Source organism: Rattus rattus, chromosome 1 (assembly GCF_011064425.1).
Source record: "Rattus rattus isolate New Zealand chromosome 1, Rrattus_CSIRO_v1, whole genome shotgun sequence".
In the NCBI taxonomy this organism is placed as follows: domain Eukaryota; kingdom Metazoa; phylum Chordata; class Mammalia; order Rodentia; family Muridae; genus Rattus; species Rattus rattus.
Window position 1 is genome coordinate 261,536,945 of NC_046154.1, and position 69,224 is coordinate 261,606,168.

Here is a 69,224-nt window from a genome sequence, read left to right on the forward strand (position 1 = left end):
CTTATGTACACACACACACACACACACACACACACAGAGAGAGAGAGAGAGAGACAGAGAGAGAGACAGAGACAGAGACAGAGACAGAGACAGAGAGAGACAGAGAGACAGAGGTGGGGGAGAGGCACATAATTAAAAACAAAATAAATGTTAAACAGGACACAGTGCAGGGGCAGCCCAAGGTGCAAATGTGCAGCGGTGCTCACTGACGGGCAGAATATTTAAAGTCTGAGTCTGTGTGATGTCACCAGGGTATGATCAGAGGCAAAGATGAGAAACAGTCAGAGGGCTGACCCGGGGACACTGGGTACGTACAGCTGGGAGACCTGCTAAGAAGACTGAAAAGGAGTTAGAAGAATGCAGCGTCTGCAGGTGGAAAGGCGGCCATGCCTGGAAGGTGAGGATGGATTTGGTCCAGCACTGCTGGTGAATCAAGGGAAGTGAGGGCTGAGGAGACCACGGAGGTCGGCAGCAGAGGTCACTGGTGATCTTTACTAGAAACATTCTCCTGTTGTTTATCCTTCCTCTTCCTCTTTGGACAAACAATTGGGAGAACAAACAATGCCCACCTGAGTGGGCTTCCCAGAAAAAAACATTGATACACTGATAGAACTTTATATGTAAACATATGTATGTGTGTGTATATGTATATGCGTGCGTGTGTTACACACAGACATGTATCAATGTCTGTCTATAAGAAACATGTCCCAGACATCCAAGCAAGCACGAGTCCCCAATCTCAAAACTGGAACGTACTAGAATGTGAAGGATGAGCGGAAGCATGAAGTCCTGAGTTATTTGCAGTATTGCCAAGATCAATGATCTACGCCGGCTTGGAGTGTTTCATTTTGTATCTGGGTACTTGTTGTCTTGCTTCTGTAACCCAGTCAAAGAATCAAATAAACGTAACCCAATGAACGGTTCAAGGAACCCGTGAGGATAGGGCTGTCGCTCAGCTCCAGGACATACCTGGGGTTGAGGGTGGGGGCTCCAAGTCATGTGGGCGACTTTACACAGAGTACCTGGGACTGAGTAAGTGTCCACGGAGAGTCTCAAGTCATAAACATGTCCACCTCAGCCCCGATGATATTCAGCCCTCGTGGAAACAGCTAAACCCCGAAGGGTGGATAGAACACGGCTAAGGGTCTTCTGAGCACTGACTCTACCCTCCGAGATGCATGCACTCCCCCTCCTGCCTTAAGAGAGTAACTCTGGGTATCCACATTCCTCCAGAGCCTCTACTAGAACTGTTAGCATTCTAAGTCTCTGGTGGTTAGCCACACTTACAGTTGGGCTGTGGGGGAGGGGGTGAAGCCTTTGGATTTATGAGCAAAGCAAATTAATGTCCCCATAATGGCAATTGCGGTGGACTTATAGGGGGAAATAAGACTTTAATATTTATGTGTTTATGTGTTTTTAATGTTTATAGGTGGCCTGCTCCAACCCGCATCCTGATGAGAATAGGTGTGTCTGAATTGGTTCATTGTGAAGGATGTTATAGATGTGAGGAGTTTCTGCTAACTACCCAAGCTCATAAATGCCTCCAAATGGCTTTTTTTTTCATTTTTATGAGGCCAACCCTCAAGTCCACACGCACATAAAAGAGGTGAGAGGGATCCACTAGCCTCACAGAGACTCCCAGCTCCGGCTCACCCCACACCACATTGCTCCTCAGCTGCCATCTACAAAGCCACCATGTCTTGCCGCTCCTACAGAGTCAGCTCTGGCCGTCGGGTGGGAAACTTCAGTTCTTGCTCAGCAATGACTCCTCAGCATCTGAACCGCTTCCGGGCAAGCTCTGTCTCCTGCAGGAGTGGACCTGGCTTCCGGGGCTTGGGTGGTTTTGGTAGTCGGAGCGTCATCAACTTTGGATCATCCTCACCCCGGATAGCAGTCGGATGCTCTCGTCCTATCCGCTGTGGAGTTGGCTTTGGAGCTGGCAATGGGATAGCCTTTGGCTCTGGTGACGGAAGTGGCGTTGGTCTGGGCTATAGGGCCGGCAGTGGCGTTGGCTTGGGTTTTGGTGCTGGCAGTTGCCTTGGCTATGGTTTCGGAGGCCCTGGTTTCGGCGGCCCTGGCTTTGGTGGGCCTGGCTTTGGCTACAGAATTGGAGGAATCGGAGGCCCCTCAGCCCCTGCTATCACAGCTGTGACTGTTAACCAGAGCCTGCTGACACCCCTCAACCTGGAGATTGACCCCAATGCCCAGAGGGTGAAGAAAGATGAGAAGGAACAGATCAAGACCCTCAACAACAAATTCGCCTCCTTCATTGATAAGGTAGCTTGCAGGATGAATCTCTGGGGAAGGTACTTAGAGTTAAGAGGTCTGGGGTGCTCTCCCCTTCAAAAGAGCTGGTCCAGGCTGAGCCAAGGCATCTGCCAAGAACATAGAGGGATGAATGGCTTCTGGAATGTTCTGCACTGAGAATAGACAAAGCCAGAGGAACTGCTGCACCATGAGACAGACTGAGATGCTGGCCACAATTTCTGGGAAAAAGAAAGACGATCCAGCTAAACCTAAGGGCATTTGGGCAAACCAAGCCCTATTTCTCAGTTATCAGCCATGTCTCCCACACAGGTGGGGGGTTTCAGCCAAGTGTCCGATTGGTGGTCTGAAGGAGATTTTCATAGTTTCTGAGGCTGATAGAGAATGGAGTGAGTGATATTTACATAACAAACAAAGAATTCATACACCCAACATAGGCTACAGAGACCTAGTCAGAACTGAGGGACGTGCATATGATCACCAGTAGCTATTATAGAGAAATAACAGTGCCAGCCTTCCAAAAGCAGATGCTGGGTAGAGCATGTCTGCATTGAGACGAGGCTCGGTTTCTTTCTGGAGATGGGAGGGAACCTCTGTGACCTCATTTTAGCCAAGGAGCTTGGCTGATAGAATATCAGGGATGCTGACCATGGTGTGCAGTCCCAGGCAGCCACCTCCTAGTACCATGGTGACTCCCAATGTAGTGTCATTGCTCTGTGCACTCTGCTGGGGATAGCTGGTTTCTATTCCCAGATGCAGCCAAGCCCAGCAAAAACCTCATGTTTCACACTCCCTCAGGACCAGCTGACACCTCACTTCAATAATACTGAAATGTCTTTATTACTAAATGTTTTTATTAACTACCTGGGTGTGAGGAGAGGGTCACAGACCCGCCTTCCTGGCTTCTGGTGAGTTAGAAGTGTAATGTAAGCCAGCAGAGGGAAGAACACCGATAATAGGACACAGTCTTTGCCGGCCATCCAAAGTGCGCTGGTGCACTACCAAGCACTTTAATGTCTCTCCTTTGCTTCCTGGATGTAGGTAAGGTTTCTGGAGCAACAGAATAAACTCCTAGAGACCAAGTGGAGCTTCCTCCAAGACCAGAAATGTGCCCGTAGCAACCTGGAGCCTCTCTTCGATAACTATATCACCAGCCTGCGGAGGCAGCTGGATGTACTAGTCAGCGACCAGGCTCGGCTGCAGGCAGAGAGGAACCACATGCAGGACATCCTTGAAGGCTTCAAGAAGAAGTGAGTGCTCTGAGCTGCCCACATCTGTGCCCCATATGCACCTGTGCCCCATATGCACCTGTGCCCCATATGCACCTGGGACCCATATGCACCTGGGACCCATATGCACCTGGGACCTATATGCACCTGGGACCCATATGCACCTGGGACCTATATGCACCTGGGACCTATATGCACCTGGGACCCATATGCTGCCCAGTGCAGATGACAGAAGCTGCATGAAAGAGGATAGTTGTTGGCTACAAAACCCAGCTCTGGGATGTGTGGGGAAGAGTGGTACAGGAGGAGGAATGAGGAGACCCTCTGTGGGTACTGAGGAAATGGGGGACTTAATACTACTGGTGGAAATGTGACTCTGGAAGAGATGTCTTTTGTTTTGGAAGGAGTGCCCACATTCATTCATGTCCTACTTCCTCTATGCTCAGTTGCAAGGACCCTGAGTTGTCTCTCACAGAGATGTGTAGTAATGGTCCAGATTTCAGACCCTAAATTCAAGGTGAGAAATTAAGGAACTTGGCAGGTCAGAAGCTTAGAGAATGTTTTAAAGGTAGGACTGAGATATGCTAACCTGTGAGAGGCAATAGAGAACCATGTCCCTCAACAAACCAGGATCCCGTTGCAGGATGAGTGAGGGCTTGGGGGTAACGTGAGAGAGGGCTTACCCACTTCATCCCCATGCTCCCAGGTATGAAGAAGAGGTGGTGTTCCGGGCTAATGCGGAGAACGAGTTTGTAGCGCTGAAGAAGGTAAGGGAATGCAATGAGGGGAAATTCTACATGGAAGCACGTGTTCTCCAGAAACCCAGCTCCTGCCCCAGAAACTTCCCCCAAACAGCAGAGCCCCAAAGATCACATCAGGTTCCCTTCAAAGTTCTGACAGGACCACAGATTATTTGAGTTTGAGTACTGTGCATGTGAAAACAATGGACTCTTCTATTTCTTGAATGATCAAGGCTTTCTTTACTTTTATCTGTAAAAGTCATTTCATTTGTTGGGCTGGTTCAGGAGGGGCACACGTACACCCTGGTCCCTGTGTGAACTCGAGGGAATGAATTAGTTATCTCCTTCCACCATGTGGGACTCAAGGGTTGAACTCAGACTTTGCCACCCGAGTCATCTCTATGGCCCCTTCCTTGCTTTGACAAAAGCCCTGGATGAGGCCCAGCAACCCCTGTGTGGGCTTCCACACTGCAATAGGGAAAGAGACTCAGGAGGAACTGACGGCTCCTCCTGCCATCGCCGGACCCCTCCTAATAGGAAGGTTGAGCAGCACAGGCCGTGAGCCCATCCCTCTCTTTTTGTTATGCAGGATGTAGACGCAGCTTTCCTGAACAAATCTGACCTGGAAGCCAACGCGGATGCTCTGGCCCAGGAAATTGAATTCCTCAAGGCTCTGTACCTGGAGGTGAGGCCCTTCTGTAAGAATTCAAGGCTTTGACTGCTCAGCCTTGGCTGCTCAGCCTGCATGCCCTAGGGGCTGAGCCAGGCCTTCGGGTTTCCAGACACTGGTTTCGTGCGTCTAGCTCCACCCCCACTCAGACCTTTGGGTTCTCTGACACTGTGTCTGGAGGTGAGGAAGGCTGGGGAGATAGACATCTCCGCAGCCATATTAGGCCTGGCAATGAACTCCCGTCATCTGTGGTCCAAACCTTCATTGTCCAATCTAAAGACTGAGTGTGGGACTGCCTGGCAAAGCAATGTGGAAGAAGAAAGGATGATTTTACTACACAAACCAATGCCATTTCTTCCAAGCAACCTATTCAGTCTGAAAGGTGACACCAGGGTAGAGACCTTGGTTCTCTGAAGACTCTGGATCTAGGAATCTCCAGGCTCTACTCTGTGTTTTAAAATATCATTACTGCTCAGTGGATCATGGCCACTGTGGCCAGACAAACATGAATTTAAGCAACTGTCAGTCTGCTCACCTGAGGTACCCCAGGTTTCGATAGTCACTAAAGCCAAAGTAGGTACTGGAGGCATGGCCTGAGCTTACAGCAAGGGTTCTAAAGTCAGACTCGATTGCTTCTCAAGCATTCCTTTTTCTGGGCCCCAGGCTGGGTAGGAATGGGATCTCGAAGAGTTATAGAGCAAGAAGCAATGCTCCCCATCCCTGGTTCACTGGGGACCCTGTGGCTAAGTCTCAGCTGCTGATGGACCACTGAGCCCCTCTGCCCTGCTGCGTCTCCAATACAGGAAATCCAGTTGCTGCAGTCACACATCTCAGAGACATCTGTCATTGTGAAGATGGACAACAGCCGGGACCTGAACCTGGATGGGATCATAGCAGAAGTCAAGGCACAGTATGAGGAGGTAGCAAGGCGGAGTCGTGCAGATGTGGAGTCCTGGTACCAGACCAAGGTGGGCAATGGGAGCCCGGGGTAGGGGTGCAGGTGTCCTAGAGTGAAGACTTTGGTCTGAGGTCTTCAACCCAGACCGTGTATGGTTAAAACACTGTCTCTGCCCCCAGTATGAGGAGATGCGGGTGACCGCTGGCCAGCACTGCGACAATCTACGTAATACACGGGACGAGATCAATGAGCTGACCCGGCTGATCCAGAGGCTGAAAACTGAGATTGAGCACACCAAGGCTCAGGTGGGAAAAAAGAGGAGAAAGCTGCGGAGGGAGCAAGGGAGGCAGGGGCCTGGCTTTGAGGAGCGCCAAGTTTGGTGAAAGTAAAGGACTTAGTAAGACCTGGACACAAATCCAAGGGCTGGCCATAAAACCTTCTCTGGGGACAGAAATGTGGACATGTGGACAAGAAGAAAGGCCTGGGGTTGATTCTCTAAGTAGGGGAGGCAGAAAGAATGGGAGAGTCTGGATTCCTTAGGTCTGGAGGCAGCGGAAACCCAATGGGTATGGAGAATGGGGGAACAGCAACACTCTGCCTCCCACTGACCACAGTCACTATCCCTGGAAAAGCAGCCACGGAGAGCTGAAACCCAGGCCTGGCACCAGGTCTCCCACCATGAGCAGGGTTTCCAACCTGACTTAGGAATCCCCTGAGTCCCTAGCAAAGCTCACGTACAAACTCTGTTCTCTGCAGTGTGCCAAGCTGGAGGCCGCCGTGGCTGAGGCAGAGCAGCAGGGTGAAGCTGCCCTCAACGATGCCAAGTGTAAGCTGACTGATCTGGAGGGAGCCCTACAGCAGGCCAAGCAGGACATGGCCAGGCAGCTGCGGGAGTACCAGGAGCTCATGAATGCCAAGCTGGCGCTGGACATTGAGATCGTCACCTACAGGAAGCTGCTGGAGGGCGAGGAAATCAGGTGAGACCGGGGAAGGACTGAGGTCAGACGTCTAGAAAGGTTAACCAAATCAGGGGAGGGAACCAGGTGAAGAATCCTGGGATGAGCAGTCTCTTGAGGGAGCAATGTATCTTGCAAAAACCTTAGCTGGTTGCCCTGGGGCAGGGTTTGAGAAGGCGCTATGCTGTCAAATGCAATTACAGACAGGCAGCACCAGGTCACGGGTAGTTTGCTTAGCTGATCAATTTGTTAAAGTAGTAGTAGGTCATCAGATAGTTCAGTTCGACAGTTTAGAGACAGTGTCTCAAAATAGATGACATGTTTGAAAATGCACTAACAATTGGGGGGAAGACCCACCAGTTCCTGCTCTACCCAGACTAGATGCCCTCAGACAGCAAGCAGGTTCCTAGCTCCTAGAAGCTCATTTGTCTGGTTCTCTCCCCAGGATCTGTGAAGGTGTTGGGCCAGTAAACATATGTAAGTATCTCGCCTTTTCTCAGCCCGTTTCTTCTCTCCCCATCAAATTTCCTTTTGGCACTTGTGGGGATCAAGAAGCTCCCAAGATAGCTGATCTGGCCAAGACGTACAGTCATGGAAGCAGGGCCACCAGTGTCCCAAGACTGTAGTGTGTCCTCAGCAGAGGCTCCCAGAACAAAGAGAAGACAACAGTTTGTGTGGCTCTCGAAGTAGGAGGTTTCTGGAAAGAGACTTTTGGCTTTTAGTAGCATTGTAAGCCACCATCACAGAGACTCAGTAAGGGAAAGGCTGTGTCACAAAAGTGACTCATACCTGGGTCATGGGGATAGGGCAATGCTAAATGAACCCCCTCCTTCTTCAACTTCTTGCTGGTTCTAAGAGTGTAGACAGTCCCTAAAGCAGGCATCATAATGCATACACCAGCACTGTAGAGCAGGGCGAGCCTCCACTTTGGAGAACTCCAGTCTTCTTGAGAAGGGGAGAGCTAGCCGATGCCATGCTAATCCTGGAAGGATACCAGCTGTCCTCTCAGAGAAGAGCCATGATTTGCTGGAAGGGAGAGGGTCAGCAATGGCCTTCTGCAGAAGGTCAAGCCCGGAGGTCACAGGGGCCACAAGGACTCTGGTACAACAACAGAGAAGAGAATATAAAGCACCCAGGCTGGGGCTGCTTCAATCAGGGCTAAACTGGATTCCAGTCCTGACATAAGGGCTGTGTTGAGTGAGGCAGTTGGGCTGCAGAGCAGAGCCATCAGTGGGGCAGAGATGGCTGGCCAGGAACAGGCTGGATTTCTTATCTGAAACCCCCGTATGGCTCTATGAAGGTCACTGCTCCTGTGTCTGGATGCTCAGCCTCTCCTAATCCACCTGATGTGGGACACAAATAAATAGTAGTTTGTATGCATGTGCACACATTAATGGTGGCCAGTCTGTGGGCATGGGTGTGTGCACACCCCAGGGATAGATACAACAGCATCCATCCAGTTCCATCTGGATATCTGCTTTTCGTGCAGTCTTGGTCTTTGGGCCACTCAGCCGGTGACTGGTAAGTCCTAGAGTCAACATTCCTTTCCCTTCCTCTCCACAGCTGTGAGCAGCTCTCGAGGAGGTGTGCTGTGCGGGCCTGAGTCCTTGGTCTGCGGATCCGGCCTTTCCCACAGTGGTGGAGTCACCTTCTCCAGCAGCAGTGGCATTCGTGCCACTGGAGGGATTCTGGCTTCCTCGAGCCTGAGGGCTGGTGGAGACTTGCTGAGTTCTGGAACCAGAGGAGGCTCAGTGATAGTGGGTGACGCCTGTGCCCCCAGCATCCCCTGTGCACTGCCCACAGAGGGAGGCTTCAGCAGCTGCAGTGGTGGTCGAGGTAACAGAAGCTCCAGCATCCGCTTCTCGTCCACCACCACCTCCCGTAGGAGCAGGTACTGAGTACCTAGCCCCAGGGGGCCGCCGCCTGGAGAAGAACCAGCTGAATATCCCCTGTTCCTATCCCCTGAGGTGTATAGACTCTGGTCCTGAGGGATCTCCAGAAACTCTCCCTGCCAGTACACAAACCTAGCCCATGTCCTTGTGTAGACACGCCAGTCCCAGCCCCAGGGGCTTCTCCCCAATTCCTTTCCTTCCGATCCTCCGCAGGCTCCAGCCACAGTAAATGTATTTTCAGCACCACTACAGAAAGCAGAGCCTCCTGGGGAGAGAGGGGTCATTCAGAGCATGAGCATGAGCACAGACCCCTGGGGCCTGCAGGCATCCTCAGCCCATCCCCTTCCTCCCTCTTCCCTTCCCTGGCAGAAGATGCTTCATGGTCCCTCTCCCCTGTCCCCAAAGGACACACAGTCCTTGGTGGCCCCTATGTTCCCATGATGGTTCTCCTCCCAGTGGCTCATCCAGGCCATTTCTCTTAAGGTTGTTGGTTTGTCTGCGGTATGTGGGTCTGCCAAGTAGGTGGAGTTCAGACGGAGAGGTAGTCTCTTCTGTCCGTGTGCCTTGTTCTTGTGGTGATAGAAGGCCCAACTCTGGGCCCTGTGGTTGCCACAGGGTTGGGTCTGCAAACTCTGGGAGTCTGGGGGTGGGTGGGCAACTGTTTGTACTATTCTTTGTATTCCTGGGTTTTCAATAAACTTGCTAAGCTAACTTCACAAGGACTCTGCCTGTCCCTCCACATCATGCTGGGGAGGTGGCTGACTGAAACCCACCTAGTTCACCCTAATGAGAGTGTGATGAGGGAGGAGCTGATATCCTGGGCCCACGGAAAGAAAGGGGTACAAGCCTTTCCAGGGAGGGACTTACAGTTCTGTAAGGCAGATGTGACAAAGAACAAGGACAAGGTCCTAAAAAACAAGTTCCCATCCCCACACTCTTCTCCAGGTCAGAGTGTCCTCTTCCCAAACACGCTGAACCTGCCCGTGTTCTCCCAGCCAAGCCCTCTGAGATCATCATAATAATATCCTTGTCTGTCGTCTGTCTGTCTGTCTGTCCCCACTCTAGTCTGTCCCCACTCTTGTCTCCATCCAACTTACTCAGCACAGTGCTACTAGAAAAGTCTTTCTCAACACAGAAACCTAACCGTGCCTCCCCTGCTTAAAGCCTTCTATGGCTTCCCAGTGCCTTTCAGAGAGGAACCCAAGCTCCTTAACGTGGCGTTCTGGTCCTGCAGAATCTGTCTATGTATTCCCACTTCCAGTCACTCCCTCAGTGCACCCTACATCCAACCTACTATTAAACACCTGTCCAGTGCCTATTACATGCCAGGCGTGACGCCAGGCAAATAATTGGTAATAAAATCCAGTTCTTATCCTCAAGGAGCTTCTGGTCTCGTCCCTTCAGAGGAGGATAGATATCTAACGGGGACTTAGAGAGGCTGAGTGCTGTGCTAAGGCCAGCACAGATGGAGATATATATATATATATATATATATATATATATATATATATATATATATATATATAGAGAGAGAGAGAGAGAGAGAGAGAGAGAGAGAGAAGGCCAGCGCAGACTTAGATGGTGCCAGCTTCCTGAAGGATGTGGTACCCAGCAGAGACAGATGCAAAGGATAGTGACTGAGCCATCTAAGTGAGACAAAGAGTCCCAAGAGAGGCCACAGCTTGTGCAAAAAAGTGCAAACGCCTAAAGGCTGTAGAGCACACGGAAGGTAGGGGGGACCTGCCTGGAGCTGGGTAGAATGTCCTTAGAGGACAAGACACACCAGCAAGTGGAGACAGGAGTCCATCAACATGGGACCCAGCCAGCAGCCTGGTACAGCTGACAGGGCCTAGATTTCAGCCACACCCAGCACAGTTCTTCTGAGGCAGGAGCATGCCTTGCTTCTTCTTCACACATCCTGTCTTCCTAAACCCCAGTCAGCAACCTGAAACATCTCACCTTGCTCAAATCCAAGACTTAACCAGACCCTGCCCTGTATTCCAGGGCCCCTGAATATCCAACTCATCTCTACGGCAAAGTCACATGCATCCCTCAGAGGCAGCCACATAGAAAGCTGCCCCAGAAGGCCTTGGTGTCTCTCTCAGCCAGACCAACACCTCCCACCCCACCTCAGTGACCAATTTATTGCCCAAGCTCCAAACTGACCTCTTAACCACCTGCTCTTCCAAAATGCATCTGGAACCTTTCCGTTTGTGTTAGCTGGCATGACGTCAAGTCTTGCCAACAAGTATCTCAGTAAACATCAATGGACCGCAGGAATGTAGAGGTCTACTTCCCTTCGCTCTGTCAAAGGCTCTTTCTAGTTCAGCCTCTCCGACACCCGGTTCCCACAGCATAGATGGTGTCTACAGCAGCAGGTGTCTGCAGTACCAGGCAATGTGGCATTTAGTGGCTATACAAAGATCTTTGCAGCCACCATTAACCTCTCTTTCTCTCCCATACCCATATCCCCTCCATCAGAAAATCCTGTCATCTTAGCCATTAAGTAAAACCCACAATGCAGCTGTTTCCCACCACTCTCATGGCTGGCACTGACACCTAAAGTGTTACCTCTTTCCTGGATGACTGTAGCCAACTCCTCACTGATCCACACTTCCTCTGCCTTCCTTGCACCTGTGGTCAAACAGCTGTCACCTAGGAGAAGCTAAGGGCAGCAGGTGACTTTTCTGGAGGTGGCCCACTGTTTTCACGTGGCTTACAATGGGTGAGCTCTGAGAGGCAAGGTCCCAAGAGACTTCACCTCAGCATTGCTTCTCGCAGATAATGTGACTTTTCCTATCTCTCTGACAGAACCTGAGGATTCCTGGGCATCAGCCCATCCTCCTGGGCCCATTTCCTGCAGATCAATATAAGGATGAGTAAACGTTCATGAATTAATGCTGTTCACACGGATGAATGGTTTTTATAGAATTTTATAGAATTCCTGGTTCAATTTGAACAATTTTAGGAAGAAAGTTTTTTTTAAAAAAATGGTTTTAGTTGTTTTGCCAGAAAGATATGATAAAGTTAGACTCAAGAACAGAATGTGCTCCCCTCATAGAATCGTTTAAGTAAAGGCTGCATGGTAAAGAGGACAACTGAGTAAATTTCACTAGGAAGAGAAAAGGGCTTGGGACAGATTTGTGATCAAGGACAAGCATTCATTCTAGGTCAGGTCCAAGGACGAAGCCACAGGTGTGCACTATGATAAAGCAAGGCCATGTGACACTGTTGCTTTGACCTTATGATGAGCTTACAGAATGAAACACCGCTTTGAACTTACTATCAGCATCCTTCTGTGACTCCTTTGGTGTAACATTTTATCTATGAGGTGATTTAAAAGAACTTATGTCTAAGAAGGTATGAATTGCCAGGGAGAAGGAAAAAAGTGTGGCTCAGCCCCACCTATGAAATGTATATGTGTCTATGTCTGTTTGTCTACATGTATGTATATACATATGTGTGTAGGTGTATGTGTATGTATGTATGTAAGTATGCATGAACACCATAGTGCATGCATAAGACAAGTGGTTGGGCCTAGCCAGTGTGTGTGTGTGTGTGTGTGTGTGTGTGTGTGTGTGTACTTGAATTCTCTCTTTCTTCCTTTTCTTTTCACTCTATTTCACAAAGTATTAATGAGCTGTTAGTCTCTCTCTCTCTCTCTCCCTCTCTTTCTCTCTCTCTCTGTCTCTCTCTCTCTCTCTCTGTCTCTCTCTCTCTCTCTCTCTCTCTCTCTCTCTCTCTCTCTCTCTCTCTCTCTCTCTCTCTCTCTCTCTCTCTCTCTCTCTCTCTCTCTCTCTCTCTCTCTCTCTCTCTCTCTCTCTCTCTCTCTCTCTCTCTCTCTCTCTCTCTCTCTCTCTGTCTCTCTCTCTCTCTCTCTCTCTCTCTCCCTCTCTCTCTCTCTCTCTCTTTCTCTCTCTCTCTCTCTCTCTCTCTCTCTCTCTCTCTCTCTCTCTCTCTCTCTCTCTCTCTCTCTCTCTCTCTCTCTCTCTCTCTCTCTCTCTCTCTCTCTCTCTCTCTCTCTCTCTCTCTCTGTCTCTGTCTCTCTCTCCTTCTCTCTCTCTCTCTCTCTCTCTCTCTCTCTCTGTCTCTCTCTCTCTCTCTCTCTCTCTCTCTCTCTCTCTCTCTCTCTCTCTCTCTCTGTCTCTCTCTCTCTCCTGGCCAGGGAAAGGAGCCCTAGCAATAACCCCTTTTCTGAACTGCTGTTAAGCAGCAGATGCCAGTCTCCTGAAGCCCGCTGTTTCTGGCCTCAGAACAGCGAAGAATCAAGAAAGATAAATATTACAAAATAAGCAACATTTTAGCCCTTGAAAATTTTAGTTTTGCCTCCAAAAAGAATTGCCAACGCTGCCCCCATCGCTGCCTTCCAGAGAGAACTGGCGCTTGGGCAGCCTCTGGCAAAGGGCAGCCAGAAGGATGCTGTGGAAAGCAAGCCCAGGGGCTGAGGCTGTAATTCAGTGTCAGTTTGATCTTTGCACAAGTAAAGCCCTACATGCAATCCCTAGATATGAAGAAGATTTAAAAAAAATAATGCAATAAAGTTTAACAGTCTAGATAAATTCAACTATTGGAGTCTCCTGAAAAGTGGACAGAACCAGGCAGACCACGGCAGAAGGCAGGGGATTCAGGAAGAGACCAAGTCTTTATTCTCTCTTTGTTCTGGAGGCCTTGAGCTTAGGGTGGGCCTCAGCCGGGGAGTGGAAAAGTCTCAGCTTGGACAGCTAAGATCCTCGTGAAAAGCCTTTCCACCCAAATACAAAAGGAGAGAGACTCCGGGTTGAAAAACACAGAAACAAAGTCCATGGCCTGTTCTCTTGTGGCTTGAATCAGGGCCCAGCCCTGCAGGGCTGGGCAGGACTTTGTAACAGGGTTGTGGTGAAAACTCTAAGAGGTTTGGTGACTCTGGCATGAGGAACCAGGAAAAAAATAAAAGGTTCCTGAGAAGGGTAGGTGGAGTCAAGCTGAGAAACTGGAGAAGGAAATGCCTGTGTGTGGGAGTCCACCCACATCCTGGGCTTTCCTTGAACTCCACTGGCGTGCAAACCTAGAGCAACATTCCGAGGACTTAGAGATTTGAAGTTAGAGTTATACCCCGCCCACATTTCTAGCAAAGCCCTGAGCGATACCACAGAACAGCCAGCCACAAAGCAGTCAGCACACGCTTGAGAAAGTGAATGGTCTTTGGCTACCAACCCCCTCCAGGAGGGCTGGAACATGCAACCTGAAACTGCTGACAGGGTTGATTCTCCACTAAAATCAAACCACACCAAATTTGAACAATCCCAAAGAATGGTATCAGGCCCCTGAGTCAACACAGTACCAACTTCTCTCTCTCTCTCTCTCTCTCTCTCTCTCTCTCTCTCTCTCTCTCTCTCTGTGTGTGTGTGTGTGTGTGTGTGTGTGTGTGTGAACTAAAGTTATTTTGATGTTCAAGGAGTAAGGAAACATGAGTACTTCTCACAGGGAGGGATAGTCAACAGATACTCATCACCAATGATATGCCTGCAAGGGTCATCACCCAGATACTATGAAACACGACTGGCTGAGGCAGAAAATTACAAGCTTAATCCACAGTCTCCCTGGGTTACAGACAGAGTTCAAAGCCAGCCGAAGTGACTTTGGAGATTTGAAGTTAGACACTCCAAGACCCTGCCTTAAAACAGAAAGCTTAAAAGGGGATGGGACATAGATCACTGTAGAGTACTTACCCAGTGTATTCAAGGCCCTAGACTCAATCCTCAAGAAAGAAAGAAAGGGGAGGGGAGGAGAAAGAAAGAGAAATAGAGAAATAGAGAACAAATGATAAGAGACAAAACCAAGTAGATATTTTAGAACTGGAAAGTAGAATGTTTGGAAAGTGAGAACAGAGAAGAATGGACACAGGAAAGAATCAGTGTGCCGGAGACAGAATAATAGTCGTTATTCACGAGAAAGAACAAAGAAAAAAAGGACTAGAAAATATTAAACTGGGAAAAAGTAGCACATTACACACAGGGGCAATAATTCAAATCACCATAGAGTTCTCATCGGAAGCACAGAAGACTGTGGAGCAGTGTGCTGCAAGTCCCAAGGGCCGAGTAGGAAAAGGACTTCGGGTGCCTATTTCTTTGGTTATGTTTCTATGTGTATGGTACCAGAGCTGGAACCCAGAGCCTGGTGTGACCTGGCAAAGCCTCTTCCACTGAGCTTTATCCTGGCCCTGCAAATACGAGATTCCATACATAGCCAGCAAGCACATTCTTCTGAAACGAAGGCAGGGAGAAAAAAAGAGACAGGCATGCTTCGTCAGAACTGAGAGAAATTCCCTACAAGTCTTTGTGGACACAGGCTTGAACTCCTCAAAGTAAAGGGAGGTGACATGGTGGGGAACCGTGCAGCACTGGGGTGAAGGACACAAAGTATCCAAATAGATGTAAGAGACTGTCTTCCTTCATGTAGCAATGCAGGAGTGGAGGATACAAAGTGTCCAACTAGATATGAGACTGCCTTGCTTTCTGTAGGAATGCAGGAATGAAGGATACAAAGTATCCAACTAGATGTAAGACATTGTCTTGTTTCCTTTATAGACTTCAAAGCTCGCAGAACTGTTGAAAACAAAACAGCACCCTCCTTGGATTAGGCGGTAATGAACCCAGGAGTGTGAACCCAGGAGTGTTGTTATGACAACTGTAAGATAAAGAAGATGGGGATGGAAGTAATGAAGACCCGGCTCTACCCAGGAGTACAGGTGTATGCCTGAGGTCCTAGTGTTCAGGAGGTTGAGGAAGTAAGTGTGAAGCTAGCCCACGCTATATAAACACCCCCAGGTCAATCTAGGCTACCTACAAGACCCCCTCCCTCCCTTCTTCCCTCTCTCCCTCCCTTCCTCCCTCCCTCTCTCTCTTTCATTCTCTGTGTGTGTGCACACACATATATATTCTAGTTCTAAGTAGAACAAGAAATATTTTATTATATGCACTGCGGCTCTAAATAAGTTTAAGTAAATTTTTAAGTTTTACTTTATTATAATGGTGTGTGTGTGTGTGTGTGTGTGTGTGTGTGTGTGTGTGTGTGTGTGTGTGTCAGGGTGTGACTGTGGAGGTCAGAAGACAATCTTGTGGAGTCTGTTTTCTCCCTAACCTTTGCATGGATTTGGGTTCTGGGGATCAAACTCAGGCCACCTGACCTTTATAGCAAGCCACCGAGTCATCTCAACAACCCCTAAAAGAATATTTTAAGTATTCAAGGACTCTAAAGAAAACAAGAAAGAGGTAATAGAAGCTGACACCAGGAAGATCAAAATGAAAAAAATAATAAAGTTATAGACTTAAACAGACCCATGCTAGTAATTGGCTGTGAGACACATGGCCCATCATTGTGCCGGGGGCATGAGCTCCCCTCTTCTGCTTCCATCAACAAAAGCAAACCCAAGGTCCAAGAGGTTAAAGTCCTACCCAGGGACACATGCTTGCCTGTCCCTGAACACGAAGGAGCTACTTGTCTTGTGGGTAGACTGGAGACCTGTTTCCAACCTCAAAGAGTTTGTGGAGATCAAGCTCATGCCACGGTGTACCTGAAGCGCTTAGCTAATCTGTAGTCTGGCACACTTGATTTAGCTTTGATGGATGCACCATATTGTTATTGCTACTGAGGGACAGCTAGGGACAGAAACCCCATTACTGCACTCTCATCCAAGGTGAATGCCAGGTGTGCACAGGCATCTGTGGGCAGCTTCAGTTGCCAACCGGCTGGCATCTTGGGCAACTCCAGACACCTCCTTCACTTCCCTCCTGCTCATCCCCAGGTTTCAGGAAGGCCAACTGAAGGCATTTGCTGCCCTCTGCTGGCCACTAGCTCCAGAGGCTCATACTAGAGAATCCAAGACAGGTGGTGACCGGAAACTTGAACATCTTTTAAAATCATTTTTCCCCACCAAAATTGTATTTAGGACCCAAACATTGCAGTGGGAAAACTTTGCAGACGAATCCTATCTCTCCCTCTTAACAACATAGCATGGTTCTCTTTTCGGACTCCTATGCCCTGCGGTCTTTGTTCCCAGAGGGTGCTCACACCACTCTGGGGCAAGAAAGAGCCACTCTAAGGTTCTAAGGCCTGCGGTTTTCCAACTTGGAGCGATCCTGTGGGCTGGAAGTCTACGGCTGAAAAAAAATATAGCATTTTCTTCCCACCTTCAAATATTTGAGAAAGCTATTCATTTATACACTTATACAATCGGCCAGCACATAAGTGCCCACCGAGTTCTCAGAGTGGTTGCAAATGCTAGGGACCCACCAATGACAGACAAAATGCCTGTACCCTTTTGGTTTATTTCAGGATGAGGGAAGAAACACACAATGGTGGATATGTAAGGATATGTGGATTATACAGTGCAGATCGGAGCCTGTCAGATGACTCCGTGAGTGAAGTGCTTGCCATTAGGACACAAGGACCTAAGTTTGGATCTTCTGCACCCACAAAAAAAAAAAAAAAAAAAAAACCAGGCTGTGGTCATGAACATCTCTAACCCCAAGGCAATGGGGCAAGGCCAGGTAAATCTGAAGAGCTCAGCAGCCTAACTGAAAAAGAGCTGTGGTTCAGTGAAGGGATTCTGTAATAAGATGCAGTTGAGGAGGATAACCGAAGTTGACCCCTGGCCTCCACAAGCTCACACGTGGGTATGTGCTATAATGCACACACACACACACACACACACACACACACACACAGAGTGCATGCATTAATGCATGCATGCATGAACACACACGTATGCATACATGCAAGAATGCATGCACACTCACATACAACATACACACATGCAGTGATTAAAGCAAGGTAATCCAAATGGAGGCAGCCCTAATGGAGGTAGGAGGTTACCATTTTTGAAAGAAGAATATGAAAGATAGCATTTGCACAGAAGACCCACAAGAAGCAATGGAGCAAGCCTATGGATAAGAAGAGAACACTGGACAGGAAGGACAGCCATGAGGAAGCTCTAAGACAGGAGTGTGCCTGTCACTATCAAGGGTCAGCATGAGTGTTGAGATCATAGGATAGAGACATGTGAGGTGGCAGAAGGACAGGCAGAGAGAGGCCTTTGTCACCTGCTCTTCAGAGTCCGGGTGACATAAGGAGTCCCAGGGACATTACAGGTAAGTGCCACAGTCTGGCCTAACCTGAGTTGTACGGATCTCCTGAGCTGAGACTAGGGTCTGGGGACTGAGGCCAGTGGCAGGGAGACTGGTGACACAGCTTGTCTGTTCTCTACCTAAATATAGAACGAAACGCACAGCTGTTTTCTGGGTCCGTGGTTCAGTCAAACACAGACAACTGCACCTGAGCTGAACACTTGTCCCAGTCAAGATGCCTGCATGTGAGGACCCCATGGGAGGAAATGGAGTCTCATGGAGTTCTGGGAAGGAAAACCATGAGAAAGAAGTGGGGACAGGGCAGGGATCAACTTAGCCGCAGATGGGAGACTACCCTGTGATGGCACGGGAGGAATGATTGTTCCTTTAACAGCTCCCTACCTCTCTGGTCCCTATCTCTGTCATGCTGAGTCTCTGAGACTGGCCCCAAATCTGTAAACATGTTTTTTAAAAGTCAGGAGGGGCAAGAATCCCCTTAAAGAGCTGTTCCAGTCATGAGCGTTTGGCACAGAATTGGAGGCATAGCCTAAGTGTAACCAGCAAAGTTTAAAAACAAAACAGAATAAAACAAAACAACAGCAGCTATTCCTGAGATGAACCAGATGTCCCCAGGGCCCCTATGGCCACACTTGGGATAGAGCTCCTCTGTGGAAAACCTTCTGGGGATGGCCCAGAAGAAGGCAGCCAGGTAGATAATCATATAGAGCTGGTAGGAACAGCAGGTATCTCCAGGGCCAGGCAGAGCAGGACCAGTAAAAGTTCAGTGATCCCCTGCTTTCTGGTAAATTCAGAAGGCTTTCTGGAAGCAGCCAATTCCAAGCCCAGAAAAAAACAGACTGGCCAGAGCACCCAGCCTCAGTACAGAGAGAGAGAAGGAGGAGAGGACCAAGCAGGGCAAGAAGAAATGAGTTCCTGGGCCTCCAAATAACACAGGTGTGAGAGCTGTAGATGACTATAGGTGACTCAGAGAGGGCCTCAGAAGCTAGGGACTCCAGAGCAGGCAAGACTCGCCTTTTTCATTCGGTTAGCTTTTGAAGCCTCCTTAGAAACGGCTGCTTGGAAACACTTCACATTAGAGATAGTCATGGCCTCTTGAATGGAAGTTCTAACAACAGGTGGGGTCTTAAAAGATGAGTGACTGGGAGGGAACAGGGCCAGGAGGCACAATGGCTGACAGCATGGAGCATAACAGGCTATAGAAGGACATGATCCGAGTGACCTGGGACACCCCACAGAGGCATTTTATGAGACAGGGAGGAAGAGAAATCGCAGATTCCTTCCCTAGGAGTAGTTCACAGCAGCTTCCTGGAAGAGACAGCTGTTCCGGAACATTCCAAGCAAAGGTGTAACTGCATAGAAGACTCAGAAGCAAAGAGAAGAACGTGGTATAGAGACTACAGCACAGAGGCAGGCAATGACGGATGGGAGGGGCAGTGGGAAGACCTGTTCCCATCTGTCCTCAAAGCTCCTGACCCAGGACAGCTATCAGGGCCCTCTAGGACAGCTGTCCCAGACTGACCTGGCCTGCCAGTTTTGCACTTGCTCTGTGCCACATGGGGTCAGCACCGAGGACTTGGCCTCCCTGTCCCTTTCTACCCAGCCAATCCAACTAGAGCTTTGTGGGACAGCTTCTCCCCAGGGAAGTACATTTCCTGAGGCAGAGACAACTATTCTTTCCATGTACCACAAGACTTCACACCTTGCACACCTGCACAGCTTGTTCCCTATACCCTTGCTCCATCCCTGGCTTACGAGCCCTGCCCTGAAACAGTGGACAACCATGGCTTCCCTTTCCTTAGTACCCACTGATTCTGGGTGATGGTGGAGAACATGCGTGTGTGTTGGGAAGGAGAAAGCCAAGGACTGAGTGTGTGTGTGTGTGTGTGTGTGTGTGTGTGTGTGTGTGTGTGTGTGTGTGTGTGCATGCATGCATGCATGTGTCCCTCGGGATAAAGCCTGCCTGCAGCCCCAAGGACAGCAGGAGATGATTCTGACTCAAGCAGCCATGCAGAGGAGAGAGGAGTCTTCCCTCCCACCAATCCTCAGCTACTGCATGCATAGCTTCAACACAAGCTCCAGGCCTACACAAAATAGCCAATGAGTTTATTGTCAAAGCCCTGGGGTACACCCGGACCCCAGGCAGGAGGGCTCCACACATGCTTGGAGTCATCACCTGTGCACCCCAGAACAGCCTCTCCCTCCACCCCCAGGCCCCACCCCAAGTTTTTATAAGAGTGAAATCAGGTCGTGAAAACATTAAACGCAGCCTTGAAAGGGTAAAGAAGTTGCGAATTGCAAAGGGCAGAGCCAGGGCCAGCCCACATGGCTAGGGTGGGGTGGGGACATTTCCGACAGGAGGGTCTTCCCTTGTACAGACCTTTATGATCCCCCAAACACAGTCTCATGCATTTGCTCCTTGCCTCCACCAACAAAGAGGGTTAGAACAGTATCAGACTCTGGAAGGGAACGGGATGAGCTGGGGAGGGCTTTAGAGAGGAGAGAGCTTCCAAAGACCTGAGTAGAAAAGGTCCAGCAGGACTAGGTCTTATAGCTGTGACCCCACTACCCTGGTTGCCACCTCTGTTGCTTTCTCCTGAGGCACCATATTGGAATGCCCATTAGGGTCAACCACTAAGCACTTAGGTCTCCCCTGTAGCTGTTCAAAGTCTCTCCACTTCCCATGACGAATCAGAATGGGACATAGGATTGGTGTCCATTCACCTAATGCCAGGCAAAGACCTGAGGTTGCCAGGCCCTGGGCGTGAGGGCAGACCCAGGGCAGAGAGCAGAGCATATTTAAGGGGGAATATTTGGTTCTGTAAAAAGACTCTGTCCCTAGGCAAGTTCACCAGATCTCCTTCCTCGAGGCAAGTTCACCACCTCTCCTTCCTCGAGGACCTTAGTCCTCAGGTGGCTGCAGAGCCTCCCTGGGGACAGAGACCACATCCTTGGTGTTTGTGCTCCATTAACAATAGAGGAATGGTATCATTATCCTAATAGGTGTCCCAGGGACAGAGGAAACAGGGATATTAGAAGGCCATGGGTCTCAGAGGCCCCCAGGAGACAGAAATCCACTCCCAACTTTATACATACAGAGCGGGCTCAAAGCAGACCTCCAGAGGGACAGTTCTGGGACAACCTAGGAAAAGGTTCACTGCTGTGGCTGATGGTCTTGGAAGGGATTGGTACTTACAAGATGTTTCTTCTTAAGGAGCAAATAGACTGGACCCAGAGCAAACCGATGTGCAAACGCAGGTTACCTCAAGGTTGAGTACACCCTTCTGTGTTGGCCACATGGAAGAAAGTGGCTGAAGAGAGTTTCTCTATTACCCACAAGTGGTCATTATGTGGCCACTGAAACTTCAGTGGTTTTCACTTTTGCTGGGTGAGAAAGACAGGTTCTGGACCACAGCTCTCTGGGCTGGAATCCAGAAGGTTCCAAGAGATCATCTTCTCCAGTCCTCTGTCCTTAAGAACACATGGTCAGAGAGACCGCTCTAGTCCTGAACCACCTTAGGGTGAGCTGTTGGGGACTGTGAGACTGGTCCAGGGACAGTGATGGACATGAGCATATGAGGATATGTCTGTGTGGGGCCAGCGACAGAGTAGAGACAGCTGGGATTCACCTAAACTGGCACTTGATTCTACACCCCCCACTGCTATCCCAAACCTAGCCGCCCCCAGATTGTTATGGAGTTCAAATCTGTCTCCAGGTGTGGGTTGAGGCCATCTCAGAGAGACTGTGTGAAAATTAATTACTTAATGTGTGTAAAGAGCTTTGAAGATGAAAAGTGCTTCCCAGTGTCCGTAATAACATCTTCAATCCTTCACGGGGCCCAAATCACCTCTGAGCTCACCTTTAAGATGAGTCCCTAAGGAGTTCCTGGCAACCTCCCCAAGCCCATAAACAACATAAAATGGCTTTTCACTGCTTTTACACAGCCAACCCCAGCTCTCCCCACCAATAAAAGGACCTCAGAGGATCAGAGAGACCCAAAGGATTCCAAGTCTCACACTCTGCAACCTGCACCAAACCCACAGCCGCGTAGACACCGTCCAGCTCCCGCCATGTCCTGTCGCTCCTACAGGATCAGCCCAGGATGTGGAGTTACCAGAAACTTCAGCTCCTGCTCAGCCGTGGCCCCCAAAACTGGCAACCGCTGCTGCATCAGCGCAGCTCCCTTCCGAGGAGTGTCTTGCTACCGGGGATTGACAGGCTTCACCAGCCGAAGCCTCTGTAACCCGAGCCCCTGCGGGCCACGCATGGCTGTTGGGGGCTTCCGCTCTGGCTCCTGTGGACGCAGCTTTGGATACCGAGCCGGAGGCGTCTGTGGTCCAAGCCCACCCTGCATCACCACCGTCTCTGTCAACGAGAGCCTGCTCACCCCCCTCAACCTGGAGATCGACCCCAATGCTCAGTGCGTGAAGCATGAGGAGAAGGAGCAGATCAAGTGTCTGAACAGCAAGTTCGCGGCCTTCATCGACAAGGTGGGTGTGGCTTGCAATGGTCCAGAGCAGACCTCAGCGCTGACCTTCCATGGGAAGGTCCCAGTCTGTTGGGGAGACAAACTGGCTGCCAGGTTATGGACAGGAGAGGGGGAGAAATGCAGCCCACATAGATCCACATAGATAAATGGATTGATCCACTGACTTCTTTGGGTACTTGGAAAAGTCACTATGTAGTCTAGAAACGGAGTCTACAGTTTAAAGTGTGTGTGTGTGTGTGTGTGTGTGTGTGTGTGTGTGTGTGTGTGTGTGTGTGTGTGTGTGTGTGTGTGTGGGAAAAGCATGGGTGTCCCCAGAAGCTTGGTTGGGGTCTGAGGGTTAGGAGAATGGAAGGCCATACAAACAGAAGGCACAGTGGCTGTCTAGGCAGCACAGGAAGTAGAAAGGAGCTGTGCAGGTCACACTGCCTCTTCGTGCACTGGCTGTGACAACTTAGCAATGTGACACCTCAGGCAGGATGCAGCCCTGACTAACAAGACCAGCCTTGTGGTTTTATTCAAGGATTCTGGGGTGCAGTTATGGAAAGTACAGGACAGTAGCAATCATTGGAGAAATGTCAATGGTTACTGTCTTTCCCAAAGACAGTAGTGGACATACGGCAGCTGAACAAGGAAGTGAGCACTGGAAGAGGGATAGGGAGGTGGCCTGCCTGGAAGGGTACCCATCAATGCTGGCAGCTGTCTCCCAGGGGCCTATGGGAATGGAGTCTAAAGCCATCTTTTAGCAGAGCAGGTCTGACTTTAGGTTCTAGAGACCAGAAGAGTAACATATTTCTTTAGTGGTCTTAATAAATCCTCATGGGTAGATCCTAATATCCACATTACACAGAGAAATGGAACCGAGGAAGCTTGGGGACACCAGATGCACTGTATACCAGTGAAGGCAGTGTACAGGGACATTACTCTGCCAGTGACACAAAACCTTAATAGAGAGAGAGAGAGAGAGAGAGAGAGAGAGAGAGAGAAAGCCATAAAAACAGAAATAAACAGACATTGATAAAGAAAACACTGAAACAGATGAAGACATGAACATAGAAAAAATAAAGGTCTTAGATATAGATGTGAACAGAGAGCCATGGACATATTGGGTACAGTGTGTGTGTGTGCGCGCGCGCGTGCGTACATGCGTGCATGCATGCATGTGTGTGTGTGTGTGTGTGTGTGTGTGGTGTAGTGTGGTGTAATGTATGTGTGTGTGATGTTGTGTGCTATATGGTTTGGTGTGGTGTGTGCATGTAACATATGTATGTGGTATGGTGTAGTGTGTGTATTGTGTTATGGTATGTGGTATGTGTGTGGTGTGTATGTGTGAGCACATGCATGAAGTCTATGTGAAGTCTATGTGTGTGGTATGTGTGTGTTTGTGTATGTATGTGCTGTATGTGTAGACACATATGTTATAGGGTGCACATGTGTGGGGGTGTTCTCACACAGGCCTGGGTACCACACAGTGGTACTGAAGATGTGTTTGTTGGGAATGGATAATTGAGGGACCATTGGTAATTAGAGTAGCTTTATTGACTTGCTATCCCTGCTACATGTCAGGAACTGTACTAAGCATTTTGCATGTGTGAACCTGCTCAGTTTTCATAGCTGTAGCACTATTATCTCAGAAGTGAGGAGCACGATGGCAAGAGGCTCGACAGCTTGTCCATCTCCAACCACAGAACTGCTGCAGCCTGACCTCTGGCTTTGAGCCAAAGTTGTATTTCTCAGCCTGCATGAAAGGGCAGAGAGCTCTGGCAAAGTATACCACACACACATAACACACACACACACACACACACACACACACACACACACACTCACCACGCGCTCACACACATAACACATACACCAAAATACACACATACCGCATACACATACACACCTCACACCTCAGACCACACCTCCCCACACACACAGACGCACACACAGATACACAGACACACACCACATGCACACCACATACAATACACACAAAACACATACATAATAAATATACACATACACACCACATACCCACCACCACACATATGTACACACCACACCACACAGTATACACACCACACCACACACACATACCATGTGTGCACACATACCCCTCATGCACTCAGACACATATACACACATACATGCACATCACACACACACACACACACACACACACACACACACACACACACACACACACACTTTCTAAACTCCCACTCTGTCTCCCTCCTTGCCCTGAATGACAGGTGCGCTTCCTGGAGCAGCAGAACAAACTGCTGGAGACCAAGTGGCAGTTCTACCAGAACCAGCGCTGCTGTGAGAGCAACCTGGAGCCGCTATTTGGAGGCTACATAGAGACCCTGAGGCGGGAGGCTGAGTGTGTGGAGGCCGACGGCGGGAGGCTGGCTGCTGAGCTCAACCACGTGCAGGAAGCCATGGAGGGCTACAAGAAGAGGTGAGTCCTCTGCATGCCTACAGGACACCGGGAAGGAAGGGGACGAGAAGCCTCTGCTGCAGCATCTGTAGGGTCCCCGTAGGACCTCCCCGGCCTTGGAGAGTGTGTCCAGGGGACCAAGTGCATTAGGATAGGAGTCTGCATGGGAGTCCCACTGCTGTCTTTCTATTCTTTGCCTGCCTTCCTGCTCTGGGCACTAGACTGAAGGCTCTCCATGCCAGCACAGTACTAGGATGCCAGAATGATTTAGACCTGAGGTGAATCTGCCCCAGAGGCAAAGAACTTGAGAATACCAGTCGAGATGAGACCTAGCTGGGAGCAATGCACAGACAGATCGCCCAAAGACAATGTCAGACAGGAAAGGTCTGATCCCTCTTATGACCCCTGGAAGAACTTGGCTAGGTGCTGAAGCGGGATTTGAGGCTCCAGCTCTGAGTTCTAGTCCTTTCTCCACATGCAGGTATGAAGAGGAGGTGGCTCTGAGGGCTACGGCAGAGAACGAGTTTGTGGTTCTAAAGAAGGTAAGGGTCCTCCTGCAGGGCAGAGAGGGAGGAGCCACCTTTGTGACCTCCAGGCACAGTTGCAGGGCTAGCCAGACCACTTACCCTCGGACTCTTTCACACACGCCTTCCCTCCTCTCTGCCCCCCCATCAGGATGTGGACTGTGCCTACTTACGTAAATCGGACCTGGAGGCCAACGTGGAGGCCTTGGTGGAGGAGTCAAGCTTCCTGAAGCGTCTCTATGAAGAGGTAGATTCACTCACTCGCATGCCAGAGACACACAGAGATGGGGCGGAGGTTCAGGGGCCCGTGTCTGAGAATGCACAGCAACATGCTACATGGATAAACCTACCACCCACAGCCGTGTGAAAAGGCCCCACTGCACAGGGTGTAGAATGTCGGGTTACAGAGCTAGCTACAGGCATCTGTGTTGACAGGTATAAGGATAGCCATGTCTATGTGTTTGGCTTCTGTTCCTGTGCCCGCGGGCTTTTCTGCACGTCAGCCTGTGTGTGCATGCTAATCTGTAGATAGATATAAGAGGGATTCCATGTGTGAAGGTCCACAGTGGACTAGATACTGTTGGGCATTCAAATCCAGATTCTTTGCCTGGGTCTTCAAGTTAGGCCTTTCCCACACGTCTTCCATTTTCAAGTCTGAGGCTGGCCCCAGGTGATGTTTAGGGCTCCTGCCTTGGGTGTTCTATATTGTGTTCATGTGTGAATCAAGGAGGAAGGGGCAGGAATCACAGACCTTCCTCCAGAGAATCAACACTGTCCTCAGGGATGGGCGCCAAGCCCAGAAAAGTCACCAAGTATAATGCTCTTACTGCTGACTCCACAGGAAGTCCGTGTTCTCCAAGCCCACATCTCAGACACCTCCGTCATTGTCAAGATGGACAACAGCCGGGACCTGAACATGGACTGCGTCGTTGCTGAGATCAAGGCTCAGTATGATGACGTCGCGAGTCGCAGCCGTGCAGAGGCTGAGTCCTGGTACCGCACCAAGGTGATTGCCTCCTAGACCTGGTTGTAAGAGCCATGCAAGGTGTCTAATAGAAAAGGACTGGGAAGGGAAGGGCAGGCTGATCTCAGGTTGGGGTGGCCGGCCAGCACTGCTGTGTGGAAATGTTGTACAAGCTGCACACTCGTTGGTGTTATGGTCCTACTGTGTGCTTCACGAACGTCTTTCTCCCATCTCCAATCACCAGTGTGAGGAGATGAAGGCCACAGTGATCCGGCATGGGGAGACCCTCCGCCGCACCAGGGAGGAGATGAACGAGCTGAACCGCATCATCCAGAGGCTGACGGCTGAGATCGAGAATGCCAAGTGCCAGGTGGGTTGAAGGGAGATTCAAGCAAGCGATAAGAAGAGACAGGCAGCATCACCGGGCCCTTGGCCCGCTAGAATGAAATGACATGGCTCCAATAAAGCACAAGAGGTAGTAGGGATCTAGAGAGAAGGCAGGGTTTCCCTCATCTCATACAGCCCTTACACTGGGGTGACACGTTCACTGACATCCGGTAGCCATTGTTCACCAGCAAAGCGAAATGCTGAAAATCCCCTGCCTCCTTCTCTTCTTTGGATTGCCAGAAGAGCTAACTACCTTCCATGGACTCTCTAGGGCTCTCTCTTCTCTTGCTCTACACACTAGGAGGAGCCCAGCTGGGGCCCCACCCAACCCATATCGTGTTCTAACAAGATACCCCCTCTATACCCCCACAGCGAGCAAAGCTGGAGACTGCTGTGGCTGAGGCAGAGCAGCAGGGAGAGGCCGCCCTCACCGATGCCCGCAGCAAGCTGGCTGAGCTGGAGGCTGCCCTGCAGAAGGCCAAGCAGGACATGGCCTGCCTGCTCAAGGAGTACCAGGAGGTGATGAACTCCAAGCTGGGGCTGGACATCGAGATCGCCACCTACAGACGCCTGCTGGAGGGCGAGGAACACAGGTGAGCTGAGGAGAACCTTGTGGGAATTCATTTAGGGGCAAGCTGTCTAGGGCCTGTCAGACCTTGGATGGAAGGAAATGACCTTGGTCCTCCCAGGGAACTGTCTGTTCCCAAATGTGACACACAGTCTGACTACCCTACTCCAGGCCAGGCTTCAGTACTAATGGTTACCTATCACATATCACATGCTCTATGTCAAGTGCCCATTTTTAATCCTCCATTCTGTCAGGGAGGTACCATTTTTCCTATCCAAAAGCAGAAGCAGATTGGCTCAATGTCCCAAGGACACAAAGTTACTAAGCTGCAGAGCTCGAACCCTACACTTGGCCTCCTAGAGCCCGTTCATAGCTTCCTTTGACATTAAGCTCGTGTGTAATAAGGATGATGTTCCCTGTATTCATCTAGCTCAATCTAATCCTTGCTGAAAGCACTACTGGCATTCCGCAGGGTCAGTCATTGATTGCAAGCAGTGTGTGAAAGTCACAATTCCACTCACTGCTGCTCTAAAGAAAGAGGGTTGGTCTCCATGGATTAGGGATACATCACAAAAAGAAAGTCAACAATTGATGAGGATTTGGGGGAGCCCTTCCTCCTTTCAGGAGATAGAGTTTACCTAGGACAAAAGCTGACCCTGTCTGTCCCCAGGCAACTGTCTCAAGGAATCCAGCTCACTGCTTGAAACTAATGGCACGTTCTTTTCCCCTAGGCTATGCGAGGGTGTGGGCTCTGTGAATGTCTGTAAGTATCTGATGGAAATGCCCCCTAGAAAAACGGCTTTAGGGATGGGCAAAGCTGATCATAGGCCTACCCCACTGAACCCCAATGTTCCCCAACTTCCTCAGTCTCTCTTCTTATCAAGGCTCCTCTCTAAGGACTACTGGGGGTGGGAAAGGGTATCCAAAAAGTTGAGTGCCCCTTATTGGTGGTCACCAGGAACTGCAGTCCAGGGAGAGGAGTCTAGAAATCCTCACACCTCTCCAGATGTGCTTTGAGGTTGAAAAGTAGAACCTGTCAGCAACTGATCCCTTGAAAAAGAGGCAGGTCCTGTGTGTGAAGCCCTCAGGGACTTCTGGTGGGTGGGTGACACCCCAGTAAGCCTCTCATCTCTTCCTGTTCCTCTTCCCACAGGTGTCAGCAGCTCCCGTGGAGGAGTCACATGTGGGGGCCTCACATATGGCACTACCCCAGGGCGCCAGATTGCCTCTGGACCCTCTGTCACCGGGGGCAGCATCTCAGTGATGGCCCCTGACTCCTGCTCTCCTTGCCAGCCCCGTGCCTCCAGCTTCACCTGTGGGAGCAGCCGCTCTGTGCGCTTTGCTTAGTGCCAGGACCTCCAAATGAGCCACCTGTCTGCCCCAGAGTGGAGTGGTGTGTGAATGGAAAATGTGTGCTTGCTTGAGAATCTTCTAGATGCTCCTGTTAGAGGAAAGAGTTCAGGGCCACTCTCCTCTGCCTTCTCCTTTTAGGGAGTTGTCTCCCAGTTCTCCTCTGGCTTTACTTTAGAAGGTCATTCATTCCCAACCCATCCCTTAATCCTAACCTGTCTTCAAATACTTGTAAATGATTTGTATCCTTCACCAAGCTCTGTGGGACACTACCAGTCACCCAGGGTGACAATAACGCTTGGCCTTCTTGGGTCAAGGCATGACCTAACCACCCAGCCATGCCCCCAAAAACCAAGAACCAGAGAGAACCCTTCCCAAGCAGCTTCCCCTTCTGGCCCCAGGTACAGGGGCAGCAAGCACCTGCCTATCGTTGGTTGGGTTTGCTAACCTCCCTGGCTGACTGCCTTCCTTGGGGCAACCTGCTCTAACCACACTTCTTGGGTTACCTCCCAGGAAACAGTCTATGCTTTGGGGAGGCCTACTACCTACAGCCCCTATCTAGGGAGCTTTGAACAGGTCTTGCTGTTCAAGAAGCCTTTGCACATTTCACAGGCCCCATACTCGCTCAGGCCTCCCCTGCCTGTGCACAGGAAACTGTCCAAGGGAGAGCTGGCGGGATGGGGACTATGGCCACTTTCTGTCTGTGGGTGCCTTGCCTCCTGGGTTGACCCCATCTGTGTTTCAATAAATACTGTTGCGATGCAAGTGTGTGTGATGTTTTGTGTCAGCAACCCCCCCCCACACACACACACACTCTTTGCCTGCACCAACCAACCAGTCTTAAGTCAGTCACACATTGGTAACCAACATTTTTGAAAAGCCAGTACCGTAGGTCACAAGGTGACCTTCTCCACTCATCCCTGTGACTCCTCCTTTTCCCATCCATTCCCAAAGCCTGATACACTCATCCTCTTCTCCTCTGTCCCTGCTGACTTGGACATAGATCCAGCTTCCCCTACAATATATCCTCCCCACAAAATAAACCATCCTGTTGTCCTGATTAAACTTACTATGGCTGTGATGAAACCTTACCAAACCAACCTGTGGGTAAAAGGGGTTGTTTGCCTTCCATTTCCTTAGCTCTGCTCATTCTCAAAGGAAGTCGGGACAGGAACTCAAACAGGGAAGGAACCTAGAAGCAGGAGCTGATGCAGAGGCCATGGAGGGGGGCTGCTTACTGGCTTGCTCTCCATGGCTTGCTCAGTCTGCTTTCTGATAGAACCCAGGACCACCAGCCCAGGGATGGCCCCGCCCACAGTGGGCTGACCCCTCCCCACCAATCATTAGTTTTAAAAAATACCCTAAGGCTTGCTTATGGAGGCATTGTCTCACTTCAGGCTCCTCCTCTCTGATGACTCTCGCTTGGGTCAAGTTGACATAAAACTAGCCAGCAAAACTGACCCCTTGTCAACTCGACACACCAAGATGTCACTGTTAAACCCACAGACTTTCCTTTCTTGTCCATCCTGAAAGCTTTAAGCCTACATATATGTGTATATGCGCACAGGACAAGGAAAGTGTTCTTGCTTTCTCTTCTTTTGAGACAGGGTCTCTCTGAACCTGGCGCTGGCTGATTGGCTAGAATGGTGCACATGAGCTCTTGGGATGGGTGTCTCCTCAGCCTGCATTAGGGTTATAGTCATTGATAACCAAACCTAACTGCTTTATGGGGTCCCTGTGCTCGCACAGCAAGCAGTTTACTGGCTCAACTGCCCTCTGGGGAAAGTACTTTAAAGGAGTCAAGGTCTCTAGAATTGAGATTAAGGTAAAGACAGAAAAATGAGCAGCCCAAACAACGAGGATGGTCTGCCTGCTTCCTCTTCGAAACATCACAAACCAAGCTAACATCTTCATCAGAGAAGTCAGCCCTCTGCAGTTAATTCTTGTTTAAATGTTCTATGTTCTCCCCAAACATAAAGTTCCCAGAGGGTTTGGGAGCATGGGTTGCAGCTCTTCTGAAATAACCATAAGCTTGGTCTGAGCTGTCTATTCCTTCCCCACCTGAAGTAGCCAGCCTTCTCCATCCAGCCCCCAACCCCTCTGCTTCCTCATTCTAATAAACACCCAGGATGGTTCCTTCTCTAGCTCCATTGTCCTTTTCTGTCTCCTGCTTCAGTCTCTGCGGTCTTAGGAAACACAACTTCATCTTACTGCTCCTGAGGCAAACAGTGAATTTCTCCACACTGCCCAGGGACTGTAAGGTGAGCCCTAGGGAGACAACCTACTGGGGACCACATCCTATTGGGGTCACTCAGGTCCCCCCAACCCCCGCTGCTCTCTGCATGTGGGCACTGCAAGGTGACCCTGGAAAGTGTTTGCTCATTAAACAGTATTGCAACTAAATCACCAGCACCAAGACCTGCTTTTGTCCATGTGGGGACCTGACTAGAAGGACTTAAGGTCAGAAAAACCCATTCATCCTGCCTCTGACATCTGTCACCTGTGAAAAGGAAACTTCTGGTTTGCTGGAAGGTCAGTTATGTCAAAAGATGTTTTGCTGGGGCACACGGGTGAAAGGGTGTCTTCAGCTGCTGAATCTTACTTGGTGTTTGCTACGGGACTGAACTGCTGACAAGATCAAGCTCAATCCCAAAGAACTATCCACTTCCCCCATATCCTAATAACTTTATCTCTTCCACTACCTCTGCTGCGTGCTGGGCTAGAAGAGAGGTTGAACACTTATTAAAAGTAGTTGGAAAAAGTTTTTGCCTACACACCTGGGTGCACATGGAAATCCCTGCTCAGTCCCCCACAAGCCAAGACAGCCCCAGTGTGCCCCATGGTTTCCTTAGAGTGAATGACTGTCTCCTTCTCTCCCTCCCCCTTCCCTCCATCCTTCCCCCTTTTCTCCCTCTCCCCCTCTTCCTCCCTCTCTCCCTCTCCTTCCCTCTCCCCATTTCCCCCTCCTCTCCATCTCCCTCCTCCTTTTGGATCAGGTATAAGCTCTCAGCTCCAGCTCCAGCTCCAGCTCCAACCCCATGACTGTCTGCCCTACTATGATGGCCTCACCTCTGAGACTGTGGGAGACACATCTCAAGGCATCAGAAGAACTTCTTTACCAGGGAAAACTGTCCAAAGGCTTTGCTATGGCTGGAGAACAAATGTATACTCTTATGCCAAAATATGTTTTTGTTGGTGGTATCTTTTCTAGGCCTTTTTTATGTTAATATCAAAGAACATACAGGAAGTAGAGATCGTCCTGAACAAGAAGGGAAAGCTGTCCATTAAAAGTTGTCTTTATTTCACTCCAGGCAGCCAGCGGGGACGCTGAGCAGACCTCCACAGGTGGCACTTTCTGGGACTATGTTCTTGTCAGTTTGTTTGTTTGTTGTTTAGGGGTTGTTTGTGTTGGATTTTGGGGGTTTTTTTTGTTTTGTTTTGTTTTTGTTTTTTGTCAGCTTGACAAAGCTAGGATCATCTAGGAAGAGGAAACCTCAAGCGAGGAATGCCTCCATCAGATTGGCCTGTAGGCGTGTCTGTGGCGAATTTTCTTGATTGATGATTGCCATTGGAGGGCCCAGATCATGAGGTGGTGCTGCCCCTTGGCAGGTGGTCCTGGGTTGTATTAAAAGCAAGCTTAAGAGCCCATGGAGAGCAAGCCAGAAGCCAGCATTCTTCTGTGTCCTGTGCTTCAATTCCTGCTTCCAGGCCTTGAGTTCCTACCCTGGTTTCCCTCCATGATAAATAGTAGACTGTACAGGGGAAGAGCACTTGACACCACTACTAATGACCACATCCTCTGGGTCACAAGAGATGGGAGTACCCAGGTCCCCACAGACCATTCCACTACCCTTGGAACAGCCCACACCTGTGGACAGAGAGGAGAGATCAAAAATCTCTTCACAGCAGAAGTTGTGTAACTCAGAATCATCACCCCACTGTTCTGCCTCAGTTAGGGTGGCTTCCAGTTTATGGTGCTCGGGAGAGAGGAGGGAAGGAGTTTGGAAAGGAACAGCCATTGAGGAGTCCCTGTAATTCATCAATGGCCTTGGTCATATTATTCCCTATCATGTAGCCGTGTGGTGGTACACACCTTTAATCCCAGCACTTGGGAGGCAGAGTGCTGGGATTACAGCTGAGTATCGCCACATCTAGGCCTCTTTTCCTTCATTTTTGTACCACTTTATTATAAAACTCATGTGATTTCACATGTGAGCCAGCAGAGGGAAGAAATGTTAGCGCTGGAGTAGCCTGGACAATAATTAGTGACGTTGCTGTGTGTCTGTATGCCAATGTTCATTTACGAGGTACCTTTAGAGATGTGATGTTATTCACCGTGATCAGACTGACTCTGCAGGCTTGTCAGAACGTGCACGGTTGTTTCCACTCTGCAGAGAAGAGAGAGAGATGAAGAGCAGCTGTAACTTGTCTAGTTATTGGCTGGGAAAGGCCAATTACAAATCGAAGAGGAAGCTTCTGTTCTGGGTCTCAAACTTGTGACCCACAGAGTCCAGCATGCTCTAGTATCATAGCATTGCAAGTCCAGAGCCACACCGCCTTTTCCTTACGTCATGGGGTTTGGGCGGGGAGAATAAATTAGAATCTTCTTCACCGTGTGTACAAAAATAAAGTTCAAATTGACCAGTGACCTCGATGATCCAAGTGTGAGAGGAAGAGGTGTAAATGTAGCCATGGGGAAAAGCAGAGAACATCATGAACATCTCGAGCTCCTACACAGAGGTCATCTCCAATACCACAGAGCTCCTACAACAGAGAGGGCATTTCCAATACTGCAGAGCTCCTACACAGAGGGCATATCTAATACCTCGGAGCTCCTACAAGAAGGCATCTCTACTATAGTGGAGCTACTACAAAAATGCCCTTAAAGGAAGAACAAACAGACTTGGCCACATTCACGCTGGCCAAGTTTCTGTTTGATAACAGACATCAAGCAAAGAAAGCGGACAAAAGTAGACTCGGGGAAGAGACCAGTGCATGCAAAGTGAGACCACAGAGGGTTACGGGTGAATGGAAGGATAAGGCAAAGCTGCAGATCCCCAAGGGGGGGGGGACAAAAAACAAAGGGATCTCAGTGGAAAACGAGGCCGCTGAGAAAAACCAGAGGAGGAGATGCAGATGAGTCCTGTGAGAATACAAGTCACACATCGCCAGTCAACCAGAGAAATGGGAAAAATCACGCCAACAGTCATCCGTCAGACCCACAGAACTGCGGAGTGACCACGGAACGTGCTGGAACAACACAGGGGTGTCAGCACAGTTCCCACCTAAGCCCATTCCAAAGGTGGCAGCCGTCCATGAACACAGGAAGAAAGCAGATGCAGAGGGAGCCCAGGCAGTCTCAGCCACCTGACCTGCTGTTGCTTGGCCTCCCCCAGCTCACGGGTCAGCGTCTGGAGATTCAACTCAACCCACTGAGCTCCTCCTTGGCTTTGTGAGGACCTTGCTGGGTCACAGTGACCTTCGCTGGGTCACTGGGACCTCCTCTCTTTGCACTGTGGTTGCAGCCAAACAAGCAAATGCTATGATGATCCCTCCTTCCTGGACCAGCATGGCCCCAGCTAACACAGGAGAGCTCAGCCTCCAGAGTGTGGTTCGCATGGCTTGTCCATTATAGACTAATCCTGGGCTGCAACTAACTCTCAGTCTATAATTACCAGACCTCGTATGCCCAGCTGGGAGCTAGACCTGGCCACCTGCCCACTGAAAGGTGTGTGACTGACTGTTCTACCCCAGAAGAAGGAAAAGCCCCTTGCTGTATGTCTTGAGGTGATAAAAATGATCTGATTCCAGGAGAGTCGAGGTTAGAATAACCAGGACAAACTGATGTCAAATCTCCTTAGGGCTAACAATGGTCAGTGGTACAGCATTTGCCACGCATACAGGAGGCTTGGGTTTCATCGCTAGAACCGTGTGGTGGTGGTGGTGGTAAAATCATCTTTGACTTTGTCCATATCTTCAAGGGGAAGGGGTAAATTCACAGTCATCCCATGAGTTTGCTTGGCAAACATGTCTGGCTGAAGCAAAGGATTTACACTTGCACAGAGCTTCAGAGGCGCTCTCTCTCTCTCTCTCTCTCTCTCTCTCTCTCTCTCTCTCACACACACACACACACACACACACACACACACACACACACCACAAAATTGCAGAGCTTGACCATTTATTGCAGAGTGACTTATCAATAAGCCACGTTCCTCTGGTGCTCTGAAGAGCATCAGGGGTTCAAGACTTGGCCCCAGGGCCTTTCCCTGCCTTCTCTCACTGGTGACATTTGCCCCCTACCTGCTCTTCAGCCCTGGTGTCTGTCTGGTGCCTCCTGCTTCTTCTCACGTTTGTTCTGGTCTTCTAATGAAGGACATTAGAAGGGAACGAGTCATTGTCAGCCTAGGAGGAGCCTCCCCCAGGACAAGAAATGAAAATTCTCAACGCCCATGGGCGAGACCCAGAAGCCGTGTGCTCTTTGGGTCTGCATCCCTAGAAGCCAACTAGAAAAGGATCCAACCGCAAGGCAAGCGAAGCCTCCCACCAGGGCACACAGACCCCACACAAACTGCAGGCTGGATTCCAGTTCCTTCCCTCCGTATTCCATGCAATGGATACCTGCAGGGATCTATGATCACGGCGTGATAGATACACAGCCAGGTGTGATGGTGCTTGCCTATAATCCTAGCACCTGAGAGGCCAGCCTGGGCTCCATAATCAAATGAGCTCCAAGCCAGCATGGAGTACACAACAAAGACCTGTCTTAAGGAAGGAAGGAAGGGAAGCAGGGAGAGAGGGAGAGAGGAGGGAGGGGAAAAGAAAGTATTAAGCCTGTGGACGAGGAAAGGATTCTAAGGGACTCTATCTCTCAAGTCCTGAGAAAGTGTAGGGGCAGAGAATGCCTTGGGCAGAATTCCTGAAGGTTCACTGACTTCTTAGGATGCTTTGGTTACCAAGTGGGGACTTTTGGGGTCCCAGACCCCACTGCATCAATGAGAGCCTGCTCACGCCCCTCAACCTGGACATCGATCCAGGGTTGGGTAGGAGGGAAGGAGTCTCTACCCCCTCTTGGTCCTGGCTCCATGTTACATGCCAGAGTGACAGCATATTCTCTGTGACAACTGTGCAGCCCTTATCCCTCCCATGCGTGGTAGCTGGGATCTGGTAGTCAGGGTCGCAGATACGTATAAACTCATCGGGTGGATACGCAGCATTCAAAGTCGATGAAGGCTTTGAACCTGCTGTTAGGAACTTGATCTGCTACTTCTTCTCGTGCTTCACGCTTCATGCATTGAGGGTCAAGGGGCGTGAGCAGGCTCTCATTGATGCAGGGGGCTGGGCCCGCAAATGTCCCTACTTAGTAACCAAAGTTTTTCCCACTGTGCGGAAGCCACCTGTAACCTCCTGCATCCTAGGGGACTCTATAGTACACTGGCTCCTGCTGCAGAAGCCCCTTCAGTGCGGGTTAGCATTGCTTCTAGGCTCCGCCCCACGGTTACCTGGCAACAGCCAGGTGTGCCTGACCCACTGTAAAAAGGGCTGCTCGCCCCCTTCTCTCTCTTGCTTTCTTGCTCCTGCTCCCCCTCTCTTCCCATCCCCTCACACACCCCCTTCCATGTGCTCATTTGGCCGGCCTCCCTCCACCCCTGCCTTTCTCTGTCTCTACTCGCTTCCCGTGCTCTATTCATATTATACTTGTATGTGGCACGGGCTGGCGGAGACACCCTCTTCCCCTGCACCTCCACCAAACATATCCTTGGTTTTCTTTTCTTTTTTTATAAAACACAACAGTGCCTGCAGCCTGGGCTCCCAGAACTTTACCAGTAATAATAATAATAATAATAATAATAATAATAATAATAATAATAATCTGCACTGTGTATGTGTTGGGGGTTGGAGACCTTGTACCAGCTAGTGTATGCTGCCTCTTTTATTGGCAGCTCAGTGTCTGAGAGATCTGGGGGTTGGGGGCGGGGGTGTCCAGATTTGTTGAGGCTGCTGGTCTGGTCTTCCTATGGGGTCGCCCTCCTCAACTTCTTCCAGCCTTTCCCCAATTCAACCACAGGAGTCTGAGACTTCAGCCCATTGATCAGATGTAAGTCTCTCCGTCTGCCTCAGTCAGCTGTTTGTTGGGCCCTTGTAGTGGTGGTGGTGGGGCATCTTTGTGGAGATGGGGGGTGGAGGAGGAATGAGATGAGGAACTGTCAGTGGGCAGAATGGGAGGGAGATAATGACTGGGCTGTAAAAAAACAAAATTAAAGATAAAGATAAAGAAAACCTGCACTGCCTCTGCTATGGGCAGACAAATCAGAGCAGGAGCTGAAGTTCCTGGCTGCACAGCCAGAACTGAGGAGATAAGAATGGACCGCCATGTCTCTATTCTGTCCTGGGGACAAAGGACTCAGGACACAAGATCTCACACTGAGACCTGATCTCCTTGCCTTTCTTTTATCAGGCTGTGGAGGGACCTCTTGACTACATAAAAGGCAGGAGGAAGTCCCTAGTGACATTTACGAGTGTGAAAATGCCCCTAGGCAGCCTGAAGCAGTGGCTGGAGCTGAAATTCACCTCTTCTGAGGCAAGCAGGGAGACCCTGTAGCACACCCAACCCTGACATTCCCACCTCTCAGGCCAAGACTCTAGCAAGCCCCGGTTTCCCTTCTATTGGTCATCATTAGTCCTCATGGGCATGCCCAGGCTTGACTGCAATATTCCTGAAACTGACATTTCCTATGTCTCCCTGTGGCTCTACACAGGCACCATTCGGGGCAAACATACGAGGGAGAACCCTTGGAATCTTTCCCTGTGACCACTGTACTGGTTGGTTTTGTGTGTCAACTTGACACAAGCTGGAGTTAATCACAGAGAAAGGAGCTTCAATTGAGGAAATGCCTCCATGAGACCCAGCTGTAAGGCATTTTCTCAACTAGTGATCAAGAGGGAGGACCCAGCCCCTTGTGGGTGGTGCCATCCCTGGCTGGTGGTCTTGGGTTCTATAAGAGAGCAAGCTAAGCAAGCCAGGGGAAGCAAGCCAGTGAGTAACATCCCTCCATGGCCTCTGCATCAGCTCCTGCTTCCTGACCTGCTTGAGTTCCAGTCCTGACTTCCTTTGGTGATGAACAGCAATGTGGAAGTGTGAGCTGAATAAATCCTTTCCTCCACAACTTGTTTCTTGGTCATGATGTTTGTGCAGGAATAGAAGCCCTGACCAAGACAAACACCCAACCCTGGAGTGTGACCATTACAATGTGGGTTGTTCTTGAAGTATGTCTATCCACCATCTTGTTCCTTGCCTACTAGCTTAGACCATGTCCTAAGGAGACCCTGGCTGTATTGAAGGACTGGACAGGCTGGACCCACAATGTGCTAAACTTACAGGTGCCTCAGGAGGAAGAAGCGCAAGGAAGTTTAATAAGATGGACGTGCTGCCTCTGAACAACCCAGCTCCCGTGGGAACAGGAGGCAGATGAGGGGATAATAAACCCAGTAAGGGCACAACGCTGCATCTTTGCTCCCTTCAGAAGGTCCCTTGTAGCTGGCTCTGGTCACAAATGGGGCAAGGCCAGCTGAATCTCAGTACATGGTCAACTTTGGCAGGGGTTCTATTGCACCAGGCGGAGGTTCCTGGAGAAGGTTATTCCAGAGTGTGAGATGCATCAGAAGGACAGGAACCTTAGCCAGGGCGTGCTCCCTCCAGAGGGCGTGCTCCCTCCACATGGGGTGCTCCCTCCACATGGGGTGCTCCCTCCACAGGGGGGTGCTCCCTCCACAGGGCGTGCTCCCTCCAGAGGGGTGCTCCCTCCACATGGGGTGCTCCCTCCACAGGGGGGTGCTCCCTCCACAGGGGGGTGCTCCCTCCACAGGGCGTGCTCCCTCCACAGGGGGGTGCTCCCTCCACATTTACTCACACTCAACCTTAAAGATCATCCCCTATGTGGGACCCAAAGAAGCATGGAGGGTATGGGGATAAAGGAAAGTGCCTGTCTTCTTCCAGAGTGCAGTGCCAGCTGGCTGGAGCATGGGTGCCTGAGCGAGCCGTTCTGAAGCACAGGCATGGAAACAAATCTCCAGGCTGCGGTGTTTGGGGAACCGACCTTGTTCTTGGACCTTCCTCTCTGCTTCCTGACACCATGAGGCCAGTGGCCTTCCTCTGTCCAGCCCTTCCACATGCTGTTTCTGCTGGACAGAGGAAGGCCACAGGCAATGTCAGGTAAACAAAAGGGGCGGGCTCTTCCTGATCCGGGAAGTAGTGACTAAGAACTTGTCACCTAATGTCATGAATGCTCATACACTTTTAATTTTTTATCTTTTATTTCCATCGTTCCTTATATAGACGTATCTTGTTGATTTTCATAAGCTTCCAGCTCCTTTCTTTTTCTACGTTTGTTCCTAGGCTGTGAACACTTTGGTGCTTGAAGTATTCAGCTGGTAGGGTTGCGACTTGTGCCCTGTTGGATGAAGCTCTCTTCTGTCTGTCCATATATTTCCCAAACATACTATCTGTGTTTTCCCCACTGATTTCCATGCCTCTAACCCAGACACCGCCCTTCTTATTTCTATTCTACTCACTCCTACTCTCAATCCCTTCCCTTTCATGTCACTACTTACATAAAGGTTTGCTTCACCCAGGGCCCTAGAACTCCCACCAGGGAACACAAGTCATGCACACAGCGTCTTCTGCAGCTAACACTGGGTCTTCTGTTCCTACAGCTGATGTTCCTTCTGAAATGTGTGTTCCTTTGGAGACAACACAGCAGGAGCACCACAATGAAAAACAAGTGTCAATGCAGAAAACACAGCTCTCACCTCCAAGAGAGGGAGAGAGAGTTTATCCCAGAACCAAATTTGAGTGACCATGGCCCTAAAGCACAGAGCTTGTCTCCCCCGGGTTCTGTGTTCCAGTATAGAAGCAGTTTTATGGAGTTTCTATAGTAAGAGAAAAGAGAAAGTTATATATTAAGGCATTTTACAAATACATTTTTTGAAAATATTAATTGGTCAGTTACAGCAAGTGGAGGGATCTCAGCTACAGACCTCAGATGCTATCTGGTAGCACCCTCAGCCCTCCTCAGTCCATTGATGGAGAATAGTGTTTTGCTAAGTTACTGTATCCAAAGGTATTTTTTTTAATCTGTTCATTAGGATGTTAGGTCTGATACAGCAGTAGGCAAGAAATAAGTCTTTAAAGGCTAAAGACAGCTGAAAAGAATTTATAATCAGGCTGTCATCAGCCTGTGCAGACAGCTTCTCTCCAGGAATTCATGCCAAGTGGGGTAAAGGGTAAACTACAGACGAGGAAGGACACACCCATTCCAAAAGATGGTAAGTCAAACAACAAAGAAACACAACAACCCAGAGAAAACACGCTACTGAAACACCCCCATAAGCAGAACGCCTCCACATAGTGGGAAACCACGATGCTGAGATACACAAGGTGCCAGGAAACGATCTGGGAATCCTTTCACAAGGTGCGGGGGTTCTCATAGGCTCATATATTTGATTGAATGCTTGACCCCCAGTTGGCAGAGCTGTTTGTGAAGGAATAGAAGGTATGGTCTTGGAGGAAGTGGGGCTGGGCTTTGAGATTTCAAAAGACCATGCCAAGTCCAATTTTGCTCTCTTTCTGTCACCTGCCTGTAGGTCAGCATGTAAAGCTTTCAGCAGCTGCTCCAGCACCATGCCTGCCTGCCTGCCTGCCTCCTGCCATGCTCTCCACTATGATGGACAGGGACTCACTGTAACCAAGCCCACACTTGAACACTCTCTTATAAGTTGTCTTGCCATTGTGTTTCATCACATCAATGCAACAGTAGCTAAGACAGCACACTTGAAAGTACAGACCTTAGGTCCTCTAGTGTGGGTACTAATGATGCCACCTGCCTCATTATCCCTATGGGGCGGTGCACACATGGACAAAAATCAGAGGCAAAGTATCCTAACCCGTGAGACCCTATAACAGAATTGCTACTTTGTATTTCATGCTCTTCTGTGCTGTGTCTAGACAACACCCAGGAGGGGATCATATGCACCTGGAGCCAAAGGACCTGCCTGTGTGACGTCTTGAGAGGAAAGCTAGCTCCATCTCAGCCTGGAGCTGGCTGAGCTGTCTCTGTGAGCCATTTTCCAGTCAGCTAGTCTTTGGAGTTGGCATCATCAGTACCCACCTCTGAATTAAAGAAGGTGCCCTTGGGGGCACACTTAAAAGTCCCTGCATCTGATGGGCTAGGCCACAGATTTATAGACTGAAGTAGCCTCTATCAAGACACAGGGACATCTACAGAGTAAGCCAGAATCTTGACCATGGGATGGTCTGAGGCTGGGAGAGGGAGTGGGTGCTTCCTGTGACACGCTGTGTTTGCAGTCAAGACCACAACATAGAACACACAGTGGCTTTAAGATCTTGTACTGGGCCTCCGCCCTCATACACTTAGGCCAGGAGATCTCAGACAACTGACACTGAAAGTTGATCTCCTCAGCACTCAGCAGTATGGATGCTGGCAGGTGAGCAAACACTGGGGAAGCATCCATGAGAAGGAGCCCCAGAGTGATGGGCCAGTGGGGTCTTTATTAAGGTGAGAAGCAGCCACTGGGGCTGTTGCCCTCACAGCTGCCTCATCCACAGCACAGCCCTGCTGCACAGGCACACCCCAGATTCAGTACAGGCTGAAAGTCTTGCAGAGGAAGCCAGCAGTGGCATAAATTTTTCTCAACCTACTTTAACAAGGGTTCAACTTCCCCTCTAGCCTACCACCCACCAGAGGTGGTGGAAAAGAAAGGGTATTAGGATATGGGGGGTGTAGACCTGTTTAGAAATAGTTCTCTGGGATGGTTCCGACCTTCTTTGTCCTCAGTTTAGTACACTAGCAAACACCACACACAAATTAGTGTGGGCAGTTCAATCCGGAAGAAACATCAAGGCTCCCCAGCCAGTTGCGTCCACAGAAGTGGCAAGCAGCCACAGGAACATCAGGAGCAGTCCTTTGGCAAGTTTCTCTCTATGAAGTCACTGCAAGCCAAGCTCAGCAATGCAATTTAAGGTGAATCAATACCTGTGTGCTGTGGTGAAGAATAGTGAGGCGGAGCAAGACAAACCAACGTTCAAGCCCCCACTGTCTACAGGGTCATATTTATGTTCCTTCTAAACATCATGGGTCCTTTCACATGTCTGCTACAGCAAAACATCCTTTCACCTGTATCTGCTATAGTGAAAGATCCTTCCACCTGTGTCTGCTATAGTGAAACATCCTTCCACCTGTGTGCTTCAGTGAAACATCCTTCCACCTCTGTCTGCTTTAGTGTAACATCCTTCTACCTGTGTCTGCTTCAGTGAAACATCCTTCCACCTCTGTCTGCTTCAGTGAAACATTCTTTCACCTGTGTCTGCTTCAGTGAAACATTCTTTCACCTGTGTCTGCTTCAGTGAAACATTCTTCCACCTGTGTCTGCTTCAGTGAAACATTCTTTCACCTGTGTCTGCTTCAGTGAAACATCCTTCCACCTGTGTCTGCTATAGTGAAACATCCTTCCACCTGTGTCTGCTTCAGTGACACATTCTTTCACCTGTCTGCTTCAGTGAAACATTCTTCCACCTGTGTCTGCTTCAGTGAAACATTCTTCCACCTGTGTCTGCTTCAGTGAAACATTCTTTCACCTCTGTCTGCTTCAGTGAAACATTCTTTCACCTGTGTCTGCTTCAGTGAAACATTCTTTCACCTGTGTCTGCTATAGTGAAACATCCTTCCACCTGTGTCTGCTTCAGTGAAACATTCTTTCACCTCTGTCTGCTTCAGTGAAACATTCTTCCACCTGTGTCTGCTTCAGTGAAACATTCTTTCACATGTCTGCCTTAGCAAAACATCTTACCTGTGTGCCCCAGCAAGACATCATTTGATGTAACTGACTTTCCAAGGAAACCAGAAGGTTCCACTTCAGGGCCCCACCCCACAAAGGCCTGGAAGCTATGAGCAGGCAGGATGGCAGCATGTAAGTAGCTAGTGTGGGGAGAAAGAAGGGGTTGGAGTGACACTTCCAGCTGAAATGTTGCTTCTGATTTCCAGAATAGGGTTATGCTTCTAAGTAAGAGCAGCTACGAGAGTACAAACTCCACAAAGCTTCGGTCAGCAGATTTAACACCCAGGGTCGGTCTTCCAGATGATTCTGTGGTGAGCCCAAAGTCAGTTTGTAATTCTGCACTAACTTCTGAACTCTCAGGCATGGTGTTAGCCAACCTCCTGTTGGCTGGAACAGAACACATCATAGAATTAAGGGAAGAAAGGTTTCACTCAGGCTCAGTACCATGCATCATGGTGGGGAAAAGCCTGGTTGCTGAGTGGGTTAGCCCTGTGTCTGATGAAGCCAGCAGTAGGTCACAGGTGATGGGAAGTGGAAGGAATGGACTGGATCCAGGGTGGGGCTGTAACCATCAAGGCTCTCCCCTGTTTTATCTCAGCTATCCCCACCTCCCAAAGGTCCCAGTACCACTAGCTTTGAACCAAGTATTCAAAAACATAAGCCAGTAGTAGGGGACATTTCACCCTCAGCCTAGAGGCATTCACAGAGGCCGTGTCCAGAGCAGTAACCAACTAGATCTCCCCTGCTCAGACTGCAGGAGAGGAAGAGTGAACAATCTCCATTGCCCACAGCTCTCTGAAAACACTGGCTGGTCCGACAGCACCCACAGGGGTTTCAGGTACACTTGAGATCCTAAGACCCACCATGAGAAGGTCAGAGGAGGAAAGCAGGCTAAGGGATGGGGGTCATAGGAAGTGCTGAGTGGAGGCCCTTAAGGGTCAGGGAGAAGGCCAAGGTGTGTCCCCAAGATGTGGAAAACAACCGGTGGAGTGGAAATAGGGATTGAGTTTTGGGCACTTCCTGAGGCCTGCTTCCAGGCTGCCCCCAAGACCAGAAACTTCCTGTCTCAGATCCCATAGGAGCTACATGGTCCTTCCACTCAACAGACACAACACACCCCCACACCCACACTTACACCCACACTGCAACCCCTTCCTTAACCACCCTCATCCACACCCCATGCTTGTATCCTTGGAGAGGGGAGGGCAGGGAAGCTCTGTGAGTCACCAATGACCTTTGAAAAGGCTGAACAGGATTCCCTCAATGCTCCCACTAGAGGGCTCCCTCGCCCAGAGCCAGATCCCCTGAACCAGTTCCCAAGGACACGTCAGGGAAAGCCCTTTCCTAGGGGAAGTGGCTTCTCCCAGCAATTTCCTATGTCATGTCTCTCCCCCAGTGGTATCACTGCATATACTGACCTCGAAAGAACCAGCCTGGGCAACAAGAAGCCCCCAGCCATGCTGAAAACACTAAACTCCAAACAGCTCTGGCTTCCCTCCTCCAGCCTATAACAGTCTTAGCTGCTCCAAACCCCTTTATAAGCTGCACTTTCACAGGGACCCTGGGAGACTCCAGGCTGAACCCCAACCTCTATGACTGGCCTCCTGGGATCCTTCCCATCGGTTTGCAGGTTTTCTTTGGACATGGTAGAAAGCTAAGTGGGCTGCTCTGTTCATCCTCTGCCTTCCATCTTCCTTCCTCTGTCTCCTCAGCCCCAAGGAACCCTCTGCAACACATAGGATTCCTTCACCACTGTGACTTAAGTGGTGGTGGCTCTGCAGTATGTTTACGGCATCTGCGGAAATGGTCTGGCTCCCAGCTCCCTGTCCTGATCCCCAGATTCCACCATGGTCCCCAGCTCTCACCCTGGCTCCCAGCTCCCTCCCTGGTCCCCAAGTCCCACCCTGGTTCTCAGATCCCACCCTGGTCCCTAGTTCCTGCTCTGATCCCTAGTGCCTGCCCTGGCTTCCAGCTCGTGCCTTGGTTCACACTTAGAGCCCTGGTCCCCAGCTATCGCCCTGGTCTCCAGCTCCCATCTGGTCCCCAGGTTACACCCTGCCTTTCATACCTACATCAACTTCGTCACATGTCACATTACGTTCTAGTCACCTTCTACCTTCACAGCTTCTGCCATGTCATGAATGTATCACCATGTACTCATCTCCAGCCAATCCATGGTAGCTGAGCCACTTCTAACTTCCTTCTTAAAAATAATGCTATGGAGAATGACCTTCCCCTTGTAAGCCTGCTACTCTCAGACCTGAGGTTGAGGGCTTCTCAAGAGTGGGATTCGTGGATGTGTCCATCCACGTTACATTACTATGTTACTGCAACAAAGTATCTGAGGCTAGTTAGGGATAAAAGAAAACAAGGTCTTCAGCTCTCACTATTTTGGAGACAGAAAATCCAAACAGCATGGTAAACTTCCACTGGGCCCTAAGGTTGCTTCACTGTGGTGGTGTAGCATCACGGGAGGAGCTTGCACTGGAGGTCACTGATCCATCCAGGTTGACTGGCCAGTGAGCTCCCAGAGTGGCTATCACTTCCCAATGCCAGGGTGACAGGAGGCACAGCTATGCTCACCTTTTTATACGGATGCTGGGAATTCCAAACTCAGGTCCTCAAGTTTGCTAACAGTCTTAACCCTTTATGGGCTGAGCTATCGCCCCAGGCCCTGATTTCTTTTCCTGACTACAGATTCCAGTAGGTTCCAGCACAACCTTGAAAATGGGTGCTGTGGTTTGGTGTGAAATTACCCCCATGGGCTGGTATTTAGAAGGTTCGGCCCCTAGCTGGTGACACCACTGTAAGCATGAGATCTAGCTGGCTAGTGTAGGATCGTAGGGGTGGAACTTACAGATATAACCTGGTCTGTTTCCATCCTGATCTCTGTTCTACCTGGACTGCTGAGATGGAGCAAGCAGAGCCCCGAGCTCCTGTTGCCATGGATACGAGCAGCTCCAGTACCACACCTTCCCCCATGGTGGACCAAGTCCTCTGGACAGTGACCAAAACAGACCTCTCCCCGCTGGGCTTTTTCTGTGATGTATTACCGCACTGACAAGAAAAGGATCGGCTTACCCATGAGTGTTCTTCATTGGCGTGGACCCCAGTTCATCCTCTTGATGTGATGTCATCTGAGCTCCGCCCACATAGCCGCACACCTACAGCATTCTTGTGCTTTTCTGAAACGATCTTCATCTTTCCAAGCCTCAGGCTACTGCGCCTTCTCTGAGCTGCTGAGACAGGTGCACCTACCACACCGGCCTGGAGGGTCTGCTTTGTCAGTAACCATTTAACTGGGGCATATCTGCATATTGACCCCGCTGACCAGCTGGCTCCTAGAAGACAAATGGCTTGCAGTAAATTTCTTTAACCTGTAAGCAGCATAGTACTTTTTGCAATATGCAGGTGTCAGATGTGTGGTGGCGCCCACTGACCTTTCTGCACTATGGGTTCACAGGCAGAAATCAAAACCGGAGAGATCAAGGTTGAAAGAAGAGGGATCATAAAGGCCTGAACCAGCCTTTGGGGGGGGGTCTCCGTACTTCACATATACCGGCAGGCTAGTCCATCATAGAGCCCAGCCACCACACCATTTTATGGCTAAAGAAAGAAGCCTTACAGAGATTCACTCACCTTTCACACCACGTCCAACTCAGAACTTGTATCTGAATTTGTTTCCTGACTTCCAGGCTTCCACAAAGAAATATCACTTCTGCAACCAGCCAGGCACCACACAGGTAGTCCCTCGTCCAGGCAAGCCCCGGGTCCCACAGGCCCACGTTAAACAATTTGTGTTAAGGAATCTGAAGGATGTGTATGGAGACCTACCTACTAATGTTTACCATGAGTGCATTTCTCACAGTTCAATTAAGCAAGTGTGGGACCGTGAGAGGTAGCCTGGTTCCTGGTTGAGCTAAGGCTAGAAGCCCCGGAGAACCTGTAGGGACGGTAGGGGCTTTGCCTATTCCAGGGTACCAGGCCCCTGTCACTAGCCATGGCCCCTTATAGATTTGTACCCATCAGTCACATAAGGGTAATGCCCCAAGCCCCCGACAGGTAGGAAAAGACATGACCACAGGTCACATAGACTCAAGACAGATCTCCATTTTATGAGGTATCTAAAGGCCCAGAGGCTCAGCCGATAACCTTTCCTTTCCAGACACTCCTTCCTGAAGTTTATTTAATCTCAGGCCCACCCTGAAAAGGGGGTTGTGGTTTCACACATCTACCTTCCACCATGACAATAAATGCCTTAAAACCATGGACTACCTCTTTTCATCGGGATCAACCGTGGGGAGCCACGGAGATGGTCTTGGCCTACAGAGCCACTGTCTAATCTCCTGTAGAAGGCCTCTCTGTGCTCCCAGCCACAACCACCACCAAGCTCAAGCCAAGTCTGCTGACAAGTGAAGCCAAGGACTCTTCCGGCGAGACCAGTCCCCTTCCCCCTCTTACCCCTAGCTCCAGCCTCGTCACAGGCCCAGGGACCCCTGAACCAGCTCTGGCTGTCTGAGCCTCAGACTGTGCTTCCCCACTCCCAGAGCACTGTCCCGGGGCTTCCCTACACCTGCCCAGCAACAGTGTGGGGTAAGCGTGGTCAACTTCCTGCATCCTGTCTCCCCAAGTGGCTGATCCCTGTGGTGGAGCCGATGCAGGACCAACAACCCTACAAGCAAAGACAGAAAACAAAAGCAAAGGCTCATGGATATTGAGACACGAAGATAAGAAGAAATGGCAAACCCAGAGCACACTGAGTAAGAAGCCAGGCATTCAGGCAGATTGTAGCTAGAAAAGCACAGGAAGATAGACAGGTAGGAGCCATGGGCCCAGAAAAACAGGCAGTACTAAGAGGCCTCGAACAGGGCCAGCAGGTGGCCCAGGCCGCTGGGACAGGTCAGTCCCTGGGTGACCCAGGCATCCAGCAGCCCAGGGCAGGCACAGAGCACAGGCCTTGCGACTGAAGGGTAGTCTCAGTCAGAGCCTTTATAAGGCCTTGGTCAAGGCTAGAACCAATCACAGCTGGAACCGGAAGGGCAGAGCCAGCCTTGGTGAGGGAGAGCGATCTACAGCCCTTGTTAGTTTCCTGTCTGTGTCTGTTTCTAGGGCTCCCTGGTCCCAGTGTCTTTGTTCTTTGGCATTCATACATGTGAACTCTAATTTGGGATTTTTGAGGTAGCGATGGTCGCCTCATAAAGCCATGGCTGTTTCTGCTGACCCAAGGTGTGGTATTTGGCATCTTACTGGCCCATGACACCTTCCATTTAAATGGCCTTGTTGACCACCTGCAACTCAGACCCAGTCACGCTATAGGCATGGAGTTGGGATGGGGTGGCCCTTCCCATGGATTAGGCTGGGTCCATTTGCTCTTGTGACAGCAAGGTATGTGCTGGCTGTCACCCCAGCTTTACATATAAAGGACCAGAGCAGCCTGGGCCCCATACAGAGCTGGTGAGAGGCCCTTGGTTGCCAATGGCCCCTTGAATATTGAGTCTATGCCACAAAGCCAGACAGGAATGACCATCCCCATGGCTCCTCAAGCTGAGGAGGTGTATGTGTCTAGACAGAGTCCCTCAGAGAAAGAACCCACCTGACTCTAACCCCAGGTCTGAGACAGATGAGCTAGCCTAAGAACGTGGCATTGAGGAAGAGCTTGGGGACCTTACAGCCCTCAGCACTTCAAGCACCCGATCCTGTGTGACCATCAAACCAGCCATTCCCGAGGCTCCCTTCCTGAGCAGGGGGACAAAGAGCTGGGTTTTTCTTGGGTGTCTGGCAGCTGTGAACCTGTAAAGGCTTAGCATGAAGAAGCAGTCCAACCTCTCCCTCCCTCCAGCAACTACAAAAATTCCACCAGCCCCAAGCCTCAGGGTCAACCCCATGGTGGGTCTCTCACACCAGAAGCCCCTATCCCACCATCCATGCCTTGGCCCAAAACTGTGGAGACCTGATGGTGGGGCTCAGAACAGACCCTTTCTCTGCCCCACCCCCCTCATGGTCCAGCTTCCTGACAAGTCTCCACAGCAGAGCAATTGGTCTTCATTCCAAAGCTCCCTGTGGGATGTGCCTGGCCCACACCCCACACACCCCAACAAGGGGAGGGCAAGAGGTGAGGTGCTGGTGGGACAAGCAAAGGGCTATTTTTAGCTCATGCTAAAGCTTACTCAGGAAATGGTTCCATTAAAGCTGTCATCTTCAAAGGCCATCCAGAGACAGAGACGTGTGCCTGGGAAGGTTTATGAGTTCAGACACCCAGGTTGAGAAATCCTCCCAGATGAGCCATCACGTGACCTAAACTTAAGGATAAGGCTGAATTTAGAAAGTATGGCTTTAAGGACAATCCCCTGCATCCCAGCCTTATCCCCTTCAGCAAGTCCTTCTAGGGAAGGAATAGGCCCCATTCAGGACCTTGTGACCCCCACACCATATTTTTCCAGTTTCCCAGTAGGTCCAGCACACCAAGTCAGTCACTAAGCTTACCACCCACTCGTACCTTGTCAGAACCCTAGTCTCAGAGCCTGGTCATTGAAGAAGATTCCCCACAACTGCAGCTTCTCCATCATCCACTGGTCAAAACCTGTTTCCCCCCCAAGCTCTTTCCACACCACCCTCTTCCAAACCCCAGGTCTTGGCTGAATCCCCAGGGAGCAGCATTGTGGCTACAGCCAAGGCACCCCCCAGTGTGCATTTCCTGGATGATGAAGGAATGAGCACTGTCGGACCAAGATAAACTACAGTGCCTGGGCTCTTCTAATTCTGCCCTTCCCAGCCCTTCTCAAACCTACCTTCACCGTCTCTCCTGGAGTCCGGAGAGGCTTGCTCTCAGCCCTCCTCAGACCCTATCAGCAATGCTCTTCAAAACCCAGAGCAAACCTGCCTCTAGGGCAGCAGTTTTTAACCTGTGGGCCACAACCCCTTTAGGCTCTCATATCAGATATCGTGCATATCAGTTCATAAGCATAGCAAAATTACAGTTGTGAAGTAGCAATGAGACAATTCTACGGTTGGGGGTCACCACAACACCAGGAGCTGTATTAAAAGGTTGCAGCGGTAGGAAGGTTGAGAACGACTGAGCTAGCCTCTATGCTGAGTATTCCAACTTGCCTTCTCCCGTACACCAGCCTTCATCCCTGCACTGGGAATTCTCAGAATGCAGAGGCCAAGCTCTGCTTCCACTCCAGATTCTGTACCCCCCCCCCAACCACTGCTCACTCTCACCCTAACCTGGACAGGCTCTGTAAAAGAAGGGCCCGGGAAAGGTTGGCCTTAACAATGAAGATGGTGCCTCATCTACCTGCCTTTTAGATAGTGAGAGACAAGGAGAAGGTTTTAGGGACATGATCCCTCACAAGAAGGGACAGACCTGCCACTCTGCCCAAAGCCAGGCCAGAAATCCATGGCCATAGTCCAGGTAGGCCCCTTTTCAGAAAAGGGTTCAGAGAGCATGCTCCAAGAAATTCCCTTGCCCTTCTCTACCAGAGACCAAGGGAGGGGCAGAAACCAGGAGAAGCTTGTAAAGGGCTTTGAAGATGAAACAGGCCTGTAGCCAAAGATTGTTGACACAACGACACTAGGAACTGCAGCTAAAGAGGCCAGGCGCTGCCAAGCCAATAAAACACAGCTATTGTCTCCTTTTGGCCCCTTTTATAAGCCAACAGCGCCTGGACTATATAAAAGGGCCTTCGATGACCCAGGGAACATAAGGCCTCAGCTCCAAGCACTGTCAACTTCTCTCCTCGCACGTGTCCTCTCCTCCACCATGACCTGTGGCTTTCAAACTGGAAACTTTGGCTGCGCCTCAGCCTGTGGGCCCCGTCCCGGCCGCTGCTGCATCACTGCAGCTCCCTACAGGGGCATCTCCTGCTACCGCGGACTCACAGGGGGCTTCGGCAGCCGCAGCGTCTGCGGGGCCTTCCGCTCTGGCTCCTGTGGACGCAGCTTCGGATACCGATCCGGAGGCGTCTGCGGGCCCAGCCCACCCTGCATCACCACCGTCTCTGTCAACGAGAGCCTGCTCACCCCCCTCAACCTGGAGATCGACCCTAATGCTCAGTGCGTGAAGCATGAGGAGAAGGAGCAGATCAAGTGTCTCAACAGCAGGTTCGCGGCCTTCATCGACAAGGTGGGTGTCCTGGACCAGCCTCTTCCTAGAGCACAGCATGGCACAGCCAAGGCTGGGCGCTAAGGGGAAATCAGAGTGGAGACATACCCATAGAACCGCCAAAGTACCTTTCAGGCTGGTGTGGGGAAACAAACTGAAGGCACCCTTAGAACGCAGAGTAGGGCTTATGGGGCCCAAACCCGGCCTCTCCAGTGTATGAGACCATGGAGATGCTTGTGTAGGAAGTGGGGTGTCCTAACCATGTCAAGGTCAACTGTGAAGACTTATTTTACAGAGCCTTTTGAATTTCATGTAGCCGCCGGGGCCAGCATGCTTTGTTAGAGCTACTGCACTGGAGCTCAGCACGCAGGCAGCGCTATAGCCACAACCCCGGGTCCTCGGGGCCTTAGGCAGAGCGAAGAACTCAAGCCTGCCGCTGTCTTTACAGAATCCAGGCATCCACATGCAGTACAAGCGCCAAGGAGAGAGCAGCTGGGGGTGCTGGGGACATATGAGACACTAAAGGTAGCACAAGGAAGAACTTGCTAAGGATATGGCAAGGTCATTAAACACAGGCATCTGAATCTGAGAGTGGACCAACCTGGTAGCGGGGAGATGGGAGCAACAGGCAGGTTGTGGCCCGATAATCTATAATAATAGTGTTGAGGTACGTCCCCTGCCAATCAACGGTCTTTCCCTACCGTCAGCCGTGTTCCTGGTCCTTCAATCCCACTCTTGAGCTCAGAAACACAAGGCGTTCCTGCACTTGGGTCCCAGGTGCTTATTATTCTAATTGCGATGTTGTTGCAGGGATCCAGTAATCTGCACACACTCGTTCACTTTCCAGAGTTTACAGTCCGCCTTCTTAAACAGGCTCACCCGTCCATTTGCAGGCTGGCTCTCACAGCTGCCTTACTGGGCTATCTTCTTGAGGTAGAATGCCTCTCTGCACCTTTCTAAAAGGTGCTTTAGCCACCCCACCCTGTGGAAGGCTGGGAGCTTTATCCAAAGTCTAAGAAGAGGCAGCTGAGTTGGACCAGGTTAAGCACGTTCAGCGACACCAGGTGAATTGACTGAAGTTAGCTCTCAGGAGGGAGCTCCAGGTTACCACCTGCCTTCAGCCCCAGTGTGGCTGTGGAAAACACTTGCCAGCGAAGAAGGACATCACACACACACACACACACACACACACACACACACACACACACACACACACACACACCTGCCCTCTGATCCTGCAAGAGTCTGTTCTCAGACTTTAACTCTGGATGGCAGGTGCGCTTCCTGGAGCAGCAGAACAAGCTGCTGGAGACCAAGTGGCAGTTCTACCAGAACCGCAAGTGCTGTGAGAGCAATGTGGAGCCTCTGTTCGAGGGCTACATCGAGACTCTGAGGCGGGAGGCTGAGTGTGTGGAGGCCGACAGCGGGAGGCTGGCTGCTGAGCTCAACCATGCACAGGAGGCCATGGAGGGCTACAAGAAGAGGTGAGGACCACTGGGGAGCTTGATAGGAGCTCCCTGGGTACAGAAGAGCTGGCTTGAAGGTGGGGTCTCTGCCTGCCTGGGTCAGGAAGCCCACCTCTATCCTGTCAATCAAGGAGCTCTCCCCCTGACTTCCTTCAGGCAGAGTCTCTCTCCTTCACAGGGTTGCCGTCATCCCTTTAAGCTGCCCAAGGTTCCCTCCCTTTCTCCACCTAACTGTCCTGGTCTCCAGAACTCACCCTTAAGTCCCTGGATGTTGTTTGTAGGGGTCTACTCTCTGCCAACACTTCCACACATCATGTAGATACAGCAGAATGCTACCAATCCAGCCAGCAGTGTGCATGGTCCCTGCCCTTGGGGGGTGTAGTCTTCTGGGAGGCAAGCATGACATGGTCATGTATGGAGACAGCTCCATGTGACACAGCCATGAAGGGTAGACAACAGGCCTCAGAGGAACCGACCAGCCTTCTTCAGTGGCATGCTCTACTACAGCCTCTGGCATCTACCCCTGTGCCTGAGTTGGCCTTCCCTCAGAGTGATCCCTTGACTCAGTCCAAGAAGAGATAATAGACAAGGTGCTGACCAAGGGCTCAGAGTAAAGGATAAGGAAAAACAGCCAGCTCCATCTCCTTAACTTTAGACATCCACTCACACATCTATGTTCACATACATGTACATGCACACACGATCACAAATGCATGTTCACACACACATGTTCATATTCATGCATATTCAGTCACATGCATGTTCACACATAAGAGCATGTTCACATACACATTCATATCTTCATGTGCACATATGTGTGCATGCACAGACATATGTGCACATACATGCATACACGCTCAGACATGCAGACACATGCATGTTCACACACAAATGTGTGTTCACATACACACTCATATATTGTGCATGCATAAACATATATGTTCACATATGTGCATATGTACTCATACATGCATGTTCACATACATGCACACAAACACATGTGTGTGTTTGTATGTACAAATGCACAGCTTTCAAATACCACTATCCTATCTCTACTGCAAAGACCCAATGTGCTCACAGGCATATGACCCCTTACAGATCCTCTAAGGAGGCCTATAGGTCAGGCTGCTCTGTGGGCTGGCTTCATGGCTGTTTGAATAAGGCCTCCTTTCCCTCCTGCCTCAGGTATGAAGAAGAAGTTGCACTCCGGGCCACAGCAGAGAATGAGTTTGTGGCTCTAAAGAAGGTGAGTGATTGAAGCTAGTCCCCACCCAGTTCCACCCTGCCCTGTCTCCTCTGGCCTGCCAGATGGCAGCCAGATGCCTCCAGCCCAAGAGAAAGCTAGCTTCATGGCTCTCCGCAAATCCCAACAGGATGTGGACTGTGCCTACCTGCGCAAGTCAGACCTGGAGGCCAATGCAGAGGCGCTGACCCAGGAGATCGACTTCCTGAGGCGACTGTATGAGGAGGTGAGGACAGTGACACACATGAGACTCTGAAGGAGTTCCCAAACCCACCAAGCTCCCCTGATAAGGAACATAATATGATACTTGAGGCCAGGTCAGAGGCTGGAGTGCTGGGGTGGGGACCTGAGGAGACAGACAGACTGACACAGCAGAAGCAAGAGATACACCAGGGACAAACTGTCTACCCAGAGACCAACCCAGTCCTTCCTGAACCAACAGGTACAGCCCAGTCTTGCTGGCCCAGGTGCAACTGATCTAAGAAAAAAACCAGGTCCCAGGGCATAGTCTGTCCCTGAGGAGACATGCAGATACAACCCAGCATGGGTTCTCTGTGTCTAAGCAACTCTGTGGTTGCCTCAAAAGAGACTTACAAACTGAAAGGCTGTTGCTTCTCTAAGGGCTAGGAGTTGGACAGCAAATATGGCTGGTAGCTACTACAAGAGAGCCATGGTGATTGCAGGCATGGGAGGTAAGGAAAAACCCAGGCAACCTGACTATCTTCCTTCTTTCTCCTCCTGCAGGAGACCCGCATCCTCCACGCCCACATCTCAGACACCTCCGTCATCGTCAAGATGGACAACAGCCGGGACCTGAACATGGACTGCGTCATTGCTGAGATCAAGGCTCAGTACGATGACATTGCCAGCCGCAGCCGCGCAGAGGCCGAGTCCTGGTACCGCACCAAGGTGAGGGGTCAGGACATCTGTCCTTAGATGAGACAGTGGGAAGGACTCCAGGATCTATCAGAACAGGCTTCTTCTTGCACACCAGGAGTCACAAGAGGATGGCACACAGCTCTAGGCTGAGGAGGCAGCCCAGCCTGTCCACTGTGCATCTTGCACACTCGGTGGCAGTGTGCTCACTGGGTCAATGTCACAACCTGAGCCTCATGGGCACCTCTGCTTCCCTCCTACCCCCAGTGTGAGGAGATAAAGGCCACAGTGATCCGGCATGGAGAGACCCTGCGTCGCACCAGAGAGGAGATCAATGAGCTGAACAGAATCATCCAGAGGCTGACAGCCGAGATCGAGAACGCCAAGTGCCAGGTGTGTAAGGTTCAGCTGCTCTGAGACCAGAGAGGCTGGGTACCTACTCGGTGCCACACAGTCAGCTTGTGTCCTGCTTGGGGCTTACCATTTAGTCTTCCAACATTGGAACAGCTGGGTTTCCTGATCACGCTCACTCAGGTTGACCCACGGGAACAAGGCAAGAGGCTGCTTCTAGAATGTTCCCGACTGGTGGGAGAGACTGGATAATGTGCTGATAATGGACAGTGGGACCCAGAGACCCTTGGCTATCCCATTCTCTTCTGTGTCCCCAGAACACCAAGCTGGAGGCTGCTGTGACCCAGTCTGAGCAGCAGGGAGAGGCCGCCCTCACCGATGCCCGCTGCAAGCTGGCTGAGCTGGAGGCTGCCCTGCAGAAGGCCAAGCAGGACATGGCCTGCCTGCTCAAGGAGTACCAGGAGGTGATGAACTCCAAGCTGGGGCTGGACATCGAGATCGCCACCTACAGGCGCCTGCTGGAGGGCGAGGAGCAGAGGTGGGTTCCTTCCCCACTCCACTATCTCAAGAGCCTTTCCCGCTTAGCCTCCCTGCTCCTAGCCTTTGTGTGTCAGTTTCAGCACCAAGAACCAACAGAAGCTAGGGACATTTCTGACTGGAGTCTGGTGCTCTCAAACTGGCCTTAGGTATCCTAATCACACAAGCCACTGTTGCCACAGGACCAGAGCTCCCGCCTCATAGTAGCCTGTGAGAATTAGAACCAGTGTCCTACCTCTAGGTCAGAATTCCCTTGGGTCCTTATGCTTGTCTCTTGTAATGGTGGGCATGTTGCCTAGGTTCATGAGTTAGAGCTGCTGGCCAACATCTGCCCTGGCCTTTGTGCTGTATCTAGAGGATACAGCCATTGCTATTTGCATTGCTGTGACCACAGTGCCAGACGGAAGATCGCAGCAGAGAAGGCTTTTCTTTAGCTCAGAGTTTCAGATAGCAGGAGGAGTGAGGCAAGACAGTTCAGGTCACAGCATGGAAGTATGTTAAGGGGCTGTTCACAATGGCAGCACACCAGACAAGAAGGAGCCAGAGTTTGGGTATAGCACAGGACGTCTCACTTCCTCCAGCTCAGCTTCACCTCAGAGGTTCCACAGCTGCCCAAAACAGCACCAGCAGTCAGACGGACCTTTCAAAGCACCAGCCTGTGGGAGCCATTCCCTCCTAAAGCTGAACCCATCCAAGTCTGTCAGGAACTCGTTCAGGCTGCACATCGCAGAACCGGCTGGATGGAAGCAATTAAGACCAGAATCCAATCAGAAGTCTGCTCAGTAGGGTGTCCCGTACAGCCACAACCACCACAAAAACAACTCCTCCATGACAGGAAGATAAACATGAGCAGGAAAGTGGCACCTGAGGGAAAGCTGATAATCTGTCTGTTCTGACTTCTCTCTCTTCTCTGCCTTTCCTCCCCTCAGGCTGTGTGAAGGCGTGGGAGCCGTGAATGTGTGTAAGTATAATGAACCCTGAAAGGGAGCCGCATCGGGGCATCGGCAAACATTTCCCGTGTGCTATACAGACACTGGGCAAGCATCACTAGTAACTCCAGTCTAGAGGACTAGGTTGCTCATGCAGAAAGACTGAGGTGAGCGCTCGGAATGTCTGGGGTCAGAAAGGAGAAAGATGTCACCCCAAGGGACCTCGGAGTCACTTAATATAATGTCTGCCCTGTAGAAGTGAGGAAGCTGGAGTCACAGAGAGGTTAAACGCAGACGCACGTCCATAATTCAGGCTTCCCGGCTCCCAAGAGGAGGCTCCTCTACACAGCTTACAAACTAAAACCGAGGCTTTTTGTGCCATTCTTCGGAGGGCTAGAGTAAACAAACAGACCAAGGGAAGGTGACAGGCTGGGGTGGCTGCCGGCCAGGACTCAGAACCAACCCTGCCTTTGTTCTCACAGGTGTCAGCAGCTCCCGTGGTGGAGTTGTGTGCGGGGACCTCTGTGTGTCTGGTTCAAGGCCTGTCACAGGCAGTGTCTGCAGTGCCCCATGCAGCGGGAATGTGGCAGTGAGCACAGGCCTGTGTGCACCCTGTGGAAGTGGCCCCTGTCACCAGGGGAGGTGTTAGGAGTCAAGAGGGAGCCATGAAGCAGCCTGGCCTACAAGGCTGAGCTCGGAGGCCTCAAGGTCTGCTGCCCTTGGGAGAATACATTCCCCATCCTCAGTAGCTGCCTCTCCAGCTACCTGCTGGCAAGGGGCTTGCTGCTGATAGATCAGCCTCCTGCCTCAGCTGCAGCCCTGGGAATACCCAGTGCTGCTTCCTGTGCCTCTGGCCTCTAGACCCTGCTGTGCAATAAACTGTGCTGACTCTCAGAGCTGTGTAAGACGTTGTGCTTTCTTGTGGTGGGCTTGTAATGTCACCTAGGGAGCGCCGGCGTGGTGATATGGCCTGGTGACTGGAACCACTGGGGCCTGTGCTTATGGGAGGATTCTATGGGCCCTGTTCCCAAACAGAATTCCCTCCCCATCCCCACCAGGCAGAGCTCAAAGAACAGGTTCCCCATATCACACCTACTAAACCATGTGGTTTTGGGGGTGTATCCCAGTGTTGCCCACCAACCAAAGAGAGATTTGACCCCTGATACCTGTTTTCCCCAAACACACATCCTGTGTTCACTCCCGGTAGATTCCTTCCTCCCTCAATCAATCCCTGTGGTTGTGATACAGCAAGACAGATAGGCTTCCTTCCTCCAACCAGAGACCACAGGCTCTGCTGAAAGGCAAAGTTCTGTGTGGGAATGTGCATGTATGTGTGTGTGTCTGTGTGTGTGTGTCTGTCTATCTGTCTGTGTCTGCCTGCCTGCTGACCTGCTTGTCTGTCTGCCTGCCTTTGTGTGTGTATGTCTGTCTGTCTGCCTGCCTTTGTGTGTGTATGTCTGTCTGTCTGCCTGCCTGCCTTTGTGTGTGTATGTCTGTCTGCCTGCCTGCCTGCTGACCTGCTTGTCTGTCTGTCTGCCTGCCTGCTGACCTGCTTGTCTGTCTGCCTGCCTTTGTGTGTGTATGTCTGTCTGTCTGCCTGCTTTTGTGTGTGTATGTCTGTCTGCCTGCCTGCCTGCTGACCTGCTTGTCTGTCTGCCTGCCTGCCTGCCTTTGTGTGTGTGTCTGTCTGTCTGCCTGCCTTTGTGTGTGTGTCTGTCTGTCTGCCTGCCTTTGTGTGTGTGTGTCTGTCTGTCCTTTGTGTGTGTGTCTGTCTGCCTGCCTGCCTTTGTGTGTGTATGTCTGTCTGTCTGCCTGCCTGCCTTTGTTGTCTGTCTGTCTGCCTGCCTGCCTTTGTGTGTGTATGTCTGTCCTGCCTGCCTGCCTTTGTGTGTGTGTCTGTCTGTGCCTGCCTGCCTGCCCTACCTTTGTGTGTGTATGTCTGTCTGCCTGCCCGCCTTTGTGTGTGTGTCTGTCTGCCTGCCTGCCTTTGTGTGTGTATGTCTGTCTGTCTGCCTGCCTGCCTTTGTGTGTGTATGTCTGTCTGTCTGCCTGCCTGCCTTTGTGTGTGTATGTCTGTCTGCCTGCCTGCCTTTGTGTGTGTATGTCTGTCTGCCTGCCTGCCTTTGTGTGTGTATGTCTGTCTGTCTGCCTGCCTGCCTTTGTGTGTGTATGTCTGTCTGCCTGCCTGCTGACCTGCTTGTCTGTCTGTCTGCCTACCTGCCTTTGTGTGTGTATGTCTATCTGTCTGTCTGTCTGCCTTTGTGTATGCGTGTCTGTTTGCCTGCCTGCCTGCCTGCTTATCTATCTGTCTCTGTGTGTGTCTGTCTTCCTCCCTCCTTGCCTGTCTGTCTTTCTGTCTGCCTATCTGTCTCTGCCTGCTGCCTGCCTGTCCACCCACACCCTACTTCCTTCTCCCTCATATTTACACCTTGCACCCTAACCCCACACACTCATACTTTACAGCAGCAATCCTCGGAAGTGTCACCAGAGCCACTTTGTGTTGCTCTGGACCCCATTCCTCATCACCATTGCCACCTCATCACCTTGTTCCCAGCACCCATCCCCCACACTAAGATGGTCACTCTGTTCCTCTTGGATTGCCCTCACTGGTCCCAGGATGTTCCAGAATAGAAGACCCAGAAAAGCTCTGAGCCAGACCTTCGATGTCCTCCATCCCCAAGCATCAACAACCGATGCTCTCCCTCCTCCTCCCCTCTCTTAGCCCATGGCGTCTTCCCTATCTACTCACACACCCTTGAAAGAGTCCCCACCCCCTCACTCTTTAGGTCTTCAGTCCTCTGGGATCCAGACTAAGCTCTCTTAAGTTTCCCATCTCCTGCCCTTCCTTCCTGTCCTATAGGCTCATTCCTCCCGCAGGCATTGATCATTGGCTCATAGCCCTCACCCTCATGCATTCAGGATTCCTCTACCTTTGCACTCTGATCCTGGACACCACACCAGTCTCCACCTTAGCTTCCACTCGAGGTTCTGCCTGGTTAAGCCTGAGACAAGGCTCACTGGTCTTAGCAACAAGGCCTCACTGGCCTTAGTAGCAGGGCCTCCCTGGACCTCAGCAGCAGGGCCTTACTGGCCTTAGTAGCAGGGCCTCCCTGAACCTCAGCAGCAAGTCCCATGCTGATCCCTCTCCCACAGCTGTGGCCCTTGAACCTTGCCTCTCCTGGATTCTTCCTGCCCCTCTTCCAATCTTCCTCCTCTCTACTTTTCCAAAAGCAGCACCCTTCGAGGCCAGAGTCCTGCCCAGCCAGGGCAGAAGCCAGCATCCCTCCTGGCCCAGGATGACCTCTGACACCAGACTTGCATACCTTCCTTCCAAACAGCTTTCTAAGGTATTTCCTTCACTCCCTCCTGCCACAAAACCATAGAACAAACGTTTGTGTCTTTTGACAAGTTCAGGATCTAGCGAATAATAATAAATTAACTATTTCAGTATCCTTGACTGCAACTTACCCAGTAATTCTGATTTCCCTAAACAGTGTGACCACTGGCAATCACAATCGGTTGGTGAGTTGGCTGGTTTTTTGAGACAGGGTCTCATGTCCTCCAGATCTGTCTCCAACTCACTATGTAGCCAAAGTCAGCCTTGAACCCCTGCTTCTCCTTCCCCTTCCTTTGAGTGTTTGGGTTATGTATATATACCACCAACCCTTGGCCTTGTGTTCTTTATATTCTGATAATGGACGCTAATGTTACTCCCCAGATAACACAACACATTCACACAGTAATGCGTATGTGGCAGAGTGGTTGCAGGGTAATTAAGGAGGCCACAGAGTTCATAAAAGACATACTGGAGGCAGGGAGCGATAGAAACATAGGTAGCTGTGGCTGTTAGGAAGACAGAAACCATGCTATTGGAGGTGCAGAGCCAGCCCTGCCCCCAGCCAGCCGTCCAGTCAGATGAGACCCAAGGCCAACTCTGCACGGACAGAACAACCTTCGCTGTTCTTGGTGCGTGGGGTGAATTCACAGTCCTGGTTTTCTGATACAGTTTTAATCTGTTCATGTGTCCATGTGTTCCCCATCTACCCTGATAAGTTCACGGGTGATGATGCTTTTTAGCCTGCATGAATGAGTTAAGTGTTGTCTTAGTCAGGGTTTCTATTCCTGCACAAACATCATGACCAAGAAGCAGGTTGAGGAGGAAAGGGTTTATTCAGCTTACACTTCCACATTGTTGTTCATCACCAAAGGAAGTCAGGACTGGAACTCAAGCAGGCCAGGAAGCAGGAGCTGATGCAAAGGCCATGGAGGGATGTTACTCACTGGCTTGCTTCCCATGGCTTGCTCAGCTTGTTCTCTTATAGAACCCAGGACCACCAGCCCAGGGACAGCACCACCCACAATGGGCTGGGCCCTCCCCCCTTGATCACTCATTGAGAAAATGCCTTACATTTGGATTTCATGGAGGCATTTTCTCAAGGGAGGCTCCTTTCTCTGTGATAACTCCAGCTTGTGTCAAGTTGGCAACACAAAAATCAGCCAGTACAGTGTGTACCTCGTGGCCAGTGTGAGACAGCTAATGGCGTCTTCACATGCACGAGATGCAGTGTTAATGGGCCTGCCTTATCCTTTGCATTCAGAGCTGACTTCCACTTTGTCGAATGGAATCGCCCAGCACAAGACTCAGTCTGAAAGTCACTGCCTTACACGACTCGGAGCAGGGGGAAGCTTGCTCATACCACACAGCAGTCAGAGGCCTCCACAGAACACAGTCCCTTCTTCCAATGCTCCCTCTGCACCCAGGTGACCTCAGGCTCTCTAAAGCATATACTAGGCCTGCACTCTGGCCCTGATTCACCATTCAGTGCCTTTCAGGTCTCCCAGCCCCCCCCCCCGTGCTCGCTCCCCAAATGTCTTCATCACCCAGCAAGGGGAGGGACAGGAGCCCCACAGGGGGGTGGGGCCCTGTGGTTCTTCCATTCTTGGAAGCTGCTCTGGGACATCGATGTTTCCTCCCAAGGACTTGAGGAGAGACCTTAAGGACAGGCAACCTCAGGAGGGCCATCACAATGTCACACAGGGCACCCCAGGGAGCCACCTTCCTCCTACCTATCTGAGGCAGACCCAGTGATGGGTCTCTAGGCCCACATTCCTAACTCAATAGTCATGTGCTGTGTGACTTTTCCTGGAGAGACGTGAGCAAATGTCAGAATATTTACCCAGACACAGTAGTGGTGAAAAACACCAACAACAGCAAAAAGTTATGTTTCTAAGAAAGTTCACCTGAGGAGCAGACAAGCTTGCACAGTTCCATGTGTACAGGAGTGTGGGTGACTCAAAGGCAGCCTGGGCAATCACACACACACACACACACCAGGCACACACACACACACACACAGGCACATACACACCAGGCACATACACACCAGGCACACACACACACACACACAGGCACATACACACCAGGCACACACACACACACACAGTCACACACACACACACACACACACACACACACACTCCTGGAACTCCCTGTCAATTCCACCTTTATAACCTTGGACAGGGCCTGTGAATTTGGGGGTCCTCTGAGCCTGTGTCTTCACTGTCTTCCTGAACCTTGTGGGCCTCCCTTCTCCTTCTTGGGGGAGTGTTTGAGTTTCGAGGAAATGGTCAAAGAGTCCTGGGCCTTAGGGCTAGAAGAGACTGAATCTTGGAAGGAGAATGCTAGCCAGGGGTGGATGGAAGTCATGTTGAAGCTGCAACCTTAGGAAGAGGGGAGATTCTCCAATGGAATCACCAAAGAATGATGGGTCCCAAGTTCACTCAGGCAAAGAGACAGGTTAAAGATGGTTGTCTCGTGCCAGGTGTGATGGCACATGCTTGCAATCACAGCTCTCAGGAAGCTGAGGTAGGGGGATATTCATGACTTTGGGACTAGCCTAAGCCACAATGTGAGAGACTTGAGGTGGGGGCAGGAAGGAAATAAGGGAAAACGAAAGGAGGAAAGGAAATAGGGGAGGAAGAAGGAAGGAAAAGGAAAAGGAAGGAAGAAAGGAGGAAAGGAAGGAAGAAGGAAAGGAAGGAATAAAGGAGGAAAGAAGAAAAGAAGGAAGGAGGGAAAGAAGGAAGGAGGAAAGGAAGGAAGGGAGGAAGGAAGGAAGAAAGGAAGGAAGGAAGAAAAGAGGAAAGAAAGGAAGAAGGAAGGAAGGAGGAAAGGAAGGAAGGAAGGGGTGGGGGTTGTTCCAGTCCCTGAAGCTTGGTTTAAAGGAAAAGTTAGTATCTGTGAGGAGTTACCTGGGTGAACAGACATGTTGCAGGCACAGAGAAGCAGCTCAAAATGCCACAGGCAATCCATGGGCTTGGAGAGGCTGGGGGATGATCTTCGGGATCCCCTGGAAGCCTCAAGTGACCCATCCTACTTTCCACTCTGCTCTCTGCCCCCAGCCCGAGTCCCACCTCCCCCTCCTAAAAGTTTCCTCATCCACAGGAATTTCTCATGCTTGTCATCTTTGCCCAATGCCTTGCTGGGTCATGGGCAACCAGGCTTCCCAGCATCTCTGAGGAAGAACAGGGACACTCTCGCAATCAGACCTTCTGTGCTGACAAGCCCCAGCTCATGTAGCGGTGGTGCCAAACCTTTGGCTTCTGCTCTGGGCATCAACCAGAAGAGCTTCCAGGCATCCCACGGGCTGAAGACCTAATCACATAGTTCAGCCTTTCCTAACCTGTGGGGTTGCCTAAGACTATTGAAAAGCAGAGATATTTACATTATGATCCGTAACAGCAGCGAAATTACAGTTATGAAATAACAACAAACAATAATTTTATGGTTGGGGGGCATCGCAACATGAGGGTCACAGATTTAGGAAGGTTGAGAACTCCACCTAACTACCTGTCCTCCAAAGTGAGGGCCCCCAACTGCACGTACTAGTTGCCAAAGCCAGGACAAGAGCTTAAGTATCCTGGCCTTTTCCCACCACAATTGAAGGACTAGGGGTGCAGGGCAATCATGTTGTTAGAGTTGTTAGGGCTGGAGCCGCCCAGGAAGCTCTGACATGCTGAGCATGGGTGCTCGTCCCCAGTAGAACAGTTAAAACAGGCAACAGTGAAAGGCAAAGAAAGATTTACCCGATGTGGCCACATTGGGAAGAGGAACAGACAGTCTAGTGATTACCCCAAGGCCATTTTTGGGGTCCTAGAATGAGGTTTAGGTTTAAATAGACACCAAGAGGCATGCATTACTAAGCAGTCCTGGTTAAGTGCGGCCCTACCCAGGAGAACATCTGTCTTAATTACAGTTTTTTCTTCAAGGTGGTTTGACAAGTTGTTAGAATTCCACAGGGTTGGCTCCAAGCATGAGATTCCTAGAGAATTCTTGTTCCTCTGGCAACATTGTTTCAATCTCCTAACAGTCAAAAGGACCGGCACAAGTCTCTGGAGAATATCCCTGTGCCTGCTAGGAGGGATGCTTAAAAGGCCTTCCTGGCAACAGTAACAAAAAGGATGAAGATCAAGTTCCTGGCATCATTTAATGATGCAGGAGGAGTAAGGAGGGGAGCAAAGGACTGTGTCTCAGAATCTCCCCGTGACATTTCACCTTGTCTAGAGATGTCTTTGCTCGTTGTAATGAGAGGCAGGGGAAATCTCAAGCATCTAGTGAAGGAGCCAAGAATGATACAGAGTAAAATGTCCTGGCCGAGCTCAGGAACAGTGCCCAGCCCACAGTGCTGAGACAAAACACCTCAGTTAGAATACCAACCACCCTTCAAGACTCTGCTTTGAGTATAGCTTTGTTGTCCCAAAAGCCTGATTTCTCCAGACCAGATAGGCGGTGTCTTTGCCTATTGAAAACACCCAGGTCCCCGGACCCTCCTCCCCAGGAGGGGGCGTCCTGAGACGCTGGCGGAAGCACCTGGCAGAGGCAGCATTTTTGGAGAGACTGAGGCGCGGGTTTGTTTCGCTGCAATTAGTTTATTGGGAATGCAAGGTGAGACAAAGGCAAACGAGCAGGCAGCAGAGGCCCTGGTATGTGGGAGCTGCTGCCAGGGAGACCCGGAAGAAGATGCTCTGGGTCACGTGGTCTCTCACGGAGTGACAGGAAAACCAGCAACCATGTTGGTCCCTGTCTCCTTGCCCAGACAAAAGGGTAAAGTTGGGCAAAGGATCCTGGAGCAGCGGTTCCTCCGAGATCCTAAGACCAATGAATCCAGAAAAAAGGCAGAAAGGGAAAGAAAAGCAAGAATTCTGGAAACAAGTTGCTAGGAAAAGCTAAAGAATTAGAAGAAGGGGCCGAGGCCACTGTCCCGCTGTGCTGTCTTTTCGGGCAGGGTGGCCCATGGCAGTGGCTTGCAGCTTTGTGGCCTCCTAGCACTTCTTACAGCCTCCGCTGCAGGCGCCTGCCCCGGCGCAGGGGCCGCAGGCATTGGGGGTGCCCACCACCACATTGCCACTGCAAGGTGCGCTGCACACTCTGGTGTTGACAGCAGGGGCAGTACCGGAGACACAGAGATCGCCACAGACGACGCCACCGCGGGAGCTGCTCACGCCTGAAAGCCGGGAGAACAGGGGAGACTGTGTCAGGCACCGCCACTGCCAGGAGGCTCTGCAACAGCAAGCTTAAGTGTTCCCGCCCCCAAAGGCGCGCACCACCCCGCAGGAAAAGGGGAGGCTGGAATTACTTACACACATTCACGGAGCCAACACCCTCACACAACCTGTGGGAGAGGAAAGGGAGACGTTAGTCCACCAAAAGCGTATAACTGGAGCCATCACGGGTCCTTCTAGGCTCTAGCCCTAGGGAAAGGGTGCATGAGAGAAATTGAGAAACCCAGAGCTGAGGGTAGCCCTGAGGGGCACCACGTGGATTCTGAAGGCAAGGAAAGCCCTCTATCACTCCTGCTTACTCGCTGCGCACCTTAGTGGGCTCTAGGTCTCCTCACAGAATAATCCAAGAGCTCTCCTGGGGACTAAGACACTCAAGACATAGGTGCTGCAGCACTGGCTGCTGTTGCCCTGTCGGTTTTGAGCTGTAAGTGCATCCGGGGGAAGCGGGTGTAATTTTCTAGATCCTATCGGATCGTCATTGTGACATTGGGCCTAAGGGAGATCAGAACCATTTGCCCCTGTATCGGACGACAACACCTGTCTTCATAAATGACTCCAGATGGAGAGATGAGAGCTTAGAACTTTAGAGGCAGCTTGGAAGCTACCTACAGCAGTCCTCTCATTGGGCACCTACAGAGGAAATGACCAATGGCAGCTCAGGGCTAAAACTACACTATTTTTTTCCTACCCTGTATTTTTTTCCACTAGTCATTATTTTCCAGAAGGGAACCCAGCAGAGCTGGCCAGAACACACAATGACCGAGGCTGACAAACTCAGAACAGATGATCTGGTCCACTTCCTCTCTGCCTGTGTGTGGTGGAGAAGCTGGGGTTCCTTGGCAGGGATCTCTCTCTCTCTCTCTCTCTCTCTCTCTCTCTCTCTCTCTCTCTCTCTCTCTCTCCAACATCCAGATTCTCAGGTACCTCCAAGCTTCCCAATCTACTCTGTAGTTCTGGGTAGTCTCTCAATGTGATCACATGTCAAGTCTGTTTCCCCATCTCCCAAGTTTACACCTGTGTGCCACCCTGGAGGCTGGTTATACGCAAAAGGAGGCTGGGAACACAACCAAACAGCTGGGCATGAAACAGAGGGTACAAAAACAAGAGTTTCATTCAAAGTGGAGTCCTGGGGCTGGAGAGATGGCTCAGTGGTTAAAAGCACTGGCTGCTCTTCCAGAGGTCCTGAGTTCAATTCCCAGCAACCACATGATGGCTCACAACCATCTGTAATGAGACCTGATGCCCTCTTCTGGTGTGTCTGAAGACAGCTACCATATACTCATATATGACAAATAAATCTTTTTTTTAAAAAAGTAAAAAGTGGAGTCCTAAAGAACTTGGGGTGTGAGGAACCCTCCACAACACAAAACTGAACAGCAAGGAGGCCCTGCACCAGTACCTGACTGTGAGTTTTAAAAGCTAACAAAAGTCCATTATCCTCTTCCTCAGTCCAAACTGCAATGGGAAGACACTCTAGTACGCTCTCTAGTCACCATCACAGGGGCTGAGCAGGGGGTTGGTGGACTCTGCTGCTATCATGAGATAAATCTGAATTTCCAAGGTTGGAGTGGAGCTAGCCAGGGACAGCTTAGAGAAGAACATGGAGTCCTGAGAATTCACGAAGCATGTGATAGGGAAAGGGGAAGCTGCACCCTAAATATGAACACCAGGTTGACCTTGAGAGAGCAAAACCCAGGATCTCCCTGTAGGCAGCCTGAGAGAGAGGCCAGCGGGAGCAAGGGAAATGGAGTTAGGTTAAAGGTTATATCGAGGTTAAAGGTTACATCCAGGTTAAAGGACTTACACAGATTTCCTATCCACGTGCGGGATGGTGAGGTGAGGAAGCGAAGATGAACTGGTACACAAGATGTAGGGCTCAATGCTGAGGACCCAAGAAGGGTTGGGAAAGTGAAAAGCTACAGAACCCACCTCTGCTCCTCGCCCTCCAGCAGGCGCCTGTAGGTGGCGATCTCGATGTCCAGCCCCAGCTTGGAGTTCATCACCTCCTGGTACTCCTTGAGCAGGCAGGCCATGTCCTGCTTGGCCTTCTGCAGGGCAGCCTCCAGCTCAGCCAGCTTGCAGCGGGCATCGGTGAGGGCAGCCTCTCCCTGCTGCTCAGACTGGGTCACAGCAGCCTCCAGCTTGGTGTTCTGGGGACACAGAAGAGAACGGGATAGCCAAGGGTCTCTGGGTCCCACTGTCCATTATCAGTACATTATCCAGTCTCTCCCACCAGTCGGGAACATTCTAGAAGCAGCCTCTTGCCTTGTTCCCGTGGGTCAACCTGAGTGAGCATGATCAGGAAACCCAGCTGTGCCAATGTTGGAAGACTAAATGGTGAGCTCCAAGCAGGACACAAGCTGACTGTGTGGCACCGAGTAGGTACCCAGCCTCTCTGGTCTCAGAGCAGCTGAACCTTACACACCTGGCACTTGGCATTCTCGATCTCGGCTGTCAGCCTCTGGATGATTCTGTTCAGCTCATTGATCTCCTCTCTGGTGCGACGCAGGGTCTCTCCATGTCGGATCACTGTGGCCTTTATCTCCTCACACTGGGGGTAGGAGGGAAGCAGAGATACCCATGAGGCTCAGGTTGTGACAGTGACCCAGTGAGCACACTGCCACCAAGTGTGCAAGATGCACAGTGGGCAGGCTGGGCTGCCTCCTCAGCCTAGAGCTGTGTGCCATCCTCTTGTGACTCCTGGTGTGCAAGAAGAAGCCTGTTCTGATAGATCCTGGAGTCCTTCCCACTGTCTCATCTAAGGACAGATGTCCTGACCTCTCACCTTGGTGCGGTACCAGGACTCGGCCTCTGCGCGGCTGCGGCTGGCAATGTCATCGTACTGAGCCTTGATCTCAGCAATGACGCAGTCCATGTTCAGGTCCCGGCTGTTGTCCATCTTGACGATGACAGAGGTGTCTGAGATGTGGGCGTGGAGGATGCGGGTCTCCTGCAGGAGGAGGGAGACAGCAGTCAAAAGCTTCTTGAAAAATCCAGTCTAAGCCCACATCCCTGTGCCAACCTCTCAGACTTCCCCTGGCCCACACAGGACTTCACAGTGATGCAACGACTGTCTGCAGGCTACTTGTTGGGCTTCTGCCTAGCTGCTGCCCTCACCTCCTCATACAGTCGCCTCAGGAAGTCGATCTCTTGGGTCAGCGCCTCTGTGTTGGCCTCCAGGTCTGACTTGCGCAGGTAGGCACAGTCCACATCCTGGGAGAGAGGGAGAGGTGTGAGCCTGACTCACTCAGCTGATCATGTCCTAAATTCTTCTCTCTTCATCCATCCCAGGAAGCACAGTGGAGAGAGATCCCTGTGTGCAAAGATCTCTGCCCCCACTTCCCAGCTTGCACTTGACTGTTCCTCAGGTATGGGGACTCTCTGCCTCTCAGCCCCTCTCTTTCTTGCTCTGTGGCTCTGTTCCATTCTAAAAGGCTTCCCAGTTGGCTCCCAAGTCTTCCAGCTGAACCAGCAGTGCTTCAAGAGGACAACTGGCCACTCCTAGTGACCCTCTCAATGCTTACACACTGTCTTGGGTCCTAATACTCTGGTATGGATGTAGACCACACCACTTTCAGTGAAGAGGATAAAGCCCTGTGGGTCCTGGAACCCCAGCCACACACCCCAGAATGAAGGAAAGACACATCAAGGTCAATACAGCCAAGGTCTTGCATCAGCACAGAATGGGCTGAGAGACATTCCAAACTCACACATGGCCTCATGGGATTGGAACTACTGACTCTCTGGGTGACAACCTTCCAAATGGCTGCTGCCCCTAGACCACCCCTTTATCACAGCCCTGGGTCTGACATTCATTGGGCCATCTCTCTGAGACTTTTCCTATTTTGTTGTGGGAAGGTCAAAATTCCTGAAGGTTAAGCCATGGGGGTCACCACAAGCACAGTGTGTCCCTCACTCGGGTGTGTCGCTCTACCTCCCACCGCCAGCTACTTGCCTTCTTCAGAGCCACAAACTCATTCTCAGCTGTAGCTCTCAGAGAAACTTCCTCCTCGTACCTAGGACAGAGAGAGGCAATGTGAGGTGTGGTGTGCAAACTCACACGCCATGCAGGGAGCTCAGGGGGAGAGCCCTCAGAGTTCTTGGCCCTGCTAGGGCTCTCTGAGCTACCTGGGAGTGGGGGAGGCTGTAAGGGAGCCTCCTAGCGCTGTTATGAAGTCAGCACAGGAAGGAAATGGATTCGATGCCAACTTCATGTGGAGTGGACATCATGGGTTCTTAGATACTGCAGCTCCAACCTCCCCTAGTGGCAGGTCAGCCCCAGCCCAGCTGTGGAACAGACTCAAGTTCCTGGGCTGAGTATCCAAGGCAGAGAGACAGATAGACAGTATGGCTCATGACTCTCCTACTTTCCTGAGCAGAATCTGTTCAGGGGTCACAGTGCAGAGGATCCACGAGAGAAAGGGCTGGGGTCAGGCTGTGTCTGTCCTCCCCAGAGAAGACAGAGCTGTTGGTCTCAGTCTTTAGAGAGAAGACTGAGGCAAAAATGGTAGACTCTGACACTCTCTAGTCCTCTCCGAGAAATGTCTGTACAGATATTTCACAGACAGCAGGATCCTAAAATGACATCAGCCTGGCTACACTTTCATGTCCTGGGCTTTGATATCAAGCACAGCTTATACCAGCACCACACCAAGCCATTCTCACCTCTTCTTGTAGCCCTCCATGGCCTCCTGAGCATGGTTGAGCTCAGCAGCCAGCCTGCCGCTGTCGGCCTCCACACACTCAGCCTCCCGCCTCAGAGTCTCGATGTAGCCCTCGAACAGAGGCTCCACATTGCTCTCACAGCACTTGCGGTTCTGGA

The 69,224-nt window shown here is 50.8% G+C and overlaps 4 protein-coding genes across 6 annotated transcripts in view; 3 read left to right on the plus strand and 1 right to left on the minus strand.

Moving 5' to 3' along the window:
- The first annotated feature begins 1,645 nt into the window (after nt 1-1,645).
- Krt84 (keratin 84) lies at nt 1,646-9,347 on the plus strand. The gene is made up of 9 exons (XM_032884966.1): nt 1,646-2,277; nt 3,307-3,515; nt 4,201-4,261; nt 4,824-4,919; nt 5,708-5,872; nt 5,982-6,107; nt 6,559-6,779; nt 7,204-7,235; nt 8,322-9,347. Exons 1-9 carry the CDS (start codon nt 1,696-1,698, stop codon nt 8,654-8,656), a joined length of 1,827 nt encoding a protein of 608 aa, XP_032740857.1. The 5' UTR covers nt 1,646-1,695; the 3' UTR covers nt 8,657-9,347.
- A 12,496-nt stretch (nt 9,348-21,843) lies between these two features.
- LOC116883710 (keratin, type II cuticular Hb5) lies at nt 21,844-28,477 on the plus strand. 2 transcript variants are annotated; one of them, XM_032884928.1, is made up of 9 exons: nt 21,844-22,263; nt 24,500-24,708; nt 25,169-25,229; nt 25,363-25,458; nt 26,053-26,217; nt 26,420-26,545; nt 26,935-27,155; nt 27,862-27,893; nt 28,284-28,477. In XM_032884928.1, the coding sequence occupies exons 1-9, from the start codon at nt 21,844-21,846 to the stop codon at nt 28,475-28,477; spliced, it is 1,524 nt and encodes a 507-aa protein (XP_032740819.1). The 2 variants fall into 2 exon arrangements, with proteins under 2 accessions (XP_032740819.1, XP_032740826.1); XM_032884935.1 differs by lacking the exon at nt 27,862-27,893 and having other exon boundaries at nt 28,284-28,404.
- Nucleotides 28,478-50,016: 21,539 nt separating this feature from the next.
- Nucleotides 50,017-56,553, plus strand: LOC116883742 (keratin, type II cuticular Hb1-like). Its single transcript, XM_032884976.1, has 9 exons — nt 50,017-50,459; nt 51,714-51,922; nt 53,090-53,150; nt 53,278-53,373; nt 53,892-54,056; nt 54,291-54,416; nt 54,692-54,912; nt 55,841-55,872; nt 56,323-56,553. Exons 1-9 carry the CDS (start codon nt 50,097-50,099, stop codon nt 56,487-56,489), a joined length of 1,440 nt encoding a protein of 479 aa, XP_032740867.1. The 5' UTR covers nt 50,017-50,096; the 3' UTR covers nt 56,490-56,553.
- A 7,513-nt stretch (nt 56,554-64,066) lies between these two features.
- LOC116883719 (keratin, type II cuticular Hb6) overlaps nt 64,067-69,224 on the minus strand; it is a 6,188-nt gene continuing 1,030 nt past the window's right edge. Inside the window, exons 2-10 of one of the 2 annotated variants that reach the window (XM_032884947.1) lie at nt 69,068-69,224; nt 68,354-68,418; nt 67,892-67,893; nt 67,520-67,615; nt 67,188-67,352; nt 66,828-66,953; nt 66,332-66,552; nt 64,481-64,512; nt 64,067-64,344 (exon numbers count right to left, since the gene is read on the minus strand). The exon at nt 69,068-69,224 is cut by the window's right edge and continues 52 nt beyond it. In XM_032884947.1, coding sequence (XP_032740838.1) covers nt 64,163-64,344; nt 64,481-64,512; nt 66,332-66,552; nt 66,828-66,953; nt 67,188-67,352; nt 67,520-67,615; nt 67,892-67,893; nt 68,354-68,418; nt 69,068-69,224 — 1,046 coding nt within the window. In that variant the 3' untranslated portion in view covers nt 64,067-64,162. The remainder of the gene's footprint in view (nt 64,345-64,480; nt 64,513-66,331; nt 66,553-66,827; nt 66,954-67,187; nt 67,353-67,519; nt 67,616-67,891; nt 67,894-68,353; nt 68,419-69,067) is intronic. The other variant, XM_032884956.1, reaches the window with a different exon arrangement.

Bases quoted from the DNA above. Each gene is read 5' to 3' on its own strand.
- Krt84 (XM_032884966.1), top strand. From the start codon at position 1,696: ATGTCTTGCCGCTCCTACAGAGTCAGCTCTGGCCGTCGGGTGGGAAAC. The intron at 2,278-3,306 runs GTAGCTTGCAGG...TCCTGGATGTAG, and splicing joins TCGCCTCCTTCATTGATAAG to GTAAGGTTTCTGGAGCAACA. The intron at 3,516-4,200 runs GTGAGTGCTCTG...CCATGCTCCCAG, and splicing joins CTTGAAGGCTTCAAGAAGAA to GTATGAAGAAGAGGTGGTGT.
- LOC116883710 (XM_032884928.1), top strand. From the start codon at position 21,844: ATGTCCTGTCGCTCCTACAGGATCAGCCCAGGATGTGGAGTTACCAGA. The intron at 24,709-25,168 runs GTGAGTCCTCTG...CTCCACATGCAG, and splicing joins ATGGAGGGCTACAAGAAGAG to GTATGAAGAGGAGGTGGCTC. The intron at 27,894-28,283 runs GTAAGTATCTGA...CTCTTCCCACAG, and splicing joins TGTGGGCTCTGTGAATGTCT to GTGTCAGCAGCTCCCGTGGA.
- LOC116883742 (XM_032884976.1), top strand. From the start codon at position 50,097: ATGACCTGTGGCTTTCAAACTGGAAACTTTGGCTGCGCCTCAGCCTGT. The intron at 51,923-53,089 runs GTGAGGACCACT...CTCCTGCCTCAG, and splicing joins ATGGAGGGCTACAAGAAGAG to GTATGAAGAAGAAGTTGCAC. The intron at 54,913-55,840 runs GTGGGTTCCTTC...TCCTCCCCTCAG, and splicing joins CTGGAGGGCGAGGAGCAGAG to GCTGTGTGAAGGCGTGGGAG.